The sequence below is a fragment of the Phragmites australis genome, chromosome 13 (assembly GCF_958298935.1).
Source record: "Phragmites australis chromosome 13, lpPhrAust1.1, whole genome shotgun sequence".
NCBI lineage: Eukaryota > Viridiplantae > Streptophyta > Magnoliopsida > Poales > Poaceae > Phragmites > Phragmites australis.
Window position 1 is genome coordinate 20,161,816 of NC_084933.1, and position 55,064 is coordinate 20,216,879.

At 44.9% G+C, this 55,064-nt stretch overlaps 7 protein-coding genes and 1 pseudogene across 8 annotated transcripts; 3 read left to right on the top strand and 5 right to left on the bottom strand.

Annotated features, from left to right (window-relative positions):
• Positions 1–20,594: 20,594 nt before the first annotated feature.
• On the top strand, positions 20,595–22,691 carry LOC133889753 (putative protein Brevis radix-like 5). The gene is made up of 4 exons (XM_062330216.1): positions 20,595–20,721; positions 20,805–20,904; positions 21,001–21,597; positions 22,193–22,691. The coding sequence occupies exons 2-4, from the start codon at positions 20,824–20,826 to the stop codon at positions 22,433–22,435; spliced, it is 921 nt and encodes a 306-aa protein (XP_062186200.1). The 5' UTR covers positions 20,595–20,721; positions 20,805–20,823; the 3' UTR covers positions 22,436–22,691.
• Positions 22,692–22,710: 19 nt separating this feature from the next.
• On the bottom strand, positions 22,711–24,630 carry LOC133889751 (uncharacterized). Of its 2 annotated transcripts, none has more exons than XM_062330215.1 (2): positions 23,975–24,630; positions 22,711–23,267 (listed from the first exon to the last, which is right to left on the bottom strand). In XM_062330215.1, the coding sequence occupies exon 1, from the start codon at positions 24,504–24,506 to the stop codon at positions 23,976–23,978; it is 531 nt and encodes a 176-aa protein (XP_062186199.1). In that variant the 5' UTR covers positions 24,507–24,630; the 3' UTR covers positions 22,711–23,267; position 23,975. The 2 variants fall into 2 exon arrangements, with proteins under 2 accessions (XP_062186199.1, XP_062186198.1); XM_062330214.1 differs by having other exon boundaries at positions 23,960–24,627.
• Positions 24,631–26,870: 2,240 nt separating this feature from the next.
• LOC133887679 (uncharacterized) lies at positions 26,871–28,182 on the bottom strand. The gene is made up of 2 exons (XM_062327642.1): positions 27,680–28,182; positions 26,871–27,596 (listed from the first exon to the last, which is right to left on the bottom strand). Exons 1-2 carry the CDS (start codon positions 28,154–28,156, stop codon positions 27,474–27,476), a joined length of 600 nt encoding a protein of 199 aa, XP_062183626.1. The 5' UTR covers positions 28,157–28,182; the 3' UTR covers positions 26,871–27,473.
• Positions 28,183–28,994: 812 nt separating this feature from the next.
• On the top strand, positions 28,995–29,702 carry LOC133889511 (NAC transcription factor NAM-B1-like). Its single transcript, XM_062330008.1, has one exon. It carries the CDS (start codon positions 28,995–28,997, stop codon positions 29,700–29,702), a length of 708 nt encoding a protein of 235 aa, XP_062185992.1.
• A 649-nt stretch (positions 29,703–30,351) lies between these two features.
• LOC133889512 (pentatricopeptide repeat-containing protein At1g62350-like) lies at positions 30,352–31,123 on the bottom strand. Its single transcript, XM_062330009.1, has 2 exons — positions 31,097–31,123; positions 30,352–30,948 (listed from the first exon to the last, which is right to left on the bottom strand). The coding sequence occupies exons 1-2, from the start codon at positions 31,121–31,123 to the stop codon at positions 30,502–30,504; spliced, it is 474 nt and encodes a 157-aa protein (XP_062185993.1). The 3' UTR covers positions 30,352–30,501.
• A 977-nt stretch (positions 31,124–32,100) lies between these two features.
• Positions 32,101–35,793, bottom strand: LOC133889513 (2-oxoglutarate-dependent dioxygenase DAO-like; annotated as a pseudogene).
• LOC133889514 (uncharacterized) lies at positions 35,792–45,024 on the top strand. The gene is made up of 3 exons (XM_062330010.1): positions 35,792–37,112; positions 41,092–41,175; positions 44,834–45,024. The coding sequence occupies exons 1-3, from the start codon at positions 35,792–35,794 to the stop codon at positions 45,022–45,024; spliced, it is 1,596 nt and encodes a 531-aa protein (XP_062185994.1).
• A 1,413-nt stretch (positions 45,025–46,437) lies between these two features.
• LOC133888174 (amine oxidase [copper-containing] zeta, peroxisomal-like) lies at positions 46,438–53,476 on the bottom strand. Its single transcript, XM_062328325.1, has 12 exons — positions 52,944–53,476; positions 50,397–50,506; positions 50,008–50,313; positions 49,717–49,829; positions 49,291–49,621; positions 48,983–49,198; positions 48,664–48,900; positions 48,203–48,388; positions 47,685–47,825; positions 47,121–47,389; positions 46,918–46,999; positions 46,438–46,784 (listed from the first exon to the last, which is right to left on the bottom strand). Exons 1-12 carry the CDS (start codon positions 53,155–53,157, stop codon positions 46,665–46,667), a joined length of 2,325 nt encoding a protein of 774 aa, XP_062184309.1. The 5' UTR covers positions 53,158–53,476; the 3' UTR covers positions 46,438–46,664.
• Between the last annotated feature and the right edge of the window lie 1,588 nt (positions 53,477–55,064).

The window sequence follows — 55,064 nt, forward strand, 5'->3', positions numbered from 1 at the left end:
CTCCCCCAAACAGGGCCTTCTTTCTCTAGCATGTGGTTCCCACCGGAGTGGACCAACCACTCTCTTCTCTCCACTTGGGCAGCAGCCCACTCCCTCTCTCTCTTCCTCCGTCACCCGTGCTCCTCCCTCTCCAACCGGCCAGAGCAAAGGCAGCTCCCCTCTCCCTCTCTCTGAAGCACTCTCTCATTCTTCCCCAAAATCCCACATTAAGAGAAAGAATCGAGGTATGCATGTGGTACTCACACATTCCCTAGCTTATGAGCTTCCCATCCATCCAATTCATATTCATTTTCCTGAAGAATTCGAGCCAATTTTGATGTCTTTTGGTGTTCTTCATTGAAAAACAAGGAGCACCAGTGTTCCTCCTTTTCCACGAGCGATTTTCTTCATTTTCTTCGTCATCCAGCGAACACCAACCTCAGCAAGGATCCTTGGGTAAGTTCCCTAGGCATCCATGGCAAGAATTCACAGTTTGGATGGTTGAATTTCGAATTTTGAGCTAGAGTTGTGAAGTTCTTGAATTCTTGAACTTCGGAGCAATTTAGAGGATTCGGGTGAGATTTGAGTTAGGAATCGAGTTGCTAGCTTATTGAATGAGTTTTAGACTCTATAAACTCTCTCAAACATGTTCTTCTTTGATTGGGAGAGGCTCGTAAATCAAATTGGTACTTTTTTTTTACACGAAGAACTGCTTTATGCAAAAATCCGGAATGTTTGAATGAAAAATCCGAAGTGTCCGGAGAATTTTTCGTAGACTCCATAGTCTGAAAAGTCTGGAGAAAAATCCAAAGACTCTGGAGTTACTGTTTATCAACATTTTTCTTTTGTGTTGATAGCTTGTAAATTTCATAATTTGTTCATATGAACTCTAAAAATCATGAAATTAGTCAAGTTAGTTTCGTATGAGGTTGAACTGTATGTTAAAAATGTTGGAACTCAAAAAACTACTTTTGATAATTTTTTAATTAATTAAATGTATTTTAGCATGATTAGATCACAGTTAATTAATACTATGTCCTAAAATTATGAAACCACTTTTTCAATTCATGTTATGATTAGTGCCATCTAGGAAAATATTTTCTTACATTATAAAAGGACAATTTATGACATTTCATCATATGCATATTGAGGCATACTTTGCTGCACTTTATTCATGCTCATCATTGCACGTGTTCTTATTTAATGAATAAAGAACTGGTGCGTGACCCGACCACGGTTGAAGGCGACATCAATCTTCCAAAATTTTGCGAGTGTTGCTTGGTAGCATTAGACGGTCACCCGAGCAGCAAGGCAAGAATCTAAGAATTTTTATCCTATTACTTTCTATCATATGTGTCTAATATGATAAATTGCGCTTTATGTATGTGATGCATGAGTTCGAGTCGATGCCAAGTTTATAATGGGTAGAACCTATGTTGATGCACTAATTCTCCTGTCTTGAATAATTGTTAATTCATATCCTTGTAGCTTGGGTTTAATATGGTGTTATCTAACTTAAAATGTCATTCGTGATGCTTAGCAAGTACTTAGGTCCTCGGTAGAAGTTAAGTGGTGAAATGTTTCATTATTCGCGAGCATATATTTTAATTACTTGCACAATGATCATAATGATAGGTTGATGTTGTTGGTTGGATGAGTGGTGAGGATGAGACGAGATGTGGGTGGTGTTAGGAGTGTTTGTCCTGCTCGAATGTGGAGTTCCCCTCCGTAGGTCGGGAGAGGGACCCAAATACCGTAGACCGCTTGCATCGTTTAAGCATCGATCATTATTGCAGTTGGCTTTAGCACTTTCTGTGCTTACTACATGTCGCATATGGGAACGATAAGTGATTACCTTTGTAGATGTGGCTTTTTGGCATGTGGGTTGATGGTGTTGGACATGATGTCGGTTGGGGTATCTATTTTGCTCTGGTAGTAGTTCTGGGTGACCCTATATCTATCAGCGCATGTTCAAATGGTCGAGGTTTATTGGAAAAGGTTGACATGAGTACCCCTTATATGAACTTATGTGTTCATGCAAGTCATATGTTCCTCAAATTGTGTAGGTAAAGGAGTACCCCTGTAGGTTATAAAAATATTTTAAAATACCGCGCTCTCAGTCATGATCATGATTTTGTCTATTTGCAGCAGTCGTAGAGTTACGAGTAAGGATTGAGGTGGCTGATGGGTTGAGATGGTGCTTTACAGATATTGTTCTTATGGTTTCGTTTATATGTATGTTCAGTTGAGACTTCTGGGTTAGATAGTCATGTTGATCAAGTATAGATGCTCACACATGTTTATGTAAATTTACTTTTGATATGAAGTTTACTTACTATATGGTATTTTCTTGCTAGTATCTAAATACATAATCCTTGGAGTCGGGCTATTTATAAGTATCAATTATGGATTATGTCTTGCAAGTATCGTTATACTCACATTGCTTTTTCAGTGCTATCAGCGAGGAGGAGTTGGTCTTTGACTACTTCATACCCGTCGAGGGTGGTGACGGGTATAAGTAGGCAACTACTCGGAGGTCGCTCTTTTGGGGTGAAAGCTTAAGGCATATGGTTTCACCTATCTTTTGCAGTCTTTAGTCTTCTGTTGCGTAGTTTATTTTGTTGGTTAGGAGTTAAGTCGGTTTATATCTCCTCCTAGCTCTCTTTTGTTGTAAATTGTAATATCTTGATAAATGCTTAAGAACTTGTAATCTAATGTTAATTATTTGCTCTTTATTAAGCTATGTTGTGATGTTAAATGTTGTAAAAACATGCATAAAACACGTGCCAAGACTATTAGTATGATATTTCAATTAATAAGAGTCGTGATTAAAAAAATGATCAATTTAATGACTAATTAGAATACTATTTAAACGCTTCCTTACATATGTGCTTGTATTGGAGATGCCCTTACATTTCTATGTAAATGTTAACATAGTTCCAGAATTCATACTACAAAGTTGTAGCCGGATGGCAGGTTCTGGCAACTGTACTAGTTGTGCGAGTCCGGTGATTTAGAGCATCAGAGCAAATGATACTGTTGTTTTAGACTTAGTGTTCCAGATTGCTAATTTGTAAGAGTGGAAGCAAATGATATTTGCTACTGTCCATTCAAACTGTGTTAAGTTTGCCAATTCAGTTATCTCAAGATAATGTTCAGATGACTATGTTACAGAACAATAGAGAGGGGAATCAATTAGCCATTTGTACTCAACCTGAGTGAAGTTTAGAACACGATGATCTGAAATTTCAGAAGCAGAATTACTTTGCTTTCTCGGAACCTGAGACAAGGATTACTCATTTTCATTGGTAACTTTCCTTCCTCAAGACGCCAACCCATGTATGAAATATGAACCGACTACAAAACCAAAGCATGCCCAGTGCGAACCGGTTGCTCTGCGTCTGGTCCAATCTGAACAGCAACTGCTCCTCCTCGGATCCCGCACAACGAAGGCGTCCACAGGATCATGCAGTGTTGGCGGCGGGGCCGGGGATACAAAGGTCTCCAACCTTGGTCCTCTTCCTCTTCACTTCATTCTCCTCCTCGTCGTTGTCGCTGCTATAGTAATCCTCTGCCGGCTCCTCCTCGGGGAGCTCCACCTCGTTGTAGACCTTTCACACGACCAGGTCTTTGGCGCTGGGGTGGAACGTGACGCTGCGGAAGCGGGCGGCGCCCTCTTTGAGGCGGAACTCCTTCATCCGCTAGAGCATCCGCTCGCCGCTGTCCCTCGCCTCGGAGAACGCGTGCCTGATCTGGAACACGTACACCTCCCCATCGTCGCCGGCATACTCCTTCTCGCGGCGGTACCAGTACTAGCTAAGTTTCACCGATACACGATACGCCATAGGGATATATGGGTACGGGGATGAGAAATTTTATGGTGGTCCAAAATTAATATGAGTCATCTATTTTTAGAGTCCAACGGTCTAGATTAATCAGGATACTACTCATTTCTCGCTGGTAGTATATGTAGTATATGTGAGTAGTATGGTAGTATTAGGGTTATTTTTGGGAGAAAAATATATGGTATGAAGGTAATATTTTATTACCGTTTTAATATTTTAATCTGTATTTGGTATGAGAGTTCATTTGCTATCCATCGGCTAAGGTTAGCGATCCGATGTTTGCGACGTCGATCTTTCTATTAGCAAAAGTATGGTGGGTAATTTTAACAAAATTATCATAATTACTAAAATATCCAATTACGTGGATCGTCGGATTAGATTTATACTACTTCCTACCTCTAGGTAGTATGGACCACCGTAAAAGAGCTCACGGGGATACAGTGATACGACGATCGTAAAAAAAGAAGAAGGATATATCGATACGGCAAGTATATAAAATATATATATTTAATGTGTCACCAAAAAAGAGAGGATGAAATGCAGACTGAGATTGAGTTCACGAGTTCAATACCTTTTTTTGGGCTTGAACGGCGCGGACGTCGTGGTTCCTGATCGGTCTCTTCACTCTTCAGCGCGACTGCATTCTGACTGGCATGGCTCAAAGTACGTGGTATCTTCATTTTAACTGAAACCATGCAAGGTGGCAACTGACGCAGGCGGTGCTCCAAGTCTAGCACGATTCTAGCCGGGATGCGTCTTCGAAGCAGAACATTCAGCCTAAATGAGTAGCATCTCGATAAATCGAGATTGAAAGAACTAAGGTGGCACACAGGACGTTGCGGTGAAATGCGTAACCAAACTGATAGGCATCTCCTCATACCTGCTCCAACAGGCTACACGATTCTTCAGACACCGCAGGCACAGAGGACGCATACCACCTCACTGGAGAGCGGAGTACCTGAGTTGCTGTGCTCCAGGCCGATGGCGGCGCAGATTATTAATAGATCTTTCGGAATGGGATATACATCCCATATACTGGATCAAACAAAGACTCTAGGGGATGGCGTCCAACGCAACAGATGGTGGTGCTTCTCCGGCTGGTCGGAGCCTTGGGCTCCTGCCTCCCTGTATGCCAGTGGATTTGGATCCTGGAGGTAGCAATGGTGCAAGCAAGGGGTGGCACACGGGCGTAGGAGATGAGGAATTGAGAAGAGAACGAGAGCGTGAGGTGTTTTAGGGTTGACAATGAGCTGTGGGCTGATGTTATTCAGTCTCACCTAGGCTTTGAAATGAGATGTTATGGCCCAAAGTATCGAAGGAGATATCGGCAAGTATTGACGACGTATGGTGAATTATTATTTTTGTTTTCAGATCATAATTTTCTGATACTCTCCGATACCCGTATCAGGTCGTATCGGTGTATCACGCCGTATCGGTGACATTTAGGGCACTAGCACCTGCCCGCCGCCACCCCCGTCCTCCTATTTCACTTTCTTTCCCTTCCAAATCGCCAGTAAAAATTCTATAAACAATCATGGAGATGGATAGCCCAATTTCGAAACATCCTGCAAACTCTCAGGATCAACCGAAACAAGAGGAGGAACAACTTGAAGAAAAAATTCTAACTCGTGGTGGTCGGTATTTCAATTTGTTTGCTACCAAATCGCAACCAAAAGCTCTGAAAATCTTCACGGACGTGGATAATGCAGCATACAAACATCCTGCAAAGTTTCAGACTCAACCGTAACCTGTGGAGGGAGAACAGAAAAAGAGAGTTTTAAGCTCAGGGTGGACGGTATTTGAAATACAGTCCACCCTAACCTGAATTTCAGTTCGTTTCATAATCAAATCATGACAAAAAAAAATCTGAGAGAATTCAAAGAGCCTTAAAATACAGTAGAGAATCACCAAATGGAACTTCAGATTCAAATACAATCTGTGGATGGAGAAACAAAAAAGGGAAATCGCAGCTGGATGGTATTTCATTTATTTCAGTCTTCTCTGTCCCCTCTTTCAGAAACATGCCGTTTTCGCGGTCTCCCGCGGTGGTCTTGCACTGATCGGCTCCTGATTACAAAAAACTTTGCCAGATGTCAGCACACCATCGTGGTTAGATGAAAAAGTAAAAATCACGTACCCTTTCGTCTAGCTAGCGACAGGCCGAACGGGGCGGCTTCAGCGAGCAACCGATTTCCCATTAGTTCCGGTTGCTCCACGCCAGCCGGCACACCGCGTCACAAGTCCCCCGTCATTTTGGTTGTCTATAAAAGTGAAGAATACACGAGCAAGGCCGCTTGGGGTCAGGAAGATGTGTGCCGACTGCTCTGGCTGGCACCGCCGCATCATGCACCCACCGGCGAGCCATGAACGCGCATGTCTGCCGCAGCATGCACTGGTGAACCATGAATGTGCCACGACATGCCTAGACGCTGGCAGGAGCGTGCTTTGTTGGACTAGCGGAGGTGCGGGCCTTCAGTTTTCTAGTTAGGGGGACTAAAAGTCGCGAAACAAACTGACGAGAGGGTCGAACAGAATTGGAAACACGCACACTCGCAGCGACCACGTGCCGGAAGACAAGTCCAATGGAAGTAACACGAAAGAAAACACAAGCAACGTGCCCGCGGATTCCCTTCGACTAAGCGTGAGGCATCATCGACAAAGAACCTGGGGCTGTAAACTCAGCCGCAACGGCGTTGGTGAAGATGGGACCGACCTTGACCAATCAGCTATGAGTTTCCAACAAGATGAGCACATTGTCCACTAAATCTTTAGGGGTGCCACGACCTATTCCTCAAATAAATACAAATCGGTGGTCCGTGATGTATGAGTGATTATACCGGGTCTGAGTCCGCGACTAAAGTGGTTGGAAGTACCCCTCACCTTCAGCTACGGATGTTACCCTGTCATGGTCAAGCTCACAGTGCACAATATCCACATGGGGTGCATACTAGTTGTTGGAGGGAGCTCCATCAACTTTTTCTTTGCCAACACGCTAGATGCCCTGCAAATCCTGATGAGTGCATTGAAACCATCTCCTCCCTTCTTTGGGCTCACCCCCAGCTCTTCAGCCAAGTTGTTAGGGCAGATCGAGCTACTCGTCAATTTTGGTTCGCCGAACAACTTCAGGACCAAGAGGGGTCCATGTCGTCACCAATCCCGACGATCAGCTCAAGACAGTATGCCTAAACGACTCTGATCCATCCAGAATGGTCCAAATCGGGGCAAGCCTGGACCCAAAATAGGAACTCGCGCTCACCACTTTCCTCTAGGTAAACGCGGATATCTTTTCTTATAGTCCGTTTGATATGCCTGAAGCCCCTAGGGACGTGATCAAGCACAAGTTGTAAGCGCATTGGTTCGCACCTGACCAAAAGGAAGCACTTCATGAAGGGATCAACAAGCTCCTGAAAGCATGTTTCATTCGAAATGTGCAGTACATAAGTGGCGGGCAAACCCCGTCATTGTCCGAAAACCCGATGGTAAGTGGAGGATATGCGTCAACTTCACCGACCTCAATAAGATGTGACTGAAAGATCTCTTCCCTCTATCCCGAATCAAATAGTTTGTTGACTCGACCGTGTAGCGATCTGTTATGCTTCTTAAATGCCCGTTCAGGTACCAACAATTAGCATGTATTGGGTAGATGAGAATAAAAATGCTTTTTTAACACCCTTCAACGTCTTTTGCTATGTAAAAATACTTTTTGTCTGAAAAGTGCTAATGCCACTTACTTGCTATGCATTCAACTCATCCTTCGACCACAGCTCTGTAGAAATGTTGAGGCGTATGTTGATGACATAGCCGTAAAGAGCAGGACTAAGGACGATCTGGTCGTGGACCTTCAGGAAACGTTTGATAACCTGCGTGGAGATCCCGGAGAGCCTATTCATCTTGAACCTGAGCCACAACAGGATCCACAGCCGCGTGCCCGCATCGTTGCGTGAGTCGAGGATGGTGGTGATGGACCTCAGTCCTCAGCTACAACGAGCTCTGCAGGGATATACCTTTCAGCGGGCAGATATACTCGACTATGATATACTCCCTACTATGATATACCGTATAAATATACTAGATATACTCCTTTATCACTATAAGTATACTTATATACTCATTCTAAGATGCTCCAATGTGAACTACATAAAAAATTAAAAAAAATCCATCATTTTTAATAGATTTTGATAATACCTTTATATTTGTACATAAAAATATAATATACTCAAAAAAAATGTGCAACCCACCTAAAAATGTATACATACCACTTGGATGATCTTATATACTCACATGATCTATATACGTACCATTTATCACATGAGATACTCTCTATGTTATGAGATACGTACATGGGAGTACATACTCCCGGAAGTACCAAATATGCTTCATATATATATATATATATATATATATATATATATATATATATATATATATATATATATATATGTGTGTGTGTGTGTGTGTGTGTGTGTGTGTGTGTGTGTGTACATATATACACATATAACAATAAAAATTTAACATAATGCGCAATAACAAAGAAGTAATGATATAAAAACTTACCAAAATGAAGGATTCCATAACATTAGTTAAAACAGCATAACGAAGGTAAATAACACAAAAATTGTGAACAAAATACAATCGATATTAGCAAAATAAACCATTCAACCTCGATGACCTACAAAATATGTAAAAAAATGACATAATATTTTTGAGAAACTTAATTGAAAATATTAAATAAAAGTAATGTATTAACTTCTAGTATTTACGTTCTTTCAAAGCTTTGAAGCGACTAACAACAACATCATTTGTAATTTCTACATTTCTTGTTTCTCCACATAGCAAATGAGGCTATTACTCATGTATTCATCACCAATATGATTGCACAAATATATTTTCACAGTTTTCAGGGTCGAAAAACATCTCTCAACTCTAGTAGTGGCAACAGGCAATACAAGTACTAGCTTCAAAAGCCGATAAACCAAAGGATAGCAAAGGTGTTTTCTTGTCTCTACTATTTTTTGTGAAAGCTCAGCAATAGTTTGTATGTTGGAGAATCTATTATCTTCCCGCACGTCAGCAATGTAAAGAGAAAGAAGATGGTTAAGTTCCCTCAATTCCCAAGATCAAAATCATTAGGATATAATTTAGCTAGCCTTATTAAACTATCCACATTGAAATCATGAAATGAATCTTTTGGATTGAAAGCAGTCGAGCAAATAAGCAGTTAAAAGGTTGTTTCGTTGAAGCGACTATCAAGTTCTTGAAGTAGCCAATCAAAAATATCATTAAAGAAATCAACTTCAAAATAATGTTTGTTGGTAATTATAGTTTTTTGTCTTGGCTTGTTTGGGTTAATATATGTCTCACCCATTTTCAACTTGAAAATATCATGTTTGTCATAAAATACATACACTTCACTTAGGATTTTCTCTCATCCATCTCTTCTAAGTTCATCGAAATGGCTTCTAGTTGATTTCACACAATTAATAGCATTCACAATATCTTGATCTTTCTATTGCAATGCAATTGACAAGGTATTTGTGATTATAAAAATAGTCAACATGAGATGCAAATAGAAGATAAATGCAAAAGACTAAAAATATATTTGAAGACCACATGCTTGTTTTCTATTTTTTTTTCATCCCTGTCTTCTTTCTCCACAAATTCTAACACTTTGACAATTGTTGGAAACAAGTCAATCAAACTTTAAGAGATTTATAGTGAGAACTCCAACGAGTATCTTTGCGTATTTGAAGACATTGCTCTTGATTTAATCCTATCCCGGTTTTAAGCAACCCATAACCTAAGGCTTTACGCACTTCTTCAAGATTGGAATTTCGAACCATGTCCATTCTATTTGAAGACCCACCCACCATATTCAACAAGGTAGAAATCATACAAAAAATTGCCAATACATGTATGCTTTCTAACAACAGCTACAACTACTAGTTGAAGTTAACGAGCAAAACAATGCACATAATATCCAGTACTACTTTCTCTCATGGTCAATTATTACAATCCATTGAACTTACCTCGCATGTTGCTAGCACCATCATATTCTTAGCCTCTTATTTGCTTCAAACTCAACTTAAATTTTGCAAATAGAGAATCAATACATGACTTGAGGTTGAAAGATGTTGTCTCTTTCACATGAATGAGATCAACCAAGCTCTATTTCACAACTCCACAATTACCAATATATCTTAAGACCACAATCATTTGTTCTTTGCAAGAGACATCTCTGGATTCATCAACTAGCAAGCAAAACGCATCATGTCCAATGTCTTCAAGGATGGAATGTAAAATTTCGTTTGCAAAACATTTAACAATGTCTTTTTGGACATCAGAGACACCATGAGACTATTATGTGCAGCATCAATTATTAATTTCTTGCCTAAAGTTGCATTCTGCTCTGCTAAGTAAGCATAAAGTTCCTTGTAGTTCCCTTTAGGATTTGTTTGACTCATCATGGCCCCACAGTAGCAATCTAGATGTATCAATTCCGCCATTAAGTTGAATAAAATATGCATTATTAGATATTTCACTATGTATATGAATAGCAACATCAATGTGTTGTTCTCTTTACAACAAAGCATCACAAATTTTCAATGCTACATTGTGAGGGCTGCCAACATCACCTATATGACCCCTTAGTCTCTCTTTATTATGACAACTGTTCCAATTATCTACAGCAAAAGACTTATATCCGATCTATTTCTTAGTGCGGTCTCTCATCAAGAAACAAGTAAAATAATATGATCTATTTGTGGACTCACTATACTCAAACTAACTTCCAAATCTATCAAACCATTTAGGATTAAACTTTCTATTTTTTTTTCCTAATCCGAATCCACATAAAATTAAGAGTGCAAGGTTGACAAGGCCTATTTTCTAAATATCTTCTTCTTACCACTTCTCTCGTACTAGGATGGTAAGTAGTTATTTCTTTCCTTTTTACTCGAATCAAATTAGATCTCCTCTTCCCAATTTATATCTTGTGGAGCTGAATTTCTAGCATTAATATATTATTGACGAGAATTATCAACATTATTAGTATTATCTGGCGCTTTTCTTTTCAACCATCTTTTCATAAGTTTACCTAACATTACAGTTTGTTAGAATGAAAAAAAAGAAAATAAACATTCAAATTGATCGTGCATCCATAAGCAGATAAACTTACTTGATAATTTTTTATCTGAGATCAGTCCTCAAAATCTCACTTATTCTTTCCTTTGTCTTCAGTCCCTCCTTTGTAATTTGCAAAATCCTAATTGCAAGCCTTAATCCTACAATTTAATTTAAAAGAGGAGAATAACCGATTAACTTAAGAACTACCTTGTTCAGTTGTTTGCTTGGAAGAAATCGGCATGCATCACAAAATTGGAAGGAAATTAGTACGTACCATCGAGCGCCGATAATGGAGTGGACTAGTGGAGGGAGGCCGGGAGGGTGTTGCAGCAAGACAAACGGAGAGCACGAGAAGGGAACGCAGAGCTCACTAGCACACCACAAGACTGCTTCTCCTGAACTTGCAGTTCCTTCTCAAATTGTTTAACCACACTGAAGAGGAATAAAAAGGAGAAGAACAGATCACGCAGTAATCTCACAACAAGGTTCCTAACAGATTACAGATGGCGAATATATAGTTGCTTTGAAACATAAGATCGTCTCGATTATATCATGAAACTTTTTAATGGCAAATCTGAAGATTAAAAATCATCAAACATCACAGATAAGAACATATATGTCTCTCCTTCAATCCACACCGGAAAAAATGGAGGAGAAAGGGATCTTGAGGAGAAGATTAGACATATGAGAGAGAGTAGCTCGCCAGGCGCAGACGAGGATGGCTTGAGGCGTGCTATAACATGTAGTGACCGCCGACCGGTGAGGCGGCGTGCTGCTGCAGCGAGCGTGCGAGGAGGCGTCAGTAGCAAGCCACGCTTCCTCCATTCTTCCTATTCTGGGCAAGCCTCTTCGACTTCATGGACGAACGAGCTGGCCTGCGAACCAGACAGAATGAGAGAAGCATCGAGATAATAGGTTGTGAGCATGTGACCAGAGGCTATTGCCTTTTGGGCTGCGCACCTTCGCTGGTGGGTGGCTGCCTGGATGGTATGGGCTATGCACCTGAAAAGTTAAAGATCTGGGCCTCTGAATGTTTGATAGAGTGGTGGATCAGGGGATGATGGGCTGTGTGCCATGGTGCACGAGTTGGAAATAAGATGGTGTACTAAGGTGATTATGGGCTAATAACTATTAAAGTTCTGTTTGTTTCGGCTATGGATTCTGAAAATCAGTTTTTTATTCTGAATTGTGAAAAGTTATATTGTGGAAATGTGGTGGTCCAAAAGCTGAAGTTTGTTTGTTTACCTAGATTTTGGGTGGGTTAGATTGCTATTTGTGTGTCAAAAGTTTATAATGCTTTCAACTGTTTTTGGTGCTATGTTTACCATTTTGTGACATGTTTCTCATTCGATTGAACTCGTAGCATATTTCTAAAATACGAAAATGCATAATTAGAAAAATAGAAGACACATCATTCATACAAAATTGAATTTTTATGCATACAAATATTCTCCCACATACATTTTTTTGACTGCGGTGTGAGCACGGCCCTGTGGTTCTCATACATAGGCGTGAGCACGGCGTGATGCAAGCATACAATTTTTGGACTCCGGCGTGAGCACGACACGTTCGGCTCGTTCTCGTACAGTCCAACCTGGCGCCACCAAGGATGCCCTCCCGCAGGTAGCGCACCAACTCTGGCTCGTCGACAAGCCCACCTCGCCCGATGTTGAATGTCACATCCCAACATGTTAATTACATAATTAAGCATGCATAATCATCGTGATGTTATATGTATACGTATTTGGTTGTTAAATTGAGTTAAATATGTTTCAAAAATACTTAGAGATAGTTTAGAGCTCCGTAGGAAAACACTAAATGCCTCGGAGATGAAGAAGCATAGAAATTGGGCAATAGGATCAAGTTTTCGACACAAGACCGCTCTCACGGTTTGACTGCCAGAAGCGAAGAGGCTTACTAAAGAGGATCAATCGGTCTCTCTCTCTCTCACATTTTTTGTCTCTCACTCCCCCTTCTCCCTAAACCCTAGAGAGAGAAGGTGAGGTCCGTCCATCGCATTTGAATGCTAGAGATCATCAGTGAAGACTTGTTCGAGCTTCCCAAAAGCTTCCTTAAGTTCTTCCCCCTCTTTTCCCCGCTGGAATTGTCTCCTCGGGTGTTCAACCATCGCAATCTCCAACACCGCACGGGAGTCTGATCCGGGAATTGAAGCTCTCCTGGAGGATTCCAATCCGCTAAAAAGTTCCTCTACGCTGAGGTAAATGCCCCCTGCCATTTTTCCATCATTTCCTAGCCCTAGGTAATCGTTGTTGTGATTTTCGTTGTGAAACCCTAGTGAAAGCTAGATCTAGATCTCATTTTGGAGGTTTTATGTGTTCGGACCGTGCATGTCTTCCAAACGACCATGTAAAATGTTCCCCTAGTTTTGTGGCGTACTTAGGTGCACTTCGTCATTGAAGGTTTCACCGGCGACCCCGCAAAGGTTCCGCCAGCAAGGTCTGGGGGTCTAACCGCCAGCTAGGGTCGGCCTGACTGCCGTTAGGATCGGAACATCCGAGTTAAAAACCCCTATACAAAAGTCAGACCACCATTAGGGCCGGTCTGACCTTCAGTCACACCGTCTTGCGCCAAAACTCTCTGTTGGTTGCCGCCCAGATCACCACTTCCACGTCGGTCTAACTGCCAGCCATTCAAGGTTGTATGTATTTAGGTTACCTTGTCCAAGGTTTCAAATTTTGAAACCCTAATCTTTTGGCCGTTTTTTTTTGCAAATGTTTTAGAAACACGATGTTCTATTATTGTTCAAGCATTCATCATATGCACACTTTTCCATCGATTGATTATTTATTCGACGCATTCGTAATTTGTTTAGAGAGTGATGTGCTGCTGTTCTTCATGGTCGAGAGTGACGCCAGATCAGTTCTGATTGTGAGCAAAGCATCTGGAGAAACAAGGAAAGCATCTAAGCATATTGCACCCTTTAGTTCAATTGTATGGAGTCTAAATTGATAAGTTGTCGCGTATGTATGTTTGCATGTTGAGCGATGTTGATGTCGGGTTTATATGGGTTGAACTTATATTGATTTGCATCATCTCTACCTTGAGTTGTTGATGATTCATATCTTTATAGCCTTGATAACATTATTAATGTCTAACTTAAAAGTTATTCGAAATACTTAGCAATATATAGGTCCTCGGTAGAAGTCGAGCGATGGTACAACCATTGTTCGCAAGCTTAGGGCTTACTTATTGTCCATAACGATATTGACAACGATATGGGTTGTATGAGATGTGAGGATGAGACAAGATGTGGGTAGTGCTAGGGGTATTTTCTTCATCGGAGGAGTTCCTCAGTATAGTTCAGGAAAGGAGCTCGGATGCCATAGACTGCTTACATTGGTTAAGCACGGACCGTTGTTGTAGTTGGCTTAAGCACTTCTCATACTTACCACATACCCGGATATGGGACGGGTAAGCCAAATACCATAAGTCACCGTGTTTATTTGGCCCATGAGTCGAGGTGTGGGCTAGAATGTTGTTAGGGGCACTTGAGATTATGTTTGGTAAGTCGGCGTACGCTCGGGATCTTGGTGGCCTCCATATTACTCGATATGGGAACAAAGGTTCTGGGTGCGTACATGAACGGTTGGTACGTGAATCATCACTCGCAACTAACAGGTTGTGTGGGTGATGGTCTCATGTCATGTGGGTCTAGGAGTGCCCCCTGCAGGGTGTAAAAATATTTCAAAATATCATGCTCTTAGTTATGAGCATGTTTTCTGTCCATTTGCAGCAGCGTAGAGTTTTGACTTTGAGAACGTAGGGTATGTTGGGTTGTGGTTGAGATGGTTATGTTCACAGCTATGACTGTTATGGTTCCAGTTACCTTTATGTTCCTATATGATTAAGTCTAGATACTCACACATATGTGTTAAAGGTTGTTTACGCATATGAATTTACTTAACATTGTGGTCTACTTTTTGCTAATGGCTCAATTGCATAAGCCTTGGAGTCGGGTTATTATATGTACTCAATATGGATTAAGTCTTGCGAGTACCTTCGTACTCACGCTACTTTTTCATGTCCGCCGATGCTAGCGATGGGCAAGAGTAGTGCTATCTACTCGAGTGGCATGCTTCTGGGTGGAGCCTAATGGCATATAGCTTCATCTAGTTGTTATTGTTCATAGATGTTACTTTTTCACTGCGTAGTATCTCTGTAAACTGTTGTAAATTGTAATAATTCTTATGCTTGTTATATAATTTAATAACTTGCTCTTCCTTAAGCTTTGATGTGATGTCATATGTTGAAAAGACATGTGTTTCGATCTTGAGCACAAAACACGTGCTGGGACAACCGGAATGGTATTTTGGTTAATTATTGTAGTTGTGATTATTTAAATGATCGGACTTAATAATTAATTAGAATACTATTTGGATGGTTCCTCACATTAACGAGCACGACAATCCCGCCCTGCCCGACGTTGACGAGCACGCCTTCCCTGCCTAGCGCCTCCAGCACCTCCCAATTCACAAGGTGTCGTGTCTCCTCCATCAGCGCCGGATGTACGCCTCTGCGGCGATGACCCTATGAAGCTCCCAGAATCGATGGCCGGAAGAGGTCCTGACTGGCGAACCCGGCCGTAAGTTGGCCGACATCAAGCGAGGTGGCACGACGGAGCCTAGCGCCCACTGAGAGGTGCATCGACATCGGGCCGAAGATAAATCGACACGCGCAGATGGTGCAGAAAGGTTGTGCGGTGCTCACCATGCTTGTGGACCGGAGAGAGGAGCTACAATAGTGGTCCATCGATCGAGAGGGGCGGACGGAGCTCTCCGGAACCAAGGAAGACAATGGTGCACTGCTTAAAACGGTGAGGAAACACGCGTGCAACAGAGGGCATGGCCGGGGGCGCGACTCATGTGTCTGCAGCAGCGGCAGCACCAGTAGTGATTCGGACGGCGACAAATTGAGACGACCAGCAATGACGGGCAACGCAGCGGCAGCAGGCACTCGTGGGAAGCTCGTGCTACGGCAGCAGATGCTCGTGTAACGCGACGACAGGTGCTCCGCCAGATTCACTCCAGGGAGGCTTGGCGACGTTGGGCGACGGCGGTGGGAGAGGGACCAGTGTGTGGGAGAGGGGTAGAGAGATAGTGGTGGGTAAATTCAGCATAACTGTAAAGGGTATGTAGGTCTTTTTGCAAATAAAAATCTGTTAAAAACTGGTGGATAGTGAATTGTTGAAAGCTAGAGACTTGATTGTTGAAAGCTACTATTAAAACTTATCTGTTTGTTTCTAATTCTATTTTTAAAAGCTGTTTTCCACTACCTAAAATAAAAATAAACAGACCCTACATTTTTTAAAGGACTCTGGTGCTTCGCCCCTCGATAAGGGAACCCGTCTCAGTATGACGTACAGCATGTGTGTTATGCATGGTTGCATAAGCGCAGTGCAAGGAACAAGTCATGGGACAGCCTCGTAGAAACGGTCAGCCCATCTCTGGCCAATAGAGGACACACGGCCCAAATATCCTTTTTTTTTTGTTTCTTGTTTTTTCCTTTTCACTTTAGTTAATTTTTCGTGGTCTAGATTTATGATTTTTTTGCATTTTATACACACACAATACTTTAAAAGGGAAAAAAACCTATTTACTTTTTCAAAATTTATCGGCTGCCTGGAATATCACCCTCGAAATTTTTAGCGAATGCCTAAACGGCTGGCTAATACTTGAGTGTACGATAGTTTCATCAGATCATAACTCGAATACAAGTAAGTTTGGAACTAGACATGGTTGCAACATGTATAATCATTACTACATGAATGATCCTCAGTGTCGGCTTAAAAAAGTCATCAGTGATAGTTTTTGAACCGACACAGATAGTCAGGGACTATCAACGCCGGTTTATGAATCAGTATTGATGCTCAAATTATCAGTGCTGGTCCATAAGAACGAATCGGCACTGATAGTTTGAGTATCAGTGTCGGCTAGTGTGATAAATTGGTACTAGTACTGATACTTCTGTAGGCACAAATAAATTATAAATTCGATAATACAACATTCAAAATCCAATCTCAAATTTGTATTCAAATATATGTAGGCATTCATCACAGGAAGATATATACACATGGATCATAAATAGTTGATCCATATCCATACATAATTATGAATTCATCAACATCCACACATAAATATTATCATAGTTCATATCATAGGTTAAACACACTGAAAATGCACTCATCTTTGATTCTACGGTGCACGTCGAATCATATAGTCTTCATAGTTGACATCTGTGATATCAACTCCATATATGTCTTCCAAATGGCATAGTGTATAAACGAGCGAACTATCTCGAGCAAGTAAGGGCATATTCATCATAGTTCCATAAACAGTGAAACCTCATCCACCGAACTCCACATAAGCCAGATACCTAACTTCATGAACTCTCTGGACTTTCTGGCCAATCATTGTAAAACCTAGCCGCTCCATGACATAACGTAAGAGTGAACCTAAGCTAACATCCAAATACATCATGTTGTTCCAGTAAAAATCTACAGACAAAGAGCATGAATATGAAAAGAAATTTTGATAATATATGAAACAATACTATAGACTAAAATTTGTGGTACCAACCGTGTCAAGTGCATGTAACCGTGACAGACTGATAGTCATTGAAACTACATCTTCCATATTTTGCTCAAGTGCTTGCAATTTGAAGTAGCTGTAGTCAGGTAAAATGTACCTTTCAATTTGAAGCTACATCCTCCACATCATCAATCTCTTGCAAAACCGTTGTCATCGTGTTTTTTTGAGCCACATGGATCTCAGGTGATTGGATGCCAGAGACAACAATATTGATAGATTCTTCATTTACCGACATCTGAAAACCAATTGACATCTTTCTTGTACTATTATCACCTATAGTGGTAATCACAACAGGTTGTGTATAACCCTCTATGTGCAGAATAATTCCATTTAACCAAACTAGAGGAGGAATTACATATATCAAACATACATATCTTTAACAACTACATATTTTTTTTAATTATCAATTATCTAACCAAAATAGATACGAGATATACCATTTTGATCATCTCTGATGGCATCGGGGAGTACGAGGCATCGAGTTCTTAGAGGAATATGCCGGGAGGACGTGGGGGGGGGGGCACTACGCGGTGGGATGTAAACGCTACATCGGATGCATCCACGATACCTACTAGATCCACGCGTTATCTATAAAAAGTAAGGCATATAACAAATTTTACTTCTATAGAGGTTAGCCTTGGGGCACGGGCATATGAAAACCAAAATGCTCTCTTTTATTCTTCAATAAATGAAGGGCACAATTAAACTAATGATATGTAAAGATCACCAGTTCCTTCAACCACCAAATTGTTGTCTGATTACACAACAAAGTAAAAACATTTTTTACCAAATCGAAGTTAAGTAACTGCATTTCAATACGAAAGTTCTCCCAAACCCGGAAAGGATCCCGATTGGGGTGACTCACCGGGCTTGAAGAATATGGAGAGGTCGAAGTCTATGGCCTTGAGCGGCAAGTTCTCCTTCTTGTTTGCGAAGCGGAAGTTCTCAGGCTTGAGGTCGTAGTGGATCATGCCGTGGCGGTGGCAGAGCTTCACGACCTCGATGATGGCGCGGGGAACGAAGATGAGGACGGGGCTCCGAGACAGCAAGGACGAGAGGGCTGGCAACGCTCTAGGGATGAGTAGGGCACGCGGGTGACGGGGATGAGGACAGTGTGCGGGCTCCGAGGATGAGGACGGGGAAATTGGGGCTAGGGTTTCGGGAAGACAGGCTTCCAGAGATAGCGATGGCAGGAAGGCGGAGTCGGCTCCGGGGATGGGGAGGCAGTGTTGGATGTGCGGACGATAGTGTTGGTGAGACAGTGGGAATTGGCAAGCACGCAAGGAAGGAATGGAGAGGCTACGGCTAAGTCCTACTTATATAGAGATAGAGTATCAGTGTCGGCTGTGGTCTACAACCGACACTGATATTATAATCAGTGCCAGTTATAGACCACTGTCAGCACTGATAGTTGGACTATCAGTGTCGGTTTTGAACCCCTAGGTGGTACTGATAGTTGGACTATCAGTGCCGATGTTAAACTCCAGCCGACACTGATAGTCCAGTCCAACTACCAGTGTCGATTTTTTCTGAGAACTAGCACTGATATTTATCGGCACTGATATTATTTTCCTTTTTTTTGATAAAACATTTTGTTGTATATCTAGGTTTGTAATTTATTTTATATTAGCGTTTATATTAGACCTACAAAACCTATTGACAACGCAAGAAATATATCTTCAAAGAGGGGCAAAAAAGGGTGGCCAACGCCGAGGAAGCTTGGGGAAGAGAAAGACGTCTTTTATAGATAGTAGACTTATTAGTGTCGTCCCATAATACGAATTGGCACTAATACTCATTATTAGTGCCAACTCATGGTTACCAGTTGACACTGAAGTATCAGTGCCGGTTCAACTCAGCTCGATCATTTATCATAACAGACATTGATGGGGTGGCATGAATGATTGTTTCTGTTGAAGTGAATTCAAATCAGTCGAAGTATATTTGGCACAAGATATTCATATGTGAAAGTATAAGCACAAGTTGAGGAGACTTGATACAAAGCATAGTGGGCATGTCGATGCGCTGCGCGCATGTGTGTGATCTATTTTGGCAAAGGTATTTTATTATCATTTTTTGGGAACGGCTAAATATCTGTCGAATGAAAATTTGTCTCCAATCATGTGAATTTCGTACCATAGGATGTGCATGAAGATATGTGATGTGGCCTTCTTCTCCAGCGAGTTCTACAACTTCGACGAGCTCGGCTTAGAGTCTAGTGTTTGGGGGTTAGGGTTTTGGATTCACCGTACTCCCGATTTAGGCTTTAGAGGGATGGCCAAGGAAGTCGGTTGGTCAAGCGGTGGTGGCAAGTAGCAGACGAGACTAGGTGTCACGCTCATGGTGGTCAGGGGAGGCGCCATCGGAATCGGTTGGGGTGGTGATAGAAGTGGGGGAGAATGGAAACGGGCGCAAAGGATGATGAGATGCGAGGGTGAGTGGCGGCGTGGGGGAAGGTGGGCGATGGAGATGGTGCCGACAAACTGCATCGGTGCTGGGGCCGACAACGAGGAGGGAGCATGAAAGTGACACGCATGGCAAGTGGTGGTGCCTTAGAGTCGCGGCGTCAGTATTGGGATAGGGTGGGTGGATGAGGTCGAAGTTAGCGTTAGGAGGTTCTTGTACCAAAGGATTGGCTCATCTAGAATGTTGGATAGATACCAAGGGTAAAAAACAAATGATTTTTTGGGTTGAAATCATGCATAAGAAAAATAATGATACCGTATGGTCATTTACCTAAATCTCTTGCCTAACATATAGCTGTATCCAAGACCAGCATAACTTCAGAATTTTCGAATCTTGTGCGAATTCGAAATCCGCCGTACGTACGTGCGTGCGTAGCAGTAAACGTAGCTTTGCCTTCGGGTATGCACGGACGTACGTACTTACCCCTAGTACTGAACCCGTTACTAATATGAAATCCCAAGAGCCTTGCCTTAAATACCGCAATCCGCATTGATTGCGCGCCCTGCTGCTAAGACGGACACGCGCGTTTTCTCGCCCGTTGATTCCGTGCCCCCTCCCTGCTTTCAAATTTCCATTCTCCCCCACTCAAGAGCAGAGAGAGTGTTCACCGGGGGGTAGGGAAGCACGGTTAGGAGGGAGCACACCGCCGCCCGCCGCGTCCTGTAGGAGGTCACCCGCAGCCGCTGCTCCGACCCTTCCAGGTGCATGCATCTTCTTTTTTGTGCTGCGTGTTCTACTTCTCTAGTAGAAGGTGGATCTGATTTGGAATGGCATCTTCCTATAGGACGGCAACATAGGCCGACATGCACGCGTGCTTTCACGGTGGTGGCAACAGCAGCAGGATCACCAAGTCCATCGGCATCATCAGGGACCTCACCAAGAGCGTATGCCTGCCTGCCTGCCTGCCTTCCACATCTACGATTCCTGCTTGCGTGCGTGCGTGTGTGTACAAATACCTGAATGTGCTATCTCGTGTGCAGATGAAGACTTTGTCCCTTAAGGCGAAGGTTGGGGGTGGTGGTGGGAGTCGCGCGCGGGCGAGACGGCGGCGTCGGCGGCCGGCGGAGGATGAGGAGCTGCAGCTGCATGACAAGGATGTCGCGGCGGCGGCGTCCGCCAAGATCGCGCCGGCGCAGCCGCAGGAAGCCGACGGCGGTGATCATAAGGATCATCACCAGCACGAGGAGGAGGAGCACGGAGGAGAGAAACACGAGCACTGCGACAAGTGCTGCTCCCCGTTGGACGACGACGGCGCCGGCGAGGATGGGGAGGGGGCCGCAGCTACAGCGGGCACGAGCGACCGCGAGTGGGTGGCGGAGCCGGAGCCCGGGGTGCTCATGACGCTGGTGCCGCGCGCCGACGGCACCAACCACCTCCGCAGGATACAGTTCAGCAAGGAGCTCTTCGGCGACGCGTGGGAGGCGCAGAGCTGGTGGGAGGACAACTACGACCGCGTCGTCGAGCTCTACAGCATCGTCCAATCCGAGCACTCGCACGACGAGGAGGAGGTGGACGACGACGACGATCCAGCGCCCGTAACCCCGTGCCAGTCCGAGGACGACGAGCACCAGCGGCAGGTACGCGATTCGATTCGTCTCGATCTGATTTGATTTCCCGCTGCTCTGATCACTTGCACTGTTGGACTGGCCACCTACGTCGTCCGTACTGAACAGCTAGAACAACAAGGCAATAAAAGACTTGCAATACCTTCATAAATCATGTTCAAATATTCATTTCAAATGCTAGTTACGATCGTTTGTACCTGTACTCCATATCCAACCATCTTGGCGTACCGGTTTTTACTACTAGTTGTACGCATGATGATAAATGGGGGGCAGAGTACTACCAGAATGATAATATTTTCTTGTAGCAAGTTAAATTCCCAGTTGTTTGTGCTCAAATTGGATAGAACCTTAGTGTTTGAAAAAAAACGTCAGTTAACAACAGGTTTTGTGCCAAAATGTTTCACTCAATCTCACAAATTTACAGGAGGAGGATTTCTCAGCGTGCACATGTGATTTACTTCTTATTCAAATAGAAGTTTACTTTACCTTTTCTTTCTTTCTTTCTAGAGTAACTCTTTCTTTCAAGAGGGTCTAGAATAAACTAGTATGACACAATGCTGCCATCATGCTAATTCTAATGGAAATTGCATTGGAACTGGTTTCGCAGAGTGGGACTGGATCGCTGGAGTACTTGGCCTCATGCTCGGCGTCGGCGTCGGGAGGGTCCACGTCCAACTTCTCCGGGCCATCCAGCGGCAGCGGCGGGGGGTCGGCCAACACGGTGGACTCTCCAATTCTGGGCCTCATCACAGAGGCCATCAGCAGCACAGAGGCTGCCCAGGCGCATCACAGTCAGACAACTCGCCAAGTGACACTTACTGAAGAAGTAGATACATGTTCATCAATCTGACAAACAGAGCAGAATGGATTACGACCTGTTTTGAGTCTTGACTGAACTTCTTTATATTGTACAGCTATTACAGTGCTTTGAGTTTTGAGTACCATCATTTCCAACAAACCAGAAGTCATTACAATGCTTTAACTTAAATACATGCTAAGATCATCCCAACCAATTCCTGCCAGGATCTAGAATCACTTCACGAAGGACAAGCATAAAAGAATTACTAAGGTTATTCCTTTCAGCGTTCTAACAACGGTTTCTTTTTATGATTCCTGTTAATACTGTTAGGAAAAATTATTAAAATCATTCTTTTCAGAACAGAAATCTCTCTTCTTTTCCTTTACAAATCCCAACGAAAAAAACTATGGAATATGAGAGAAAATAAAAAGAATAAAAATAGAGAGAAAAATCAGGAAGGAAACGAAATAAAAGGAATATATTTAGGGATGGTTTAATTGGATAACATGTATCCAATGCCAGAAAACATTCTTCTTGATGATAAGCGCATCCCAACATATCTGACCCGGATGGACCAAGCACAAACAAACGCCGGAGTCCATGGAAACCAATGATCTGCCACACCTGTGACTTGGGGATGATCCTGCTGGAGCTTGTGTCTCGCAGGCAGAATGTTCAGGAGATACACCCGATGACAGCAGAACAATACTGACTGGACATATTGATTTGCTGGTGGTGGGCGACGAGGAGGCTTCCTTTGACATGAAGGGGGCAGAGTGGTCTGTGGCAGTGGCGCTCAGGTGCAGGTGCCCCCGAGCACGCAGAAGGTGGCCCAAGTGCTTGATGGAGATGTCGAGATCCCTGTGCTTCCTGATCCAGCATCCTGCGTCAGTTCAATTAAATTCAGCAATGCAGCATGCCGTCATAAATAAGCTGCAGCCCCACAAGAGATCGCAGAAGCTTAATAAGGAGTAGCTCCGTGGCAAGCACTTTAACTAAAATTTTCAGTTATGTAACGCCGTAAGTGAGTTCAGCCTTGAAAAAAAGTTGCACCAGATCACCCAAATCTCTATATTGAGCAACAAACGGCCCCATATCACCAATATCTAACATTGCATTTGCATGTTCTTCGGGGAAAAAAAATCGCTAACAGCGTAGCAATTTGCAAGTTCAGCCGTGTTTTTTTTTTCAAGGAATTTGCTATTTTCAAACAATGGCATCGATGCACACAGACAAAGAAACTCTTTTGCTGTATCAATCTTGCAACGAGGCATCTGTCTAGTGCTTTGCAAAGTCTAACCCGGAAGCTTCTGCAACGATATCAGTGTGAACAACATGATAGTATTTTTCAACAACCGTTGCAAATAGGAAGGGAAATTTTCACAAGGGTGAATAATGGGTAGACGAGAGAATCTAACAGATGGATGAGTATCAGTCGAAAGGGATAGACGTCCGAGATAGTCCGTCCGTACGCAACCCATTGCGGAGTTGAATTTTACATTGCAAATAGCACAAATTTCCTACTGCCTAGTACCATCGATCAAACAATGTCAGCGAGTATCCTCGCGTATATACCTCAGCCAATGGCACCTCAGATGCGGTTGGGCCGGACCCAGAAGAGCTCGCGGATGATGACCGCGATGATCACGATGTTGGGCACGGTGGTGAACACCACACCGGCCACGGAGAGCGGAGGCCGCGCCCTCACGGGTCCCCTCCGCGCGCGCCGCCGGCGCGCGTACCCGCTAAGCTCGTCCTCGGCCCACCGCTCGGGCGCCGGTTCGATGCCGGACGATGGGACGAGAGGCGGCGGGAGCTGGAAGGGGCACCGCGAGCGCCAGGACGAGGGCGGGAGGCAGAGGCGCGCCGCGCGCGGGAGGAAAACGGACGCGAGCGCCCAGCGGAGGAGCGAGGCGCCGGGGCAGAGGAAGGGCGGGTAGGTGGTGGTGTAGCCCGGACCCTGCGGCGGGCACGGTACGCGGGAGGCGAGGAAGAGCTGCGAATGGAGCGACGGCGAGTGGGACGGGTGGGTCAGGATGTGGGTTAGCGCCTCGGCCCGCTGCGCCCATGTGGGTGTGGGAGCGGTGGGCCGGGTTTGGGCGCGGGCTTTGGCCTCCGCCATGGGGAGGTGAGGTGGGAGACGGTGGCGGAGGCGATGCGAGCACGGGGAGTGAACCGGCGGTCGCCGGTGATAGGATAAGTATTGGCCGGGAAACGCGTGTACGGGGACACAAGAGGTTTCGTTTTCTAAACATGTTCAGCGTAGAGTGCAGAATCCGCCTTCTCATCTGGATCACTTGTTCTCCATCGGATGAAGCCGCCGTCCTCTCTCATGGAGATGCCGGATCGTCGGCGCCGGCTGAAGGCGGCGTCGTGGCGCGCCTAGATCCTCACCGGCGTGCCCTTTATCAACTGGAGAAGTTCAGATTAGTGTCAGGTTTTGCTGTTCTAATTAGAGTCTAAGTTTTGATCGTCTTTGTTCTGTTAGTTTTTCTGTTGTGGTAGGATCTTTTTTTCCTTCGATATTGGTGATAGGTAGTGATGAGAAGTGAAAACAATAATAAAAGCCTACCTCGTGAATCATGATAGTTGTGGAAACTATCTTTCAGTGTGGTGGTGATAGAGTTATGAGAATACAATTTTACTATCAGAATTCAAATTCAGATGCCAATGATTTATATACACGTAAGTGTTTCCATCGATTTTATTTATAGCCGTGTGATAAGTGCACAAATGTGGATGTGTGTACGTACCTTATAATCGGAAAAAAAAACATGATTGTTATGACTTGAAAGATTTTCTTAACGTATGTAACTTGAAAGATGAATGTATGTTTCAGGAATTGGAGTGTAACTACCAAATTATCAATTGCACAGGGTTGGATTTGGCTCCGCATCAGCGTGGTTTTCAACTGAATTTCTACTGTGCTATTCGAAGTTATTTCGATTTTATGCCAGCTTGTACAACGGAATGGGATTCATATGAGGAACTTCGAGGTATATCTAGACATAGGGATCGAGATAAGCGAACATAAGGTATTGAGAGGAAAAAAATGAAAGGCTGGAAGATTTACGTGAAGTATGGCATTCGGTTGTAATTCCGCGGTCGTGAATGAACAATGTAATTAAGAGCCCCTTGCAACTTAATTTATATATCGACCGATTGTTCTATGTACAATGCGCACCTTCGCTGCAGTATTTAACGTGCAATAACGTTTGTAGAATTCAAAATGGGCTAAAACTATTCTTTTGTTTTTAGTTTAGACAGGTGTGCACATAAGTTAGGAATATCACAAGTTCGTTGTAACTCTGACGTTGTAGTTGCAGAGATCAAGCAACTAGGTTGAAAGAAACAAGAACAAGTAGGCAAAGATGTAGTCTGCATCTTCCAATTTACTGGCATCTTTTGTGTGTGTACACTGTACAGAGGAACCTTGCCTAAACATACGTGCTTTAAAGAGGAGTCCTCGATAATAATTACATATGCAGATGTTGAGTTTAAATTAGACTAAAAGTCGACATATGTTTGTTTTGTTAAGTGTCCATGGGATAGGAATATTAGAGCATTATACATGTATTTTCCTTATACTTCCTTTTTCCTCATTATTTTTTTAGGGGATTTTTCTCATTCTTTTTGAGAGAACTACTTAAATGCCCATGCGTTGCAACGGAAGTCGAAAAGTTGCATACGATAGCATTGTTGACTCCTCTAAAACCATATCATCATCGTCGGAGTATCTTTCAAGCTATAACATTGTCGAAGCGTCGCGGACGAACAGAAACCGGCAAGGTGCGTTACCGCAGGAAGTGTAGAGCCGACGGGGTCCGTTGGGGACCGGCAAGATCGATGGGGCAGGACATTGCACGTGTAGGTCGACGGGAAGTGTCGAGGCCACTCCTGAGGCGTGTGTAGACCGATGGGCGCATGTGACAGGGATACGGCAAGGCGGGGGCTTGGCGTGAGCGACAAAGGTTCGGAGCACACGAGTGAACGGAGCGGCGACCTAGGCGGGAGCGATGTGAGCGAACGGTGGCGAGATGTACGAACAAGCGGCGGAGGAGGAACGTCAGCCGAGCGCAGATCACCACGGCTGGATAGAGAATTTGATCGGATCGGAGGATTTCCTTGACTTTAGGTCTCCATCGAAAAGGAAATTGACGGCGCGGTAGAGGAGGAATGTTGGCCGTGCGCGGATCGCCGCGGCTAGACGGAGAGTTGGACCGGATTGAAGATGCCCTGCTTGCAGGTCTCAATCGGTAAGGAAACCGGGACATGATTTGAGAATCAATAATAGGGATCAAAACTTCAGAAATGAACATATTGAACAAAAAATAAAGAATTTTATTGCAATTATAAAGACTGTATTTAGTCTGCAAGTGTTTGATGCGGTGAACAAAGAATAGTTGCGCTACCAGACAACAAATGGGAGAACTAACCCACGGGCAACACGAGTAATCATCAAGCAGCTGCCTTGGAAAACTGAAAAGAAAACAACCAATAATCCAACACTAAACAGGAATGATGAGTGCAACATGGAAACAAGAAAAAACATTAAAACAACCCATGGAACAGGTTGCCTGCAGCACACCAAGCAGTATATAGGATCGGTGTTTATTCCTCAATCCATGCACGATGCATGCCATTGCACCTCTCCTGCTCTGCTATTAGCAGCTTACCTCAAACACAAACACTATAGCACAAATGTGCAAGACAGACTGAAAGGCGAAGGAACTAAAAAGAAAAGGGGAAAGGAGGGGATACAGAAGCAAACTCACATAGCCAGCTTAATTATTCAGCACACTTCCATGAAGCCAATCACGGTGAAATCTTCAGAGCGATGGTGGATAAGCTGTGTGATGCCAAGGGTAGGTTGGCGACCGCTGCACAGTGGTCAGAGTGGCACAACTCGTTGACCAGAGAGGCCAAAACAATCCTCTACCCATTGAGGCATTTCGTCGAGCAGAGCAGATGAGTGCATGCACAAGCCACATAGTGAACAAACCAGAGAGAGGGAGGGCATCAAGGATGGGAAGGTGTACAAGTCCCGATACGAATGACCACCTGCAAGATCCAGACCACCGATGAACATCTAAAGACACAAACCGGATGGTGGACATCTCCTCCTTGAGCTCGCCGTCGGTGAAATCCGCAGCATGCCACACGCACGACTTGTCGCTGACGGCGTGCTCCTGCATCTTCGTGGTTGAGACCACTGCACAGCACCACAAAAGGCCACACCACCATAGTGAATTATTCCCCTACGCCACACCACCACGAAATTTCGGCCTGCTGTACCTTCCCCTGAGGCAGATCGACGAAGAGTGTGGCCGCCGTGGGGACCTCAGAGGGTGCTCCGCGTCCTGCGTGGGGGGGAGTGGGGGCTCGGTGGTGGGCGTTGTGGAGCTCGGTAGGCTGCAGTACTCGGCTCCAACCAGCCCCCTCCCATGCCGAAGGCGCATCTGGCAGCATATTTGCCGGATCTAAAATGGCGGAGTCCACCGCGACGACCATCCTCGCCTCCAACGCCACGGGCTCGAACCATGGCGGCTCCCAATCGCAGCATATCCGCGTCGTCCGCCCTCCCTGCCTCCTCCGTGGTAGGGGCTGCACCGGACGCATCAGCCGCCTATCATTCACTGTGGCGATGGAGGTAGTCGGAGCGTGAGGGCCCGAGCGGTAGACACCCCAGGACCTCCTCTTCTCCCTCGGCGGCGGCGCCCCACCTCTAGTCGGTTGCGGCTCGACGCACGCATACCCGAGGCATGGCGGCATCTGTGGGCCGCCAACGTTTGTAAATCCGAAACAAACAATCCTAAATCAATGCGGTTTCGGATGGTAAAAACAGGATTGTGGTTAAAATTTAAAAGCTGAAATAAATAATTAGATTGTAAAAATTAAATTATGATCAAAAGCTAAAAACTGAAATAACCAGTTAGTTGAAAAAAACCGAATTGTTACAATTCAACATACAAATTATAACAATTCAGCAATCCATCTTTCATCAAATTGTAACAATCCACAATCCAGCTTCTTACAATATATCATCTACAAACTGCTTTTTATAATCTCTAGCTGAAACAAACAGGCTACGTCGGGTGGGCGAAAGGCGTGAGCAGATAATGGACGTGACGGTTGTGAGATCGTGCGAGAGAGAGCAGACAGACGAGGGAGAAGGGGGAGAAGGAGCGCGGAAGGAAGGGAGAATGCGGGACGTCGTGACGATAGGAAGCAATGAGTATTTTTTTTAAGTTTATATATATTATATATTATTAAGTAGGAATTTTAAGTAGGATAGGAATAGGAAAAGAAGAGAAGATATCTTTCATCCTCTGTTCTTATTACGGGTCGGCCCATTATTTGCCGGCCCATTACCCGCTATGAAGTCGTCTCGCAGTCGGACTTTTGAAGTCTAATTCCCGAAATACCCTCAAGACCGAGGAACTCGCTTTTGAGTCCTGTGTTTGCCGCATATAAATACTCCCCGTAGCCCCCAGAACAAATGGCCAAATCCCCCCCACGTCCAGCAACCCCCAACCAAAAACTTCCATCACATTCCAACCAACTTTCGAAGCCAATCTAGCAAGGCCCGCGCGATCCGTCCATCCCACCCATGGCGCAGCCGCCGGAACCCACCACGACCCACGTTCCGGCGCTGAACAAGCCGTACACGTCGGATATGCTCCCAGCCGGTTTCGTCTTCAAGCCCAAGGCCCGCTGCCTCCTCGACCACTACCTCGTCCCCAAGGCGCTCCACGGCCGCGTCCCCGACGACGTCATCCAGGACGCCATCGCCGACGGCATCGACGTCTACGCCGTGCGGCCGGAGGCGCTCCCGTTCCCGCCCCGCAACTGCGGCACGTACGATGGGCACTTCGAGGCCTGGGGCTACTTCTTCGGGACGCGGCCCGCGGCGGCGGCTGCGGGTGGCGGGGACGGCGACGTCAGGGACGTGTCGGCGGGCGGGTGCTGGTGCCGATACGGCCGCGAGAAGGAGTACGCCGACGACGACGGGGAGGTGTACGGGTTCCAGACCAGGCACGCGTTCTACGAGGCGAGGGACGGCGGCGAGCGGACGCCCTGGCGGGTGAAGGAGTTCCGCCTCAACGAGGGCGCCGCCTGCTTCCGCGGCGTCACGTTCCACCCCAGCGCCAAAGACCTGGTCGTGTGGAAGGTCTACAACGTGGTGGAGCTCCCCGAGGAGGAGCCGGCGGAGGATTACTACAGCAGCGATGAAGACGACGAGGAGAATGAAGCGAAGATGAACAGGTTCAAGGTTGGAGACCTTTGTATCGCCGGCCCCGCCGCCAACACTGCATGATCGTGTGGACGCCTTCGTTGCGCGGGATCCGAGGAGGAGCAGTTGCGGTTCAGATTGGACCAGATGCAGAGCAACCGGTTTTGTAATCAGTTCATGTTTCGTACATGGGTTGGCGTCTTGAGGAAGGAAAGTTACCAACGAAAATGAGTAATCCTTGTCTCAGGTTTCGAGAAAGCAATGTAATTCTGCTTCTGAAATTTCAAACCAGCGTGTTCTAAACTTCACTCAGGTTGAGTACAAATGGCTAATTGATTCCCCTCTCTATTGTTCTGTAACATAGTCATCTGAACATTATCTTGAGATAACTGAATTGGCAATCTTAACACAGTTTGAATGGACAGTAGCAAATATCATTTGCTTCCACTCTTACAAATTAGCAATATGGAACACTAAATCTAAAACAACAGTATCATTTGCTCTGATGTTCTAAATCACCGGACTCGCACAACTAGTACAGTTGCCAGAACCTGCCATCCGGCTACAGCTTTGTAGTATGAATTCTGGAAGTATGTAAACATTTACACAGAAATGTAATTATGCTAAGAGAAAACAACAATGTGACTACACATTAGGAAGCAACAGTATGATTAGATACAGAGAACTTTTCAAACAAAAATATAGACAAGTTACAAAAGAAAACATGGGCTGACAAAGCTGCAGGTAGCCCCTCTTAAACGTTTCTGAATAATCAGCAAGGTACAAGTAGTCAATAGTCGTTGCTGCAACAAGTTCTGCTGTTATAATTTCTCAACAGTGCATAATATCCGGGAATGATTTCATTGTCAAGTTTGTCATATGATCATTCAAAACTTTGCAACTGTAACTCCAGCTGGTTGAATAAAAAAGAACTACTTATGCAAGCCTTGTCGGTCTCCACTTCATCGAGGAAGTCCAAGGAACCATACTCATTTTCTGCCTCCAACCGTACATCAGGAGATAGGTCCATCTTTCCTAGGGATTCAAGACCTTTGATCAATGTTCTGTATGTTATCCTGTCAGGATCACTGTCCCATAGTTTCATCAGACGGAAACAGTCCATTGTTAATTGTGTGAACCCAGCATCTAGGAGCGTCTTCAGAAGCAGATTGAAACCATCAGTGTCAGGCTCCAACTGTTCCCTCTTCAGATATGAACAGGCTCTGTCAACCTCGGACCGCAAACCTTTGCTTGCAAGCACTGTAATAAGGTTGACGTACCAGAGCAACCTAGGCTTGTACCAATGCTCCTTCCGAATCTCCTCAAAGACCTAGCAGCAATGACAACATCATGAGAGGCATCTCAGTCTGCATTTCTCAGATCTGGACTAGAAGTTTCTGCTTGAAAGTACCATCTAGTAACCCTAAATGCAAATAACAGTAGAGTAAGAAGAGAGTAAATTGATATGTAAAATCTACGACAAACATGTCCCCCAGTAAAGCCATTTACAGAAGCTAACAATTAAAGCAAAAAAATAGTATATCTTGGCAGTCCTATAAGCTGCCACTGGATTGTCTTCATTCATGCAAGTATATCATACTCAATCGAAAACAGCAGCCATATTGAAACAAGTTTACTTTAAGGTTCTTGTTCAGAGTAATACAAGTAAACATATACCTGTTTCACAGTTCATGAATTCATATATCTTGTTATGCTTAAGATGGCATCTGAGAAATGAAAAGGCGTTGGCTAGTGGGCAAGAATTTAGACACTCACGATTCATGAGGGCCTGAGTAGCACATCTTGCTGTTTCTGAAGGAAGTTTGGGGATCTATACCCACAGTTCATGAATAGCCTAAGTTTTTTTGTAGTCGCAAATTGGTGGATCAGATTAGATTATTTAATCTTTTATTTATGATTTTGTTTTACCCTGTGAACGTTTCTCTGGTGCAACATAATTAACTTTGTGCAATTATAGATATTTAGCATCTAGCATCTTCAGCTCTTCCATGGTCCTGTATGAACACTCAAGATCATACAGTTTTTCGTGCGTAACGAGATTTTATTGATCAAAATCTATAACAATTCACAGGGCTCAAACATGCGAAGTTCTTGTCACAAGTTCAGAGCTAATAGTAGAACTCAACAATACTTGTGTAGTCAACTACCTGTTAGACTACTCTCAACGGTTGATATCATACATATTTATTAGGTGTAACATAGGAATTTTCGCTGATGTGGCAACACGTATATAAGGTACAGCTCTGGTATGAAATCCAATGCTTTGAGTCCACTCTAATATACACAGCACACTAACAATTAATTATTTTAAAAACTTAAATAAACAAAAATATGATACTATATATTGAAGGAGTTGTCTCTCTCTCTATATATATCAATTTAATGATTTTCTCATAACCTGCTGAGGCTAGTCCTAATACATAGTATCATGTAGTTGTATTCAAAACTGTCATGTCAGAAGAAAAAAATTTGCAGCCCCACCAGACCACCATGACACCATGAGGCAACATCACGCCGCCATCCCCGCGAGCGCCTCGCCGACGCGCTCGCCGGTGGATAGCCGGAGCCTACGGTAGTCGTCGTAGTTGAACGCCTTGAACCGGCCCGGGTGGTCCGTGTCCACGAACGCCTCCGGCGCGCACACCCTGTCGTCCTTGGGCGCGAGCAGGAACATGGCGATCGAGATGCGCGGCACCGCCGCCACGCACTGCACCCGGTGCTTCACGTTGTGCAGCCTCCCGTTGCTCCACGCCTGAAACGCACGAGATCGGGATGGGTCCGTCAGGCTCTGAGCACCGAGACGGCACGAATCTGCCAAGAAGTCTATCTCGAGATGGTAGCTAGTTAGCTACCGTGGCGACGTCGCCGATGTTGACTAGGAACGAGCTCGCTGTTGTAATAAGTGCGATAATAAAGATATAAATATTAAAATTCTATAAATAATATAATAAGAGTAAAACTGAACCTATATCATATATACGTGATTATAAAAAAATAAATTATCTATGCAAAAACACATAGAACAAACATTATGTATAGATAACATTAGAATTGAACAGTATGATATATTATTAACATTATCCTCTCCAGGATTCTATCGGCTGGCTCTAAAATTATAAAAGTTTGCTCTTAAGCTGATTTATAGTCATATCATAAATTAAACGAGTAAAGGAGATCACATCTAGATAAAGATCTCGAGCACAAGTTCTATTGAGCAGGTGCTTGAGCATAGGAAAAAGAAAAACACACACTTGTATACCATAAGACTAGCAGCACAACAAGCCACCAAGGCTAAAACCTCTATTACTAAATCAATAGTAGATACTGCTCTTTCCTAAATCAATTAAACAGATTAAGCTCGAGTTACAGACACCAACAACACATGTCCAAAAACTCAACACATCTATGCAATGAACTGAGAGACTACAAAACCTCAAACTCGGTATGTAAGAATCGATCAATAGGATTCAAAGTATGAAAATCAGCTAATGCCTAAATCATCCAACGATCAAAGAACTATTCAAGACCTCATTTATTGTACTCAACTAGCTAGTTCAATTTTAATGTACATGAACATTATCGAGCATTAAGCCACATGTCACCATGCTGATCATATCAACAAAGAGAGGAAGAAAGAGGAATTAAACATCAAAACTCACAGTGCAATGGAAGCAAAGGAATTAATAACTGAGGGCAAGCATAGCAAGAAAGCTGCTACCCCAGAAATCCAATTCGCCGTTGTTGTCGCCAGTATGGAAGACAGTGGTACAAAGCCTCACCACACCGCGTTGACGCGTGCGGGCGAGTGTCGACAATCACAGCTTCGAAGAGCACCAACAAGAAAGTTCCTCCACTGAATCCCTACACAACAAAACTCCATAACCAAAGCTTGAGCTCTCCTCGGCGGCGGAGACAACGACCAAAACCAGTGAGAAATCTGTAGAGAACCAGGAGAAATCAAGGGGGAAAACTGTTTTTCTGTAAGCACTGAAGAAAACAAGCCGATCTCCACCATATAGGCGACGATCACGCCATCTAAACCCCGTGCGCACCCGAAGGAAGCGGAGGGTAGTTACGCCACCGCCTCCCATACGCCGTCACTCGCTCCTCCCAATCTCACGCGATTTTCCTAGCCATCCAACCCTAGCTGCCATGATGCCACCCTATAAGACCACTACTGTGGGCTTGGCCCTAGGCCGTACAAAAGCAAATGGACCATCAAGAGAGCGCGGGAAAAAGACATAGAAATAATAAAAATTTATACAATTCTCAACACTCGCGACGGTGTCCACGGGCACGAACTCGCCAGCGGCGGGTCCAGCACCTCGAGGCCGCCGACGCACTCGTCCTCCTGGAGCACGGTGAGGAAGCCCGACTCCGTGTGGATCTGCACACCGGAGGAGCCCACGGTGTCCTGCGTGTAGTTGTACCTATTCATCCGGAACTGGCACGGCCAGTCCTGGAACGATTGCTTCTCCAGCCCCAGGCTCGATGCTACCTTGCCGGCGACGTCCACGATCAGGTCGTGCATCCTCTCGGCGTAGGTCTTGACGGTCTCCCTGCACAAGATTGCATCCCGCTAGACCAAATCAGGGAGGGTACCTCAACTCCCAACGAAATGGGCAAAGAGAGACGCGACTTTCATCCATCCAAATTACCTGACTTGGGGCAGCGCGTCGAGGCGGGCGCAGAAGGCGTCGACGTCGGCTGGCGCCGCGGCATCGAGGAGCCCGAAGGCCTCGTAGAGCGGGTTGGCGGGGCTGGGCGAGACGTAGCGGTGTTTGGCGTCGTCGGGGAGGTCGAAGAGCGCGCGCACGGCGGCCTTCATCTCCGCCTGGAGTCCCGCGGGCACGCCGTGGCCGGACACGCGGATCGGATATAATCTCTAAACAGACAAGGAAGGATGGCCGCCATCGCTAACAAGCACTCATGTGCGTTCATCGACTTCTTGTTGATTCTAAATAATCCGTACCTCTTCCTATACACATGTGCTTCCGTTGTCCAATCCATTCTGCAGCCGGCTTTGCACAGTTGAACGAGGGAGCTTCTAACGGCTAAAAGACTGGTGGAATAAGGATCTCGTGAAGATACCACCAAAACAGCAGGAAAAATAAGGCGCCGGCCACGAGAACTGAAACCAGACAGCTTGCTCGATCGCTTTCTGTAATCACCCCCGCAGCGGAGTCAAAACCGCCGATGCCGAGAGGATGGCCTACGGTATGATGGCACGGCCGCACGGGGTCTACCGAGCACCGCGTCACGGTATAGCGGTTGAGTCGCGGGCGGCCGAGTTGCCGGGGCCGGTGGCCAGCGCGCACGCGGGTGCCGCTTGGGCCGCGAGCGCGCTTCTGCGAAGTCCACGTCCGCCCGACGCAAACCGCGCGCGTGCGCGGCGCCTGTGCCGGCGCGGCTCGGGGGGCGTGGGGAGACTTGGGTTGGAGTTTTGGATCTGGCAGCAGCCGATAGCTGCCGATTTGGCTTGCGGTTGGCCGATCGAGGCGTTGAATTCGGACGTCGCCGCCGTCGCGGGAACGTGGCGGCTGGGGATTTGGTGAATCGGGCCGGTGCCGGGGTGTTTCGGCGCGGTCCGTGCCCGCTTCGGTGAGCTGGGACGTATCACGTATTTGAACGAGAACATTGTGATATCTCGCCACCCTTGTATATGTTTTACAAAACTATTTTACGTGCTAGAATCACACCAGAACTCCGGAAAGAGATACGCACAAAACGTACGTAAAGGAGGAAACCACGATCCTGTATGCTTTGGAACGTTCCGACAGTTATGTTAATATCGGTGTTATCTCAATACCTATGTTTAATTTTTTTTTTCAAATCGGACACTCCGAATTCAAGTTAGATTCGGATACCCGTATTAGATTTAAGTTATATTTCATATGTCTAAATTTTATTTACCCAATCATATATCTAAATTCGAGTCGGATTTCAACATTAATGTTTGTGTCAAGTAACACTGGTATGAGTACTTACAAATACGTGTTGTAACTTATACGCGTGGCACAGTTCAGTTCGAGTACAGTACATAAAGTTCCCCTTCAACTTAATATATACACGCATGCATGCACCTTGGATACGTCGTCTCACCAAATTGTATTGCGTACGTGCATCGATCGCCACCACGTCACACCCGCGTCATGGTCGACATGGCGCCTCCCCTCCGCCCGTGGGCCGACCTCGAGTCCGGCATCATCTCACGCATCGCCGACTCCTGCGCGCTCAAGGACTACGCCTCCTGCCGCTCCGTCTGCGGACCCTGGCGCTCCGCCCTCCCGCCGCCGCTGTCGCGGCCCCTCGCCGTCCTCTCCGCGGACGACGCCGCGGGCCACCCCGTGTCGATCGCGGCCTGCTCCCTCCACGCGCACCGCTGGTCCAGGCTCCTCGGCCTGCAACAGCCGACCAGGCTTAGCGCCAGCGGATGCCGCTGCGTCGGCGCGCGCGACGGGTGGGTCGCCCTCGTCGCCGGCGACGCCGAGACGGGCGTGGGCGCAGGACCCCTGCTGTTCAATCCGTTCACCGGCGAGGAGATCCCGCTGGACTCGTCGCTGTACGAGCCCAAGCACGAGCTGGCGCCCAAGATCGTGTTCTCGCCGAACCCCACGCCGCGAGACTTCGCCGCGGTGAGCGTCTGCCGGCCCAACAGGGTCGCCGTGCAGAGGGCGTGCGGCGGCTGCTCGTTCATCATCATCGAGGAAACGGAAGGGCTCATGGACGGGGCCGTCCTGGTCGATGTGGCGTACGGCGACGACGACAAGGTCTACTGCCTGGCGCTGGACGGTGAGGTGCACGTGCTTCACCTCAACCGCCGCCGCCGTGGCACCTCCTGGATGCCGGCGGTGGAGGTGAGGAGACTGCTTGGACCACTGCTGAGCGTGCCCCTCGGAGCCGACGCCTTCCCGCCGCCGTACAACACCATCTCCCAGTTCACAGACGCCAAGAACCTGGTGCTCTGCGACGGCGTGCTGTACCAGATATGGAGGCGGCCCAGCGGCGAAGGCTCTGCCACCGTCGACGCGCCGCCCGGAGGAGCAGGGCGGTGGATTCACATCTTTGAGGGCGACGTCTTTGTTCTGAGGTACGACCGAGGGAGCTGCCCGTGCTGGACCGTGGCCGAGGAGAAAGACCTAAGTGGCAACGCTGTGTTCGTCGGGATGAACGATGCGGCGGTGGTGCGTGGCGAGGGCGTGAGCGCTAACAGCGTGTACTACTTTGACGGCCCGCGCGGGAGAGACTACGAGGCCGTCGTGTACAACATGGCAACCGGAACCTCTGTGCGGTGGCCGGCGGCGACCGCAGGCATGTCGAGCCCCGCCTGGTACTTCTTGCCGGCCGGCGAGAGCCGGCGCGTGGAAGCAGTAGCAATTGACGTGGAAGCCACATCTGAGGAAGCAACTTCTCCCGAATATGACGAGATGGAGCATCCTGTGTTCCGTCCCAAAAGAACCAAGAATTTGCTTGGTAGGTTACATTATTATGGTAGTCTTGGTGAAGTTTAAACTTGGAGAGTTAAATTTGCGTTTGTTAGCTTTTGAGTGAAAAAGAACTGTCAATTCCAACTTGTTCGTCAGAATTATAACTGGAAAACTCATGGTTCATACCACATCTGAGGAGTATGCTTGAAGACTGGACTGCGAAAATAAAATAGAGTAAACACAGATAACTCGATCATCTACCCTCCTTATTCAGCCATTACCCAGCTCAGGCGAAACTGGAAACAGATGCTGCTCCAATCGTACTGTGTGCACAAGAATCGCGCAACATATATATCATAACTCTACAGGTCCGGACATTATGTTCTAAGTAGCATCTCCAGCGTGGAACTGAAGACAAATCAAACGAGGAGATAGTGGGAACTAGCTCATGTGCGGTGGTGGCGAAGTCTCAAGTCGTTACAGTAGAACTTCACCCAACAAGGTTCAAATTCCGGTGTCCACCAATTCACTAGTCACTACACACACTAGTGCACTCAGTGCTACCCACATGTGCTGAGGAAGGTACAGAAGAGAGCCCTCCTGATCAGCGCCGCGCCACAAAGCGATCTTTGATCTCTCCCTCTAAGCCTCTGCTGCTAGCTATTGAATGTGTGTATGACAATTGCAGCGGACTGGCGATCAATGGTGTGTGCAAGAGGGGAAAGGGTCGCTCGGAATGTTCACCTGTGGGAAACACTTTCTGCTTGCCCTTAAAAAGTGAAAAAAAAATCAAACAACATGTGGGAAAAACTAAAGATGTCTAAATGGATCGTGCCTACTGGGCCGGCCTGAGGCAAGGCTCTGTAGGCACAGCCCAGGCACGGCACGGGCCACGGGCCGTGCCTGGGCCGAGCGCGCGGCACGACGGGCCGGCACAGCACGGCCCGGCTGAGTCGGGCCGGCACGGGCACGGCCCAACATGATCCGGCCCGGCACGTAAATGCCCGATTATTTTCTATTTTTTATATATATTTTTAATTTTGTATCTATTTTTTATATTTTGTATCTATTTTTATATATATTTTTATCTATTTTCTATATATTTTTTCTATTATATATATTTTTTCATTCTCTATATATTTTTTTATCTATTTCGGCCCGCCGGGCTGACCGGGCCGTCGGGCCGAAATTGTGCCCGGGCCGACCTGGCACGGCAAGGTCACTGACGGGTCGTACCGTAGGCCGAGGGGAAGGCACGCGGGCCGGCACAGCACAGCCCGTTACAGTAGATGGGCTGTGCCGTAGCCGGGCCGCGCCAAGCCGGGCCCGTGCCGGGCCGGCCTGAATGGCCCATTTAGTCATGTTTAGGAGGAACCACAAATTTAGTTAATAAAGTATAAATATGCACCAAATTCGCGCCATAAAGGATTTGAACTTAGGTGATCTCAGCATATATCTACACCCACAATCAATTAAGATAGGCTCAAGTATTTGCCCTTAAATTTGGGCACATCATGGATGTTGTGGCGAGGTCTATGGTGTGGAAGTAAATGTTACACTCTAGCGAGTGCTTACTAATGGTAAAAAAATACCAGCTAAGCACCTGTCCCTCATAGTGGATGGAGTGAAGTGATCCTATTGCCAAGGCATTCAAGTAAAAGAAACATCATTTCAATTCCTGAGTCTATGGTTATATCATCCTCTCCCATGTTACCTTATTTCATGCCTGTTGATTGTGTGATGCTGTAACAACTCAGGACCTGATTGGTAGAGTTCCAAAACCTGATTCTCTTGCTTCACTTCCTGACTATATGGTGAAATTGATTTTGTGGTGGAATTGATTACGTCTTTGAAACCATTTGGCAAGCTGGCTGACTCCTAATTTCTGAGAGAAGATTGTGCTAGAATTGTCCCTTTTACCCTTGGTAGTCAGACTTCTATGCAAGGCACACTGTATGTTGACTTGATACATGCAATTTTAGTTACGGTAATAAGTACAGAATATATGTTGTAACTTGTAAGATAGATTAGATAGTAATATCATTAACTGAATTTAAGGTCAAACCACCATTCTTTAGACAAAAATTTAGACAAGATTAAAATTCAGAAAGAGCAAATCATTGTTTTTGCAATTGCCGTATCACAGCTACAACTTCACAAGAACAGAATGCAAGCACTAATCATCCATCTAAACATGAACAATTTTAGAGTTATCAAATCACACCTACAGCTACACAAGCACAAATTTGCTACCACTGCGCATCCATTTTTGCAGCAATAATCATCCATTCAGTGACCATTTGTAGCTGCAAATATCAGTGTTTCAGATCTACAGGGAGAAAGAGGAATAGAAGAGCAGGGCTTATGCATGTTGAGCGCCAGACGGTGGTTTACCAGAATTGGGTGGCAGGTGTTGGTGGCAGAGTCTACTCAAGGGTTGGAGTGTAAGAGGAGAGGGGCCACGCCAGGGTGGTGGTTGGAGGAGAGAGCGACAAACCCTAAACACCCATGGTCGGCGGTCGGGGGAGAGGGGCCACCAGAGAGGGGCACTGTAGTGGGTTGGTGGAGAGGGGTGAGCCTGCAGTTGTTTGGCGGCGGTCAGTCGCATGGAGGAGTCTGGCGGCATCAACAGTCTCCTTTGCGACGATTGGAGATAGTGACATCCTCTCACAAGTGGCTAGTGTAGGGGGAAATGTGGGACACTCTGAATATCCCGTATTCCCACGACTGCCAAAAAGTCAGTCACACACATAGTAGTATGATACCAGTTTTATTACATATGATAGTAAAGTTTTACAGAAGCAAAGACTTAACGGGCAAGTTTTACAACGCAAATCCAAAGTCTAATTTACATCCGTAAAAAAGACCTGAAAAGAAACTAGAGAAACCACAAGACACGCCTGAACGCAGAAAGGACCTAAAACACAAAGTCATCCCCTAATAAACCATGCGTGGCCAAGGGCTAGTGGAAATTTTTTCCTTCCCTTTCTGCAGCCACAATGCGTACTCTCGCCATATAAACCGAACTCGGGTGCCATCTTCTTTCCCATGACCGGCAGTTGCGCGAGCTCCTTCCCCATCGTTGATCTTCCATCCCCGAGCTCATGTGGGGTGACCTGTGCCACTGAGATGTTCCACACTCCAAGGTGAGGCTCGTCGGCATTTCCCCTGCCTTTCCCGAGCTCTCTTTGTTCTTCTTCGCGCACGGCCGGGCGTCGCCACCATTTACAGCGTTGAACTTGCTCTGCTCACTGCGTGCCACCACCACCAGTTCAAATCGGTCCTCTGCGTCATGCTAAATCTCCTGGAGCTGGCCTCGGCCGTCACCTGGAGACCACTTGCCGCAAGAGAGCTCCACAGAGCCACCCACCATGGTTGCCCAAGCTTGATGGATCAAGCCCAAGGGGTAGATCAGGTCAATATGGACCCTGGACCCACTATCATCACAGGGGTTATTGAGTCTGTGTAAGAAAAAGAAATTAAAGTTTAAGTGATTTTGGGTAATTAGGAAAAATGTCGGAAATAGTTATTGTACACTATTAAATCGGCTGTACACTGGAAAACGCGTCAGAAACTCTTCATAGCTCCAAAAATTATAAAATATGTTATGTTAACTTTGTATTGACATGCTTTGTATGTTAAAAATAATACTAACCATTAAGTATTTCATGAAATTCCTGTAATGAATTAAATGTGCTTAAACTTCAATAATTCATAATTAAATAATGCCATGTCCAAAATTAGCGAAACCAATTTTGCTAGCCTTGTTACGAGCTTATCTATCTAGAAAAAGTATCGGTTCACATGTTATACTTATTTAGCCTTATATTTTAGGTTAGGGCTTGAAAAAAGCCTACTCAAAATATAAATATTGTACAAAAATTAATAAGGATCTAAACTAAATCATTCCCAATGCAATGCATTCATAACATGTGGCACTGCATATCCTTTGAATGTCGTGCGTTGCAGAACATTTCTCATCACACCGCATCATGTTAATTACGATGCATTTTTCATTCTTTTAGCGATCGATGAACCAGAGAGTGATGCATGGATTATCGAGGTTGAACCTGAGCTGGAGATTGATTGTGAAGCATCTAAGCACAAAGGTTTGGAAAACTCTGGTATAAAGCGAGTGATGTTAGTTTCCCGCCATGGTTAAGACAAGTGCATGACGAACCTATGGATGTGTGTCATCTGGTTTGGCTTTCTATCTGTTATGTTATTGAATTCTTCATGATTCATGCGTTCCTATGATTTCGTAATTCAAGTTTTGATGTGATGTTTCATGTTCTTGATTCCTATCTTCGTGATGAACCTTTCATATCATTCATGTTCTATAGAGTGTACCAATCTATGGATGTGCTATTAATTCTTATCGTGTGATGGCATGGTTTGTTTGTTGTCATTTGTGTTTTCTTGATCACTTTCAACTATGTTTACTCAACATTCATTTTCCTTGTGTTTTATTCGAATGAAGTTTCATGAATATCGTTCAAGTTCCATGGACTGTTCAAATCTATGGATGTGTTGTTCCTTTACATTTCATTCATATTCCGGTAGTCTGGATGTGTAATTTAGTTATTATATTCATGTTCCTGTGAGTAAGTGATGGCCCTACTTGCTCGGCTTTATCGATCAATGCTAAGGATGTATTCTGGATTGTTTGTTTTAGGTGGAAATTACCATTTGTTGCTGGTTTTCAAGAAATTCGGGTTTGTTCGTTTTAGACAAAAACAACCGCTCATTGTTAGTTTTAAAGAAATTTAGGTTTGTCCGTTTCAAATGGAAACTATCGTTCATTGTTGTTTCAAGAAAAAGAAAAAATCTACTATTTTCCATTCTTCATTGGCTTTAATGATATGTATGTTCTTCTGGGATCCGTATCGCACCTGCTGAGTGTTTTTACTCACTCTTGTGTTTTATTTTATTTTTAGGTATTGAATGGTTGTGACATGCATGGAAGGGGGTAGAACCACGTTCAACACACTTACACCAATACTTAGTTTTTTCAGTAATGCCATAGATTAGTAATTGCTAGCTTGGTCCATTAAGTGGCTCAGGGTTGTGTTGGTCGAATGTATCGGGTCCATGAGTTGTATTGGGTCCTAGCTTTGGCTATGATACTTTTTTTTCTGTTTATATATATATAATGTTTGTGGAATTTGTGGGTTTTCGATTGTCCAGGTAAGATTCAGGTTCGATGGAGACTCTGCCAAAATTTTCAGAAAGTTTCATATTTAGTGGGATTTAGGTGTTAGGCGGTGACCTTTGGGTAGATGAATACCTGGAGCGTTACAGAAAGATAGGGTGGGTTTTGTCCCGATGATAATGGTGGATAAAACCACCCAAGTGGATAGGGAGGTCTAAAATAAAGAGGAAAGAATTGGGTAGAGAGCTGGTTTATTCTGCTCCCCGCGCCCGGTGCAAAAGATGAGAATCGCTCCCCTGCTTCTCCGATGTAAGCTGAATGAAAAATGAGTGTTTAGTAGAGCTTCTCAGATTCTAAAGGGGAAATTAACCTGGGGGAGCTATACCAAATAGGTTCTTAATATACCTAAATTGCGAGGGAGAAAGAATAAAGCTCAACAATTCCACGATGTAGGAGATCAGCAACGGAATCGTAACCAGGGTTTCAAAATTCGACGGTTAATAAGTGAATATCACGGTTACCGACCTTACCGCTCTGGCTAGATTTTGAAATGCGAACGGTTATCGAATTTGAATTAAAAAAATTAAATTGGATTTGAAAAAAAAAATCCATAAAAAACTAGAGGCAATTCTAAGACGATATGTGAAAATAAATTTTAAAAAAATGGCGTTTGCATTGAGAAATATGTGCTCAAGTATTGTAACATTGGAAAAGGTCAAAAAAAAAAAGAGAAAAAGGCTGAAACGGGCCGAATGCACAATGCAAACGGCCCGTTTCGGCCCAACTCAATGGGATAAGATCGTTGGCTTTGTCGCGAGCTCATCCTCGTGTTCATCGATTCAGCCACAGCAAAAACTTCACCTCTGCCGCGAGCTCCGCCAGATCTGCCAAGTGGCTGAAGCAATCCAGAGGAGAAAGCTCAGAAATAGGTCAGGAGATGACGGTAACAGAGCGCATTTGAGCGGTAACTGAGCGCATTGCGGGGAGCTTCTCACGTCTGGCGACCGAGCGTATTGCAACGGTAACCAAGCCTGTGCGGTCGGTAAGTCGCTAAATCTGAGCGATTTATTGCTTAAATAGGTCGGTTACTGCTAGTAGGACTTGACAGTTTCGGCGTTGATGCGGTCGATTTTTTGTGTGATTCGCTCGGTTATCAACAGGATTCGCTCGGTTACCGAGCTTGGTTAGGGTTAGTTCAAAGTGGTTAGTATCGGTTAGCGTTGGTTAGTGTCTAGTACTTAGTTTAGTTCAATGTTTACTCGTTGTTGGAATTTGTGGAGTGCTAATAGGATGATATATGTTGTTTTGCAGTAATAGATGACAGATAGAGATGTGGTGTTGCAGCACGAGGACAATTAGGCCCTGGAGTTTAGGTGCAATTACTGCAATAAGAAAAAGAAAAACGATGGTGCCACAAGGTTGAAAGAACATTTGGCAGTGTGCGGATCGAATGTTATATATTGCGATAGGGTGCCTCCAGATGTGCATGATTACTTCAGGCGTGAGCTGGATAGGGCAAGAGATAAGGGGAAGGGAAGGTCTGAGGAGAGGCTTTGGAGGCAAGAGTCAGCAAGAGTTTAGATAGATTTGACAAGCGATAATGAGGAGACGAAAGAGGAACAAGTGCAGTGTGCCATGTCTCGGTTTAGGGAGGAGGAAGAGTTCAGGAGGAGGGCAGGTGAGTCCTACGAGCATGGAGGTAGTAGTGTAAGTGATAGATGAGGCAATGCGTTAAAGAGAATGCTTAAGAGGGCATCTTCAAACAGGGAGCCACCATCAAGTGTTAAGGATTACAATGTTGTTGTAGCAAAAACCCATATGCAGTAGATGATTGACATGGGGTCATGGAGTGCGAAGGGAAATTATGCAAAGGCAACTATTGGTTTGGCATGGTCCAAATTTTTTCACACTTTAGGTATTCCTGGTAGAAGGGCGGACGACACATTCTTTTTTGCTGCAGTGAAAGACACGAAAATGGGGTGAGTGATAAAGTTTGCAATAAAATTTATTGTTGTCATTTTTTTTTTCTTTTTGACTTATGACCATCTGTTGTATAACATGAGATGGTTTCACATCTTCAATTGACCGGGATATAGATAGTAAGTAACTGTATAAGTACGAGAGTGCATTGAAGAGGATATTTGACAAGTGAAAGCTAAAATGATCAGAGTATGGTGTAACTATCATATGTGATTCTTGGACTAGACCGACACACATGGATATTATTAATTTATTTTTATATTACAATGGTCGTATATTTTTTCATAAGTATGTAGATGCGACTGGCTACAGCCAAGATGCCAAGTATTTGAACAATATACATTGTTTTACTGCATTGTTAACTTAATATTACAATTATTATATATTTATTTGGTTGATTCGTTTATACAGTGATAAGATCAGTGGTCAATAATGTGAGGCCACAAAATATTGTGCACTGTTACTTTTAATCACTGCGTTAGTATTTGTTTGCTGTATGTATGCAATGGATGTAGTGTCCCGATGATCCAGATCGGAGCTCGGTGGTGTTTTTTTTTTTCTTTCTGCTTTCGCTGTTTAATTAAAATAAAAAAAAGGCATCAGCTGAAAACAGTTATTTGATTCTGCTTCTTCAGTTCTTGGAGCTGAACTGCTGAAGCGAAAGCAAAGCCACAGTCAGCAAGCGCCCCAATCCACCGGCCACCGCCTCCTACTTATCGTTTTGGTTAGCAACCCGGGGTCGGAAGAAGAGCAGCATCGGGACGGGTACGACCAGCAGATGACCATCTTCTCGTCGGACGGCCGCGTCTTTCAAATTTTATATTGAAGATATTTAACTATTTATCACTCTTAACAGTAACAATTCACGCTCGTCGGACGACCAGCTGATGAGATCTCTTGCCGGACGGCCACGTCTTTCAGATCCCGTATTGGAGATATTTAATTATTTGCCAGGTAAGAATTCACACTCGCATTTGATATATGGGATCATCTGAGTTTATGGTGACAAATTTGTTACCCCTCGCATGATGTCCGTTGACAACAGCGGCACCGCGGCGCCAAGTCGTTGACAACAGCGGCACCGTCGCCGTCGGCGTCAGATGCGACGACGGGGTAGCCCATAGTCATGGCCAGCTCCTTGCTTCTATTTCCCATCCGATTGCCGCTGGCACGAATCTCCTTTAATTTGGACCGGGAGAGAGGAAAGCTATTGCTAGGGTTTGAGGCGGGGAAGCGGGTGCGTTGGACCTTGAGCTTGCACTGGATGGAACCTGCGTCGGCTGTCGCCGCCGGCGGATCGCCCAGAGAGGAGGGGAGAACGAGCTGCCCATCTCAAGGAGGAGGTCTTATTTAAATCTTTTAGGGGAAGTTTCACCATCGCCATACATCCCGCGCCACCACCGGTCAACCGAACGCATCCAGCCGCGGTGCCGGCGCCGGAACCGCCGGTTTCACAAGCGCCGCTGCCTCCAGCATCGCGCAACCGTCGGCTGAGCCACCGTCTTCTCCTGGAGCCACCCTCGCCGCGAGTCCGCGCGACGCCACCATGGAGAAGAAGAAGGCGACGACGGCGAGAAGCCATGTGGGGGGCGAGCAGTGGGCCCGCCCTTGCGTTGCTGTCGTCTCCATGGCCTGGCTGCCCTCCTCGACCTGCTCCACCTCCATTGTCCTCACCCCCGGAGCTGCTGACGGCTGACCACATACGACAAATGCTCCATCTTCAACATCTTCTCTCCTCTGTTCGCGTCGCCATTTGTCAATGCGAGTCATATATTCTCGAATCCGCACGGCGGGGCAACATGCTTGATTGAGACTGGTGCCAGCACTGCTCGCTTTTGGTCTCCATTCGAGCTGTTGATCCATGCAAGTATGCAACTCTATGCTAGTCATATATTCCGGTGATTGGATGCAAATATGCTAGTCATATTTTCCCTGTGTCAGGCAACTCTTGTTGGTCGAACGCGACAACGTTTGCATCGCACTTCTGAGTTCTGACATGATTTGGTCAGTCTATGTACACGAAGATGCAGGCAGAGAAACTTGGGCGATACATTGCCTCTTGTTGAAGAAGCATTTTGGTATGTCAACATGCATGCAGAAGTAAACCTAGTTTCGACGAACATAGAGCTAAAAAGAATATACCATCGCTGCCCCCCCCCCCCCCCACCCGGGGGCCCAAAAGAAAAAGAGCATGAAAATGTTCGTGTAACATGATTTTCTTTATGCAGGCAGCCAGGGATTACGCAAGTCCAAACTTTATTTGGGTGCTAGTTATGTAATAGCTCACAGTTCGATAATCAACCAGCAAAGCAAAGAACAACGTTATTACAGGACACCAAACAATGTCATTCACAGCTCGATAATCAACCAGTTTCGCTTTTATTGGAGCAATGTAATGCGGTAGAGTAGACGCAGCAGCAGCAGCCGTACGCCAGTTCGTTCGTTCGAGGCACAGCGGATGAAAGCTCACAGCTTCGAAATAAGGCCGTTCTGGATGGCCTTAGGCAATTCGGCTTCCTTCACATCTGCATCAGAAGAGGCAGGAGGCACGTCGATCGCAGGCGAGCAGTTGAAGAATCCATGTGGCTGCAGGACAGAAACAAATTCATTAGAAATTATGAGCAACAGAAGCCAGCCTAAGATATGTAACGAAGCAACAAAGGGATCCATTGATTCAATGCCTATGACAAAAAAGTACTGAAAGACTCAAAACTGATACCATGAGCATGAAGCCGATGCGCTCCACCGGCATGACTGGCCAGTCTTCCAGCCTCGGGATATGGGTGAGACCGAACACATACCTGCAGATGGGGAACACAGTCTCGTAACAATTTGCAAGGTGTAGATTCAACGAGCAATGCAAGTTTTTAGCGTCGGATGAATGGTGTTCAAGAGAATTGAGTTCAGTGAAGAAATAAGTACCAGAGAACAATGTCAGTTTCCTCCAGGGGCCTATCCTTCTTGACCCATGTAGGTAAACCCTCATGAATACGCGGATTCTGATTGGGGAACTCCCCTCCAGGGAACATCTCGTCCCTCTTGAATGGCGTGATCCAGAGGTTGTGCTTTAAGAACCCAGCTCTCCTTAGAAATTTCGCCTCGGGAAGAGCCAACGGCAAACAGTTTGAACCCGGCACGAGCTTGTAACCAGTTGGCTGCCCAGTACGATTTACAGTTCTCGTGTTCCTTACCTGATCATCATGCGAACAAGGGTCAGAATAAGGGTAAGATTGAATATGCTCGATAAGTGATACGATTTACAGTTGGCTATGCTGTCATCTCTATTCATGGAAGTGGTTCCATACTACTTTGGTGGAAGATCAAGAGTAGTGCAATTACTAAGGAAAATGCAAGACAAGACAAACTGCTACCATTATCACCAGAGAACAGTCAATATGTTTCATCTGTTACTGAATGATCAATAGTATCATGTTATAATGTTGGGCAGAATAATTAAAGGCCAAAACAAGAAGCACGAGATCTTACTATCCAATGGCGTGCAGATGACGGATCACAATCTCGCATTGCTTGCAACTCGGACTTCAACAACTTCTCTTCCGCATAGAAAGCATTGTTATGCACATTATGCGGTCCTGCACTTTCCACTTTAACATTAACCTCGACAACCTGTGGGAGGGCGAAAGGAATGTGTGTAAAAACTACCAATCACCGTGGCTTTGACATAACACACAGATACTGCATTTGATAAAGGCACATGCAATACAAGGTGGTTTTGCACACTAGGGACTAACAAGCATAGAAGCAGCCCTGCTATGGAATTAAACTACATGGTTGAACAGAAGCATTTTGAGCAGACTGAAGCAACTTATATTTAATTATTTTCCATGAAGCTTGCAATTTAAACAAATATTCATTTCAATTTCTTTTCTCTGATCCAAAGATATAACGGAATTTGGTGTACTCAAAAGCAGATCATAAATTTATCGGTGAGCAATTCCATTGGAAAAAAAAAACTAGATGCCAAGGCATAGAAGGCCACCCACCTGATTATAAGCCTCGTTCGGTTTGCAGTCAATAGCCATGTCCATACGGGCAACAAAGAAATGCTGATGAACAGGTGCGTACAAAGCAGGGGAAATAGTTGTGCCATATCTCCTCGATTCCCCAGGCATCAGAGCTCCCAAGCTGAGAATTCCAGTAAGCTTTACTTCTGCTTCTATTTTGCCATCCTACGGCCAATAGGAGCAGTAAATAATTACAATGCAAATGTAAGAACAGTATCAAAACTTTGTAGACAACCATATTCAAAGCTGGATTCAATAAACCTTCAGCAAGTCTCTTAATAATCACAATAACCGGCTGCAAAAAATTATATATTCACAATAACCAAATTGAAAATCTTTCACGCATACGTTAGAAAACTTATATAACAAATATTAGCTCTTGTACGTTAAATGCTAATAGCTTTGTAACATTTTAAGAGAAAAATAAGCTAAACAGTTACCTGATAAAAGTGCCAGTAAAAACCATATTCATAGTTTGCAACTGTACAGATAAATGAGACAGTAAGCCTCCTTGATCGCCTAACTTCTGCTAAACCAGTTCTCCAATCTTGGTGTTTCCAAAGGATTCCATGGTCCTCCTCATGCAAACAAACGCAGTTCTCAATTGTCTCCACGCCACCAGTAAAGTTTGTGAAATGTGCATCAAAATACTTTATGTAGCCCAAGCAGTCGCACCCCTGCACAAAAAGAATAAATAATACAATCCTAGCAAAACTAAAATGTCCAAAGAGTGAAATCACCAAGAACCGAGTGAACTACCTTCTTAAGAGAATGAGCATTTTTCCCGAGTCCATCTTCTCCAGCATCAAATGCATTCTTACGATAATGTGGTTCACTTGGATCTCCATAAGGAACAACCATCTCAACAAAGCTCAACCTATGAGCTATAGGTCGACGTCCACGGCTACCATCAACATAAGCAACAGAATGGATAACCAAACCTTCTTTGGGGGTGAAGCCAATACGGAAGTTCCACTGACCAACACCATTTAGTGTTATTAGTTTCAAAGGGCACTATTTTTTGTTAATACTAGCATTATAGGTAAAATATCACAGCAACCACCTACCTTCTGCCATTCCACAAAATAGCCATTAATGCGGAAACTTGGGCCCTCAGGCTGATTGATAATAAGTGGTTTTACATCACTTCGATCAACACCACCTCTTGTTTCCCCAGGAGTGTAGTTTCTCAAATGATCAGGTGGGGGGAGAGGAACCAACTTCCTATCTTCAAACTCAATCACAGCATTATTCTGCATATCAACAACAACATGAATCCCTTCCACAGGACGCGCATAACCATTTTCCATGGGGCTATCACTCTCAGTTCTGCAAAATATTAGAGGCTTGCCAAGTCTGCGACTGGGAGCATCAGCATCGCCGTAGTAGCCAGCACACCTGATGATTTATAACAAGGTTATTCAATATGATAATGTAAGCTGATAGATAGGCAAAATGAAAAATGCAACAAAAAATCTTTGCAGATAGCTTACCAGGCATCTACCATAACAAGCTCCATGTCATCCACGCCTCTTCTCTTCATAGCTTCAATAAATGGGGGATAACTTTTGACAGTAGCTTCGCATTCAGCATACTCCATAGCATCCTGTGAAATATAAATTTCAAATTTAATGCTGCACAAGGTAAAGATCTAAAAGGAACTTCGAGAGACCAACAATTCAGGCAGCTAAATGTTAGAAAACTAACAAACAGCGACTAAATGATTGGAAGATTGAGACAAAAATATAAGGCAGGCAATATCCTAAACGATTTGGTAGACATACCATTGCAGGCTGAACATCTGGAACAACTTCAGATGATATCACCTTGCCTCTGTGATGTCCACCCCGAGTAGCTGCATGCACTTCAGAGAGTTCTACTATCCAAATGCTAGTCTCATTTGATTGTTTGTTGTAGACAACAAGCCTGGCCCTCCTTGGAGGCAACCTGCCTGGAATAACAGCAGAACCTTTGGTTCTAGGGAGCAGTGATGGTTGGAAAGGTGGGAAAAAGTAGGCATCAGCTAATGCCACAACATTCTTTTCTGGTTCCAACAGCACAACTTCAACAAAACGCATGCTGTCTCTTTCCTGCAATTATAGAACTTTTCATGTCAATTTTTTATTTTTTCAAGCTTGCATGGAAAAGTATCTGAAAGACTTTGTTGACATACCTCAGGAGATCTTCCAGCAGCTCTTACAGTTGCTACAGCAACTGCAATTTCAGCAGCAGATAATGGGTCTAAAGGGTGGCTTCTCTGGGCTCTGGTCATTATAGGTATCCCTGCATTTTTTTATTTTTGGTCCAGCAAAACATTAGTTCCGTTAAGACATGGTACACATTTCAAATAGCATTTAACTATTTAAGTTATAGCATATTGAATAGATGGTGAATTCAGATAACTATGTAAGGCAGGAGTGTCATTCTGCCATGATGAGCAATTAAGCGAGAATAAGGGACAATAGATGCCTATTAAACTACTTCCACATACAGTTTTACAAAAATTTCTAAAATACACATGAGTCATTCATCAATCACAAAATTCCAGGAACAAAATAAGCAGGACAATTTTTAGCATAGGTCAAGCATTGATAATAGATAATTTGGCGGGTCAGCAGCACCATGCTCCCCTGTGCTTATCACGAGGTCAAAAGAGGTAGCACCTGAACAGAAAAATGTTTGACCTCTCTCCGAGGCAAAAGATAAACGAAACTGAAATGGAATGAACCACACAGTATAAATGCAAGTCTTAAAATACTGTTTAATCAACTAGTGCCCCATGTCCTGGATCTAGATATCTAGTTGCTGGTTAAAACAAAATTTAAAGTTGGCAGAAGAAAATCTAGCATATGTCCCAAGACAGATCGATGCCCTTCATTTATTCACTACAATGGCAAAATCACCAAAACTTATGATCTCATTAGATTAAGCACAATGAGTATCAATCATCATTCATACTTAACCACCTCTCTGCACAATAAAGAAGTCAATGGTCGACAGGAATAAATCTGAGAGTTTGATGCCATATATGTTTTTTTTTTCCTCAGGAAATCCCTGCCAGTATCATCAATTGATCAATATAAGTACTATTTCACTATTCCACTGTTCCTCCAGAAGGACATCTGTTGAGCTATGCGGTGGCCATAAAACAGTGTGACCGGAACATGGGTGCGGGAGTCGAAGTTTGACTTGAGTAGGGGTGCTGACTCGGCAAACTCGAGAATATAGGATTAAGGGTTTCTTCTAATATATATTATGAGTTGTATTTATTTTTATATTTTAAACTTAAGTATATATATAAAAGATATGTATAACATAGACATCTACCTATTCTTTAATACACTAGAAAGAGAAATAAAATTGTACTTCTAATTTTAAAAAAGAAAAGAAAAGGATACAGGTGAAATGGGCCTTTTGTTGGCTCATCCAGCCACGTCAAGATGCCCTAACACCTCCAGCCTCCAGCCTCTCTTCTACTCACACCACCACATCCACTCATCTCCCCTGCCGCCTCCTCCTGATCCCCCCCCCCCCCACGCAGCCGCCTTCTCCCTTTCTCCCCTGTCGCCGCCTCCTCTTCTCTCCCGTGGCTCGGATCTAAGCAGCAACCAATGAAAGGGGATGGCGTCGGTGCGCCAGGCTACCGGTGTGCGACGACGTGCTTAGCGTGCTATAAGTCTGCCTCCTCCTCATCTCCCTTGCCATGAACACAGCCACAACACATCAAATCCGTGTTGCACATGGCATTTTGCAACACCGTAGTTTTAAACACGCGTGTCCCTATAACACCACCCAAGAGATAGGCCATCAAGAAGGATCTCTCAAATCTTTAATGATATTTTTGGTTGACACGAAAGTTCAGGGTGATATGAGGTCGTTTGCCCATTCCAGTCAAAACGACACAGAAGTCCACGTCACTCCGAGCATCCTTTGAATTTTGAAGGGTAGCAGCAAGGTACATGCTAGACAACGATCGCTGATCTTGCGTACACCCCACCAATTCAGGATCCTCACAAACACTACTACTATAAGATATGCCCATTGCCCACCATGTGGACCGGGTGGACCAGCCTGCATCAGCAGCTGACTCAAAATAATCAAGCAGCTTATCCAGATCGGGACATTTTATTTACTTTCCTATAGAAATCCTCGTCATCAAAAAAAAAGTATGGAAGGACAAAATGATCACTGCAACTAGTGATCACTAGTGATTAAAGATAAGGTCGGAGTACCATACTATTATCGAGCACAAAAGCCTGAACAGTAATCAACAAAAACGAACTATTTGGAAATTTGCGACTGTAAGTCCCACTAGTACGGCTGCGCCATCACATCAAGCCCCCCGGCGATCTAATCATCAATTACCCAGATAAAGTAAGGCAGAGCAAACAACAAATTATTATTGTTATGGTAGACTAATGCTGCTATAAGATCTAATCAGATGTTACTTATGAACAGCACATCCTCTGGTTGCATGCACAGGAAACAATGCGTTCTGTACAACTACCACCACTTGATTGCGTTTCCCGCACTCACATCTGAGCTCACGAAAAATCGTGATCGACGGAAACACTACCTCACCTAATTTAGGATCCATGCACGGGACGGCACTCCCGCAACACTTCTCGTGACCCAATCAACCACGCCCGCTTCGCAAACAACTCGAACTACCTACGATCCAACTTGATCGAGAGAGAGAGAGAGAGAGATCCCGGTTTACCTTTGGAGGAGGCCTTCGCGGTGGTGGGCTGGACCGCGGCGATATCCTCGATCACGGCGCCGCCTCCTCCGACCGATGCGGCCACGCGCTCATCGCCCGTGGCCATGGAGACCTTCCCGGCCGGAGACGCCGCGATCGCCCGCAAGGGGACGGGGGCGCCACGCGCGGGCGCGGCGCCGCAGCAGGCCGGCGCCTTTTCCTCAGCTGCGGCCATTGGAGCGGATTCGCGAGCTGACCGTGTCCGTAGTCTCCGCCTCCGTCTCCGCCTGGCCGGCTCCCACGATCTGACATACAGCACAGGCCTCCGCCTCCCGCGCCTTCTGCCTCCCCTCCCCTCTCCGCTGCCTCTTCGTCTCCGGGGCCTTTGAAGCGTACGAGTTCGGGCTAGGGTTCCGGGAACCCTAGGGAACGGAGCGGGGTTCTCTCCGTCCGCGGGAAGCCGCCGAGGAGGGGAAGCGGGTGGAGAACTGGAGACTGGTGGTGGCGCTGGTCGGGTGGCGTTTGGGCGTCGGGTGATTTGGAGAACGAGGCGACGGGGCGTCACGTGGATTTTATAGAAAGGCGAGGGGAAAGGTGGCCGGGGGTGTGCCCAGTGCGTGGGCTGGACTCTTCTGGGTCTTGCATTCCTAAAATGCTAGTAGTTACACGCTATTGTACCCACGAGATTGCTTGGATTGAGCTTCTATTTAATCTGATGTTAATGTACGAAATTTTAGAGGCGAGTTTCTTGTTCAAAAATAAAAGAAAATTCAGTTAATGCTCTGTGCATGTTGGTTCAAATATAATGGCCGAGCTTCTCTCTCCTACCCCACGCACGGACTGCTCTTTTCTCTCAACCCCTCTCTTCAAACAAAACAATGCCTATGAGATCTCCCGCCCACCACCCTCCTCCGGATTTAGATCTCCTGAGCTCATACCGTTTGAAGTCAGAAACACTGTAGCATGACTCATGAGAAGTTGTATTTGTATCGGACGTATAAGATTCAGTGATACAATAACGCTATAAACAGTGAACATGAACAGCATTTTAATGAAAGTAAATCTGTGCAGTATTTGAAGTCAAAGATACTAGTTTTTACTGTAGTGCCGGACATATTTTACTGTTGCACTCTGTCTTCAGAGGATCCAAATCCCCCTCCTCCAGTCTCTGGTTGCTACCATCAAATTCGTGACATCATCATTCCCCCGCGAGATTGCCAGTTTGATACTTCTATTCCAGATAGGAATGTAAGTAGATATTCAATAAATAATTTTAGATCACTATTTTGTTTTTTTAACTTTAATTATATGAGAATAAATTTTTAATTTATTTTTGGGTTTTGGATCGATCGATCAATAACTAAAAAAATACAAACTTGCATCACAGCCCTAACCCGAGGGGATGTATTTATGATGAACATATATAATTGCATAAAAAAGAATTGCAACTACAGTCATATGCATTTTCTTCGTGCCGTTGCATGCTGACGGTGATGAAAACCTCAAATCATGCACACGATGATAATATGTAGCAATCGATTTTTACTTTATGGGATGGGTCTCTAGCTAGTCACTATGCACTTGTGACAAAAGTTGCATGAGTTTTCTTGCATCACGAAACCTAGTGACTGTGATGGACCCGGGAAATTTCGATAGTGTAGTGTGCAACAACATATTGCAACACACACTCGTCCTTTTATGCATGAATGGTTCTTGCCATTCCTGAACTGTTTGTCCGATAACTAGCTAGTTCCTGAAACGATTTTCTTCAGTTACGCAGCATGAAGATACGATAGGTAATTTATCACGAGATGGTACGGTATCAAGGACTTGCTCTATTGTTAGTGACACATCACTCACCTAGTTCTAAAACATACATACATGGGATTAATATCAACCAATTATGCCTTAACACTGCCTGCAAAATGCTGAACACATGCAGGAGTTATCACCGTTAAAATAGATGAATTGATCTACGAATCCTTCGGCTGGAATAGATGAACGTATATATATATATATATATATATATTATGTGACTAGATGTATTGTAGTTAACTGTTACGTCACCCCGCAGTTACGTAAAAACAGTATAGTTACGACTCACAATATAGATTAGTTACTACAAACATATATGGTTTTTTT

Excerpts from the sequence above, each read along its gene's own strand:
- LOC133889753 (XM_062330216.1), top strand. The coding sequence starts at position 20,824 with ATGCACGCGTGCTTTCACGGTGGTGGCAACAGCAGCAGGATCACCAAG. Across the intron at positions 20,905-21,000 it reads TCAGGGACCTCACCAAGAGC|ATGAAGACTTTGTCCCTTAA; the intron begins GTATGCCTGCCT and ends TCTCGTGTGCAG. Across the intron at positions 21,598-22,192 it reads ACGACGAGCACCAGCGGCAG|AGTGGGACTGGATCGCTGGA; the intron begins GTACGCGATTCG and ends CTGGTTTCGCAG.
- LOC133889751 (XM_062330215.1), bottom strand. The coding sequence starts at position 24,506 with ATGGCGGAGGCCAAAGCCCGCGCCCAAACCCGGCCCACCGCTCCCACA.
- LOC133887679 (XM_062327642.1), bottom strand. The coding sequence starts at position 28,156 with ATGCCGCCATGCCTCGGGTATGCGTGCGTCGAGCCGCAACCGACTAGA. Across the intron at positions 27,597-27,679 it reads TCGATCTGCCTCAGGGGAAG|TGGTCTCAACCACGAAGATG; the intron begins GTACAGCAGGCC and ends GGTGCTGTGCAG.
- LOC133889511 (XM_062330008.1), top strand. The coding sequence starts at position 28,995 with ATGGCGCAGCCGCCGGAACCCACCACGACCCACGTTCCGGCGCTGAAC.
- LOC133889512 (XM_062330009.1), bottom strand. The coding sequence starts at position 31,123 with ATGGCTTTACTGGGGGACATGTTTGTC. Across the intron at positions 30,949-31,096 it reads TACTGGGGGACATGTTTGTC|GTCTTTGAGGAGATTCGGAA; the intron begins GTAGATTTTACA and ends CATTGCTGCTAG.
- LOC133889514 (XM_062330010.1), top strand. The coding sequence starts at position 35,792 with ATGGTCGACATGGCGCCTCCCCTCCGCCCGTGGGCCGACCTCGAGTCC. Across the intron at positions 37,113-41,091 it reads AAGAACCAAGAATTTGCTTG|CGATCGATGAACCAGAGAGT; the intron begins GTAGGTTACATT and ends TCATTCTTTTAG. Across the intron at positions 41,176-44,833 it reads TGAAGCATCTAAGCACAAAG|TTCTTGGAGCTGAACTGCTG; the intron begins GTTTGGAAAACT and ends CTGCTTCTTCAG.
- LOC133888174 (XM_062328325.1), bottom strand. The coding sequence starts at position 53,157 with ATGGCCGCAGCTGAGGAAAAGGCGCCGGCCTGCTGCGGCGCCGCGCCC. Across the intron at positions 48,389-48,663 it reads TTTACTGGCACTTTTATCAG|GATGGCAAAATAGAAGCAGA; the intron begins GTAACTGTTTAG and ends TATTGGCCGTAG. Across the intron at positions 47,000-47,120 it reads GAAACTGACATTGTTCTCTG|GTATGTGTTCGGTCTCACCC; the intron begins GTACTTATTTCT and ends CCCCATCTGCAG.